At 33.3% G+C, this 72,089-nt stretch overlaps 3 protein-coding genes across 8 annotated transcripts in view; all 3 read right to left on the bottom strand.

Annotated features, from left to right (window-relative positions):
* The window catches only part of LOC127854130 (uncharacterized), a 5,692-nt gene extending 1,204 nt beyond the window's left edge, over nt 1-4,488 (bottom strand). Inside the window, exons 1-2 of the mRNA XM_052389132.1 lie at nt 4,321-4,488; nt 369-531 (exon numbers count right to left, since the gene is read on the bottom strand). Coding sequence (XP_052245092.1) covers nt 369-531; nt 4,321-4,377 — 220 coding nt within the window. The 5' untranslated portion in view covers nt 4,378-4,488. The remainder of the gene's footprint in view (nt 1-368; nt 532-4,320) is intronic.
* Nucleotides 4,489-6,886: 2,398 nt separating this feature from the next.
* LOC127854019 (uncharacterized) lies at nt 6,887-13,340 on the bottom strand. 5 transcript variants are annotated; one of them, XM_052388927.1, is made up of 10 exons: nt 13,203-13,340; nt 12,748-12,888; nt 11,719-11,763; nt 11,329-11,415; nt 10,920-10,998; nt 10,191-10,317; nt 9,253-9,457; nt 8,432-8,512; nt 8,209-8,295; nt 6,887-7,934 (listed from the first exon to the last, which is right to left on the bottom strand). In XM_052388927.1, the coding sequence occupies exons 4-10, from the start codon at nt 11,404-11,406 to the stop codon at nt 7,248-7,250; spliced, it is 1,344 nt and encodes a 447-aa protein (XP_052244887.1). In that variant the 5' UTR covers nt 11,407-11,415; nt 11,719-11,763; nt 12,748-12,888; nt 13,203-13,340; the 3' UTR covers nt 6,887-7,247. The 5 variants fall into 5 exon arrangements, with proteins under 5 accessions (XP_052244887.1, XP_052244889.1, XP_052244886.1 ...); XM_052388929.1 differs by lacking the exons at nt 12,748-12,888; nt 13,203-13,340 and adding an exon at nt 12,965-13,115; XM_052388926.1 differs by lacking the exons at nt 12,748-12,888; nt 13,203-13,340 and adding an exon at nt 12,250-12,363.
* Nucleotides 13,341-17,459: 4,119 nt separating this feature from the next.
* On the bottom strand, nt 17,460-30,547 carry LOC127854234 (uncharacterized). Of its 2 annotated transcripts, XM_052389253.1 has the most exons (10): nt 30,490-30,547; nt 29,995-30,068; nt 28,840-28,914; nt 27,664-27,744; nt 22,581-22,622; nt 21,776-21,829; nt 20,367-20,565; nt 19,927-20,001; nt 19,252-19,326; nt 17,460-18,555 (listed from the first exon to the last, which is right to left on the bottom strand). In XM_052389253.1, exons 2-10 carry the CDS (start codon nt 30,054-30,056, stop codon nt 18,196-18,198), a joined length of 1,023 nt encoding a protein of 340 aa, XP_052245213.1. In that variant the 5' UTR covers nt 30,057-30,068; nt 30,490-30,547; the 3' UTR covers nt 17,460-18,195. The 2 variants fall into 2 exon arrangements, with proteins under 2 accessions (XP_052245213.1, XP_052245212.1); XM_052389252.1 differs by lacking the exon at nt 30,490-30,547 and having other exon boundaries at nt 29,995-30,296.
* Nucleotides 30,548-72,089: the final 41,542 nt, after the last annotated feature.

Genomic DNA, 72,089 nt, shown 5'->3' on the forward strand with positions numbered 1-72,089 from the left:
GATTTAGTAAACAAGAAAACACCAAGAACCAGTTCATAAGCCCCCAAACTCAGCATTTTCCTGCGATAAGATACACTTTTTCGAAAATTATATTGTAGGAGTATTTTTTTAATATCCTTGTGTCTAAAATATAATCCTAGTTTTCCTACTTTTCCTACTTTCTTCAAGAAAAACAATCATATTTTATACTATGTTTTAAAAATCAGTCAGTTTAGAACCTGGCAGGAGTGAAACTCATGTTTCCATCTGAAAGTCAATGTTGATCTAAATAAGTATTGTTATTAGTGGAAAATGCCACATTGTTCACGCAACACTTAAACTAACATTTGCATAAAATTGTGTCAATCGATAACGAAAAGCAGCACTACCTGAGGCGCAACCGCATGGGTACAGCATGTGGTTGACCTGATGGTTTGGAAGATGACAGGGCTGGGTATCATTTGATACCGAGTAGCATTTACCGTGGGGGTTGACGTTGTTCGAATAGCAGCAACCGCCGGGGCAGTCGGCGTCGGAGCTACATTCGGCAGCCTGGATAAATAACGCTGAATACAATATCTCGTTATGCCCGTGTATGAAACGTATATATGCTGGCTATGATACTGTCAAAATTTCGGTATAGATAAGACGCTTCCATAAATCATAACCGTATTTGAAATTGCTTAATCCGTATGAGTATTTAACGGCTGGACCCGCCAAGACATTGCAATGGCGAAAGCTATTTAAACAACCATTTGTCATAAGGATGACACAACAGATTCGCGTTGAAAGCTATCAGAAAACCACATATATATTCCCCCTTCATATAATTTTAACAACATTGAGCTGTATTACTGGGTTAATAAAACCGATACGATTCCCTTGATGATAACATATATATATATATATATATATATATATATATATATATATATATATATATATATATATATAACATAAAACGCTTTTATTAAATTTGCCGTAGCTTTCGACCTCTCGGTCTTCTTCAGCGGCGTTTATTTGTGCATAAGCATATCATCTTTAGCGGAAGTGACGTTATATTATCGCACGCTACATTGCGCGCCAATTTTAGTCTTTTGTGTTTAGTCCATATGGTTTGAACGTCCTCAGTTTGCGCTTCCAAAGTTGTTCGATGGTCTTCCGGTACTCGTCGGTTCCATTTAATTTTTCGAGTCCCATGACCCGGAAGTCTGCGACGCTGTGGCCGTTTGTGTAGAAGTGCTCGGCTACCGGGTCGTTGTGTCGAGTCCGTATGCGGGACAGGTTAAGAAGATGTCGCTGGTACAGGGTATCTCCCGTTTCTCCTACGTATACGAAGGTCTTACACCGTTCGCAGTGTACAGCGTAGACTACATTGGTGGATTTGCAGGTGACCTCGTTCCGCACATTGTAGCTTTTGCCGGTGGTGTCGCTGAACTTTTCAGCCTCCATCATGTATGGACAGATTGCGCACCTCTGTGCTCCACAAGGCCCGCTCCTGTTGTGAACTCGGAAAAACATCCGATTGTGCTTTTTATGAACCAATATGTCTTGAAGGTTGCAGTCTCTTCTGAATGCTGCTAACGGGGGTTCAGGAAAAACGTTTTTCATATGATCTGAAATGTGGAGGATGTTTCCGGAGGATATGGCCGACATTTGGTAGCGCTCTGGAGAAAGTGATAACGAGCGGTACCCTGGAAGTACTTTTTGAAGGCACTTTCGTATGCAGCAGATTTTCTCGCTTCTTACTATCAACTTTCTTCAGCTCTGTCTCGACGAATCGGCCATTGTATCCTCGCTTCTGTAGTTGCTCTTTTATCTCATCTCTGTGTTTTTTGTAGTCCGTCTCTTCCGAACATATTCTTTTTAGCCTCACCCCTAAGCCGTACGGAATGGCCTTCTTCGTAGACTCGGTATGCGACGAGTCCATGTGCAGGTAGAGGTGCCGATCTGTTGGTTTGGTATATAGGTCTGAAACCAGCCTTCCTTTTCGAATAGACGTCATGGTGTCTAGAAATTCGAGCTGCTCTGTGGAGTAACGGAGCTCTAGCTGTATTCGTGGATGGATTTCATTTGCAACCGCATGGAATGTCTTTAGTGCCTCCAAACCATGTGTCCACAAGCCCCAAACATCATCAACAAACCGGAAGTGGGCTATTGGATGTTTACTTGATTTTGAAAATAACTCTGTCTCCCAGGCTCCCATGTAGGTCGATGCGTAATTCATTCCTAAGTGCGATCCTATAGCAGTTCCTTCATTTTGCATGTAGTGGTCTCCATTGAATGAAATGGTGTTGTTATTTAGAACAGTGTCCATCATTGTGATCATGTCGTTGGTTGGTACTTCCGGTTGCACTCGCCGATTGAGAGCTTCAAATACTGCAGCACGGGCCTCTTCTCTTGGTACGCTGGGGTAAAGAGCCTTTACATCCAAACAAAATATGATGGTACCGTCTGGTAACGGCTGCTGTATCTGTGTTATTTTGTTTAGGAAGTCGGTTGTGTCTCTCACATACGACGGAAGTAACGTCACATGATTGCGTAATTCATTCTCCACTATTTCCGCCATCTTCTCTGTCGGGTGATTGCGGCCGTTTACAATAGTGCGGAGAGGCATCCCAGGTTTATGAAGTTTCGGGTTGCCCTGAAGCTTACCGGAAGTTCCACCGCCGCTGGTGAGATACCTTTTAAGGTCACTGTCGATCGACCCCTTCTTGTATAGGGTATCGGCCACTTTCTTCACTTTGTTTTCCACAATCCTTGTTTTATCATCCGTCACCGCGACGTATGTCTCACTGTCCGACATTTCACACTTCAGCTTCTTGACATAGTCTTCCCTGTCCATTATCACTATCCCCGACCCCTTGTCGGCAGGGCGAATTACTATGTCATCGTCGTGGAGTAATTCTTTGATTGCCTGTTCTTCCGATTTGCTTAGATTATATTTAAATTTTCGTTTTAATCCGCAAATGATGTCGTCTTTGACCGCTTGTATATATGTGTCCAGCCATTTGTCGCGGCCAGCCTTTGGAGTCCACGTCGAGGTCTTCTTTTTGTATTGATGCTTATCTTCCCTGGTTCTATGTTCAGCGTCTTCTGAATAGAAATATTCTTTTAAGCGCATACGGCGTTCCCACGCTGACAAGTCTGTAAGTAATTTTCCTTTGTCTATCGTTTTTCTAGTCGGTATGAACTTCAGTCCTTTCGACAGCAGGGATATCTGAGCATCAGTTAACGTCTTCTTTGACAGGTTGGTAACAACATTCATTTTGTTTTCGTCATGTTTCATCTTTGTTTTTGCCATGCACCTTGTGGTTTGCATTTCCTCCGAGGAGAGTGTTGTTTCTTTTGTAATCACGGACGTAGGTCTTTCATGCTGCCGAATAAAGTCAAAGTGCTGATTTTCAAGCCGCATACAAATGAACTTCCGGTTTGGCGATTCTCTTTCGACAGGAAATCGCAGCCAACTAAAGCATCCATTGCTGTATATATATATATGTATATGTATATATGCAAACAAGCAAATTACACAAATAGATCTATTTCCTAAATAAGGGCTATTCAATGGGTATCGGATACTGTGAGGCCAATTGTAAATCGTTCACTCTCACTTCATTTGCAAGATAAATGCTGATAAGGATATCACTAAGAACAAGCATTTTTTTAAAGTGAAATGACGCGTTTGATTCATCTATTGCACGCTAACGCATGTTTGAACAGCCGCATTTGAGCACTGATTATTTGCGTGTGAGTTTGTTTCTTAATAGAAAAACGTACCGATAATAAAAATACCTAATCAAGCGCAGCGGAGTTATAAATAAATATAGTGCAATTCCATCAACACAAATTGTCTATATACAAAAGGAACGGAGTCTCATAATATATCAATAATAAACATGTAGTATACTAATTCTTAATGCTCTCATTAAAGAAGTATTTTTTAACAACATCCTGAGTACTTACATAATTTGTCAGATATATCTGGTTATCAAGTCAGAATTGTATAGAAACCAGTATAATAAAATACTTTTATTCCAGTCATGCTTACAAGAAAAGATATGGCTGTTACGGCGTTATGTGCTACATGCATTACGAAACACGTGTACACCGATTGTTCCCATCAGCTAGCGTGAACACGCAGATACATGCAACCAATTTTTCATAAGACGTGTTATAGTCACTCACATAATGTTATTGTTTTTGTATTTTACTGTTACTCTTCTTGGCCAATACACATTAAGACATTATGCGCTTGATATATCTCTTGCTTGTTTCTAAATTTATTTATGAATGACGTTTACAATAAAATAGTAACATATATTGAAAATGAAAAAAACTCACCCAAACGACTGCCAATGATGCAGCGAGTACAAAAGCAAACGACACGACCATGTTCATGTTGAAAATAATCTAATGTTACTAAATTCATACAACAGAATGTTAGTTGTCGACGAATGTCTGGATGCTCAATTTCAAAAAGTTATGACGTTAAGATAAGAAAGTGTGATTAGAGGGCCGTCAGGCGACATTATTTACCAGAACAATTGTTCAAATTAATAGTACATTCTTATGATAATCAAAGACAAAACAGACTCAGCACTCACGATTTGGAGCACTTGCCCGAAATTTCATTTTATGTACTTAACTTATTAAATGTGATACTTTTCCGACTATATAATAAAAAACAGTAATATACTTGTCCGACTTTTATTTTACTTGCCCACGGCTTGTGCAAGTGGGTCATAATAGAGATCTTTATGAGTTGGTACGACATGAGTATGCAAGTGATTGGAGCAGTATAATACACGGTATCAGGAACTGAGTGAACAATGTTTTCTGATACGCTCATTTATAAGCAGAATTACCTAATGGTTATGTATTGTCTGTCCACATTACTTCATAACGCGTTGAAGTATTCGAATATTCAAATGAAACAATTGACAAACGTTAATTACTATCAAAATTAGTTTACACCTGAAGAATCCATGTGTTTAAGTTCTGAATATGGTATATTGCATCGTACTATTTGATATCTCGTGTTCAACCCTAAAACGTCAGAACAATATATTTGGCCTTTAAACTTTTACGTCGCCGATTTTTTTTTACATTTACATTCGTGAAAGGAGATATTGCTCAATAGAACAGCCTGTACTAGTTTTAATTCATTATTAAAAACTAGGTTTGAATAATTGTAGTGCATTCTTTTATTTAGGCATTCTGCTTGTTATTACTATTAGGTTGTTGTTGTGAAATAATTCAAATCACCCCTACCTTTCACTCTAAGAGTCAATTTATTACGAACAAAACGTTCAAAGACACTAATCGCGAATTGCGGTTGCTTAAAAAAGCCTCCAAATTCTCGGTACAAACGACTATAGTTTTGTCAAAGAAGATTTATTTGAATCAAATAATAAAATTTTATGCTAAAGAGAAATACAATTAATAAACCTAAATGACAACTTTATAATACGCTGTACCCTCTCTCTTTTCATAAGTAACATATGGTGTACAAACGGGCTTCAAAATCAATTGCTCAATCCCTAACAAGTTCTTGTATACTTTTAGATGAGCTGTCCATAAACAGTCGTAAAGCCCGATATTGTTTTAGATAAGTATTACATTATCAAGCGATGGAAGATAGAATCTCCATGTGGTGAGTATTAGATCTCGAGTCGTTAAGGAATATCAAGTTTAAATAGGTACTGATCCGTTAATTATGTATGCGAGGTAGTGTAATTTTAATTCATAGAGATTTTTCTTCGCTACTATATCTCAAATGTTAAATATCAATAGTGGGGTACGTCGCTAAAATACAATACATATCAAAGAACACTAAGCTTTATAGGTTTCATGTTTCTGCGATGAACCATAGATTCAATTTTAATAACCGAAAATCAACATTGCCCTCTTAACTTTCATATTAAAGCTGTCATTCGCACTTATGACCTTAACCTTGTTACTTTGTGCCTTTATATTTAAATGAAATTAAGTCATATTATCTGTATCCGGTTTTAAATGGTCTTTTAATATTTATCTTGTTTTGAATGGGTAAATGTTAAATGCTCCTTTAAAATGTCCACACGGATGATAACCTAGAATTTGACTGTGTTCGCTACCTTCCATTAGTGATTATTATCAACGATACAGCACGAAACATGAACTGCTCCGTCTTCTAACTGGCGCACTAGTTTACGGAACAACAGCGATGGGTTAAAAGGTTCATCGATTTTGAAGCGGAACGTGACAACAGCGTTTAAGACAGGATTTTACCTACATTTTAAGCTCGATCGTTGTCTTATTTTTATGACAATATATATCTTCGGGCTTGTAGCAAGATCCCAATTGAAAACAAAACAAAACATGTATCTGTTATCCCCAAACAATATTCAAAATATAGAAAGTGCATGTTTGCATTGTATCAATAAGTAAATTATGATTATTAACGCGTAGTGGTGACTCTGCCATATCTTATCGAATCAGGCCAAACATGCGATCGTGTAATTCGAATAAACTTTGTTTGACGATTTAAAATTACTTTCCGTTTTACATGATAAACTGTTAATATGTTTTTCAATCTGGATTATTGAATGTTATTGCAATAAATCTAATCACTTTTTGGAAAGAAACATGATGGTATGACATAATAGCATAGGACAATTATTACAATATCAGGCAACATCTTCCGACGGAAAATAAAAGTGTTCCTCTGTACCTCGATAATTGCTTTCTTAGCCGAATTTTAAATAATCGGGCAAAATGTTTATGTATACATTTATTTAGTTCAATTGTATGACAACGAGGAGTTCTTATCAAACATAACTTTATATCGTACGCACGTTTGTTCATTGAATTTAACATACATGTGGTCTTAGATAAATCAAATTACGAATTAATACAAAAACAAATGTAATAAAGATGCTATTTAATTTTTTTCTAAAAGTAATTAGTTGCTGTCTTGTTAATCAGCGATCCTTTGGCAAAAAAGCCCTTCGATTGAAAGAACATAATAAATTACAAACATGAAGATAGTTTTGTTAAAAAAAAACAATAAAACACTATCAAATGATGAAGACATTGAATGTCAAAAACAAGCATATCTAAAACCGACTGGTAATCTAAGACACAGAAACACATGTTCATAAAGTGCATACACTGTGTCATAAAACACATACTAAAACATGATGGTTAACCTGCTTTGTGTTGTTCTTCTTTACATACTTTGTTGTGGGTTTATTCATCACAGTTACGCATACATTTTGTTCAAGTTTTTAAAAGTATCCTTTTTGTTTGAAATATTCAACACAGCGGAAATAATTATCTCTCCCCATCGCCTCCATCAATTTGCGATCATTTGCTGGATATATTCGGGACCACATTTCAAAGTTGTCTAATATGTATTGTGGTATACGAGCATCGCTGTACCTATTACGCCAATCGTATGACCTGCTGGAGTGCATTGTAGTGCTCTGAAAATCAGGTGTGTTTCGACTTCGAATATTATCTTCACCTTTAGTAGTATGAGAACCATAAGCTGGTGTTTTCGACGTTCCAGCAGATCTTGTGTCTCGACTGCGTATTTTGTCCTCGTGTTTCCTAGCATACGAATCATACTTCAGATCTTCAGGCGACGATGACCAAGCAGACTTTGAACTTGAGTTGCCTGGTGTGTATGTTTTCTTGCCCTGAGCAACACCCTTGCAAAGAACATTACCACCTTGAAATAAGAACATCGCAGGCCAGACCACGAAGTCAATGTTGGTACCACTCTGTGTGAACTCCTTGTAAGCGTTCTTGTCGAATGCTGCACCATGTTTGGGAAGTGACCCAAACACGACTGGTGGATCTTGTACACACATCAGCCAGCAGATGGAGAAACATTCTTGCAGGTATGGGGTGATTAATAGCGCATATCTTGCATACCTGGCATTTTCACTGCCTAGCTCAGACCGATATTTCTTGAAATAATAAGCATGCATTAATGGCAATTGTATCTATGGCAATTGTATCTATATACATATTATTAATAATATAATACATTCGAGTATTAAGGTACTATAAAGTACTAGAGATTTAAGTCAAATGTAAGTTTGTAATAGCGTGTGCTTGAAAAGCGACACGCATATAACACATGCACTTTTTAATATATTTAAACTGCAGTCAAACAAATGACAGTACAAAAATCATAAATACATGTGTAATATAATACATTATTTTATTTCAAACAAGTACCTCGAAAAGACGCATGCCTGATTCAGGAGCTGTTACTTTCATAACGTCTTTAATTAATTTTGATTGCGTTGATGTCAATTGACATACCTGCAATCAGTATGTGCACATTTAGTAGAAAGTATATATACGTGTATGTTATTTTGTTCTAAATGCTCAATCTTAAATTTCATTTGTTTACAATTTATAATTCTGTCTTCACGTTAAATTTATTGAAGAGTCTTACCTCATCGTCTCGCATTAGAAGCGTATTTGTAATATGACGTTTGTGAAACTCAGCATTTCTTTTACAAAAGTCCATGGCTTTCTGAAATGAAAACGCCAAAAGACTTTATAATGTTTCCTTGAAAGTAAATTCCTGTGAAAAAAATCATGTTTATTTGTCAAATCACATTTGTTTTATATCAATATATCAAACGGTATGCTTGAGAGATCGCTATTTTCTCAAATTTAATATTCCTGAAAACCAATAGGCAAAATGAAATCCACTTTTTTACTAGCATATCAATACAAAAACAACATGTTCAGTTTACAAAACGTGTATGTGCACTCCTACACTTACACAAACTTTAAATTGCACTCCCCACTGTATGAAATCCGTCATAAATAATATTTAAATTTTGGTAATTTAACTTGCTGAAAAAAATGTATTGTTGTAAATACAAAGTTACTGCAGGCAGTACCGCATTGTTTCAATAATTCAGAAATTATATTGTTAAGATCTGTTATCATCGTTGAACGTCTACTAGAGGGATTGTTAATTTGGATGTTGAAACTGACTATTGGATCTATATTGTATCTATATTGTTTCATGTTATAAGTCACTGTTATTAACCTATTTACTTCACAATCAAGTATTGTTTTATCTCGAATAACCAATTTGCATGATGTCATGTCAAAGCGTTCTCAAGTTATATAGCTCAAACGAAATGACCTATGGACCGACCATCAGACCATCGGCCCGACCAACCAACCGGTCGACGGGCAGGTGCAAAACAATATCGTCGAAGGGGGTAAACGCTAAATTTATTCCTGCAAATGACCTACCACAAGAACGTTTAGAAGCATGTCAAAAATTTGTCTCTCGTCTTCAAAAGAAGGATCCTTCTGTAAAGAACCGAAGGCATCGGTCCATTGATTGTCGTACAATTCTGAATATCGCTGACCAAGATTCTGAGGTCTGTTGACGTCGTTCAGATCGGCGATAGCCGGATTGTTGTCTGTCAATTTTCTCCCCATAAGTTGACTCAGTCTGAATACAAACCATTTACGGTTAATGTATGTTGAATAAATTGCAACTTGTTGCTACATTAATAAAATTAATAAATTTGTATACATATTATTCCTGTCCCACGTATTTAGATCACATTTATTTATGTTTAATGGTGCCCGTGTAAAACTATTATTTATCTTTTTTCCAATTTCGGTCAAATATATCTTTAACGATTCTTATCTGATTTCATTAAACATGTACGTATAATTGGCGTGATGTCACCAATCAGATCATCCATGTAAATGATCAAATGAGTTTTCGGAATCAATCAAAATCCGACTGCGGTTAGAAAACAGATGATCATTTGGTTGCGTTGTCACTAGAAACCAACTACGTTTGTCAAGAGTTATCGAGAAGTGTTAGTGCCTGGTATATATGCTTATATAGTTTGGCAGCTGTGCTTATCCTTTGACAATATGTATTTAATTGACACTGGCATATTTCCATGTTTTGTTCTGATAAAAGGCGTTAAGATACATGTAACTTATTAAATCTTTATGTTGAACCTAGTGGCTTTGTTCTATTAAACATATGTTTGACCGCGAAATAGTGAATCAATGTTTCAAACTGTGTATCTTAAATCATCGGTTAAAGCAGAAAGTTAAAGGAAGTATTTCATCAATATTTATGTTAAAAAATGCGCAGAAGAAATGTGTAACATCTAAAAACAGAAGATACTAACTCTTTATCATAAAACAACTCGAAGGCGTACCTATTGTTTGCGTCATCCAATTCTTGTTTCGTATTCGCAAGCTCCTTTTCGATTTTCTTCAGTTTTTTCTCGTTAAACGCGTGACTATAATTAACCCGTTCAGTACTTTTTCTGTTTTGCTGCAGTTCTAAAACAGGCATAATACTTTTGTCCAGTAATGGAGTATTTACAATAAAGGGTGCATGTTACTGTATTTGAATTCGTTATACTAAAGACGAAAGTATTCAATTCCGCGTTCAAAGACTGGTAATCGGGGAACTGTTATGTGCTATGTATACCCTTGACCTGTTTAGCAACATTTTGAACACCCGGTTCACTTTGAGACCTGCATGAGACACGCACTGAATTGTGAACTTGTCATGCAAAGTCTTTTCAAAACACGGGATTCGTTTTCTTGTATATAAATTTAGCAATAACATATTTTCGATTTGTTTTTATCCTTGATGTTGATAATGAAATAACTATTAGAGCACTGTGATGTATAAGTGAGTTGTATCGAGTAAAACTTTGTTTAATTTGTAACATTGCGACAACATCAAGCAATCGACTCTTGCGATACAATTCACCGGCACACAACAGTCCGAATTTCTTCGATCGATTAGTTCGATCCGTCTTATAGGTTATATAACAGTTTGTATGTTATCGTTTTCCTAGAATTACGATATAAACGTCGGCTATAAACGGATGATAAAAGGATCAGCCTCGTGGTTTGTTAAAATATAGCTTTACCTTCGTTTTCTTTTTTGAGTCTGTGTATGTCTTTCTGCATTTCCTTAAGCTTTTCTGTCAGTTGAGGAGCATGTTCGATCTTCATAATAAACATAATAACAGTATAACTATAATCAGCAGCTAAATCAATAATGTCACTTTCAATGAACTTAAGGTAAATCAATTTACAGTTATAATGCATCTTTGGCTCTAGTTCTACACGAATTGTAAATAGGTTTGAAATGAATAGGAAGGATAATAGCTGGTAAATATATACTGCATTTGAAAGAAATTATAGAAATGGAAAAAAATATAAAAAAATAGTTAAAATACATAGTGTTTTATTGTATTGACAGATTGTGGAGCAGGATTTAAAATACAAAAAAAACGCTGCATGGGAGTTCACGTATTTTTAATTGTGAAAAGTCACCTGATCTATTCCTCTTTGTATCTCCTTCCTTTTCATCATAATAAGCAGCTTAAGGATGCTTATACACGATTCCGCCATCCTGGATAACTAAACAAATAAATTCAATTTGGAAAACACATCCATATCTGTTAATGCAAATAACTTCAAACCCCATCAACTAGCATATCAGCATATGGGGGCATACATTTTAAAGGAAAATACATTTAGTTGCATGCTCTGGTTGGACACATTTATAATTTATAGCAATTAAAGGTGTTGCATTAGTGCTGATGCGCCTAAGGTGTTATTTTCCCATCGATTTAAAAGATAATTATAACTTTGCAAACAATGTACTCTCAAATGCAAGAGTGTTACATTTCAATAATCATAATATTTAAATAATGTACTCACCTGAGATTTGTATTTACGTCTTTTTCACATAATACAAACTAGTGTCTGAAAATTTGAAATAAAGACAATGATAACATAATAATACAAACATTAGCACACAATGATAATAAAAACGACAGCACATGTACGATGAACTTAAAACGCGTGTTCGTACATGTCTTATTTCGGCGCCATTCAAATAGTAATCCCTTATACCGTTTACAATTTCATTATTGGCGAATAATCACTTTCAAGTGAGGCGTTTTGAATGCAAATCAAAGTTGGGAAACTGTTAAAGATAAAGCAAATAAAACCATAAATAAAAATCATTTCTTTTTGTAAAACGATATATTAATATATCTCTATTTCTCTGCGCGGAGGGTACGAAAATACAAGTTTAACCTATTGAATAAACTATCAATAGCTCAGCAATACATTCGTTCAAACTCACATAACGACATAATTTTGCGATGCTTTAAATAGAAATCTATATCGCCAATATAATAAAAACTCCATCAGAAATAAATCACAGCACAGAAACACATTAGTTACATTTTAAATGTCGAATCCTGACATTATTTGCTAAGCGACCGTTAAAAACTTCCGCCTTCAAGTTTAAATATTCGCTGGTATCCGTTCGATGCGTAAAGCGGTATTATTGCCTGGGCTGGGTACCAGTTCAGGGTTAAGAAAACAAACGCTTGTAAACGTGATATGGTTAACTTTATGTAAAATGGTTTATGTAAATAAACCGAGGCTACCTGCACAAGCCGAACATATCAATGAACTTTAAGTTAAATGTGTTAGTTCTTTTTGTTATTGGTTCAAATTTAGAGTATATGATACCAACTTTAAAATAAATCCTTTGTTAAATTCATTGAGACTATATCACGCTTTATGAATTTAACAATATATATTTGTAATTAAAATCTTTGAACATCGATAGCAAGTTTGAGGTCGCAAATATGACATAGAAACAACACGTGCGATGAAGTTAACATGTATTAATGAAAAGAGACATAAACAATCACTCTGAGACACACTGTATACCAAATATCGATCGATCATCTACAGTTAGCGAGATTGCGCGTTACGGTGGTCTTTCGGTACGGCCACAAATTCACGGTGTAGATGCATATCGGTGGCCTTTCTGTCAAAATGCTGCCTCTCTGTTCATTCTTGGCTGCCTCTCTGTCATAAACAAGACAATTGATGATCGTTAGTCATAAAACAAATAAGACAATCTAAAATTAAAACCCGTAATCACATGTGTGCATAAAAAGAGGTGGCCCGTGAGTTGAAGCAAATATCCAGCTACAGGTTCACAGTATTCCGCAGGTCCAAACACTAATCATAAACTCTATCGAAGATGGAATGATGACGAGGGTGGTTGAACATAGCTTTTCCGTAATAAGACAAATATCTAGTGTCATTGATATCATCTTTATGATCAAATCTTTACTATAAATGTACGCTACATAGTAATTTTCATCAATTTTACTTACAAAATGCCTAGTACTTTCGCTTTTGTTGTGGCGTGGAAAGCCTCTCGATCGGCTCACTTTTCTGGCAAGGGAACTTAACCGCTCGATATATCATAGTTCTCTTCTCGAGTGGATATGACTTATTATAGGCTAGACTTTAACAAAATTTAATCTTGCATGTCTGCCCTTTTTTAGCTGTAAATATTTCATTTTTAAATATTTCTGCACACATTTTTTGTGTTTTGAGCTATTAGCGAAAATTGAAAGATAAAATTGTAAACACGTTGTCACCATTATGTTTACATTATTTCTGCAATTCATCAACGCGATCTTCATTACTGATGGATTTAAAAATGTACATTTAAATACTTCAAATATGTAGCCGATAGCGTAAGTCCAAATAATTACGTTAAAAGTCCCCTTTCGCCTTTGATATTTACATCCAGTATTCTGACATTTTACAATTTTACTACCGATACTTTTAACAGGTGTTAAACTCATTTTACTGAAAAAAAATAAAAATGTCAATCGACGATTAAGCTTTCCGTGCCAGAAAAGTGAGCCGATCGAGAGGCTTTCCGTGCCACAACGAAAGCGAAAGAAGGCATTTTGTAAGTAAAATTGATGAAAATTACTATATAGCGTAGACTATATGTAAAAATTTTATCATAAAGATGATATCAATGACACTAGATATTTGACATATTACGGAAAAGATATGTTAAAAAGTCATCAAAGTGGCATGTATGCACGATTGTTCCACCACCCTCGTCATCATTCCATCTTCGATAGAGCTTGTGATAAGTGTTTGGACCTGCGGAATACCTTGAACCTGTAGCTGGATGTATGCTTCAACTCATGGATCAGCTCTTTTTATGCACACATGTGTTAACGGGTTTTAATTTTAGATTGTCTTACCTGTTTTGTGAATATCGATCATCCATTTCCTTGTTTATGACAGAGCGGCAGCCAAGAATGAACAGAGAGGCAGCATTTTGACAGAAAGGCCACCGATATGCATCTACATCGTGAAATTGTTTCGCATTGTCGCTTTTATGGTGTTTCTTCAGAGAGCGCGTGAAGAGTGTCGGTAGCAATAAGGGAGATCAACATGCAATAACCTTTTTCGAGAAATGCAAGGTCCTACATGCGAAAGTAATCTATAAAGGTCTCATCATATTCTCGCAGCCAGCGTCATTGTTATATCTCTCATTTTGATCTACCCATACGTTTATGATTAACAGCAGAAATTGGAATCAGTCGTGCCAAAAAAAAAGATAGTATTATTCACTCGTGTGAAAAACTGCCCTAAATTGATAACAAATAAAAATGTGACGCACACCGACTATCGACAATCGGTCGCCATTCAATCGCTAAACAGTCAGATAATCGCCTAAAAATAGGTATCTAGTCGCCAGCTTGTTTCAGGCCGCACTTTTCTTACGATCGATTGCCTTTAAGAATCCAATCAGCTGAAGTCGCCTAAGGTTGATAACGACCACTGAAATCCGTCGGAAACCCACACGTGATATAGTCTTAACCTACTGTGATCATGTTATTCAATATCAGTGCTCAAACTAAGAAGTCGGGTGGAAACTAATATTCTTACACCTCCTATTATCAACCGATATTAAACTTATTAACGTGATCATCTAATATGCAAATGTATGATTAATGTTTGCTTTATTTGTCGTTTCCTTATTTCTACGTACTTAACATTAATGTGTATATATCATACCGGCTTTTGATGGCTGCATTTACTCAATTATCAGGTTTATTAATATTGTTTCTGTCTAGCGATCTGCTTTTAGCGGTTTCAAGCTTGATGGTATGTGTTTGTTTGGTGAATATTTCGAATATTGATTAATGTAGTAAAATAAGCTCGTATATCTATATAAGCAGTTAACAATAGAACAAAGTAGAAATGGTCTTGTCGCCAAAATTATGTCAAAGCAAATACGATTCGATACATATTTGAGACATTTATTGCACAATGTATGTCAGTCGAAACGAAATAAGTACATTTATTTTTTGTTGTTATTTCTGTTTCACGCCAAGCAATACGGGCCGAAGATTTTTTGTAACCACTATTATACAATTTTTATTTGATTTTTACGTGTATACATAGTCATAACGTAAGTTTATAATGTTAATATTGATGCAGTGTACAGGATTTTGGGTATTTAAATGGTGGCTTAATCATTCGTATGCAAAGTTTTTTATAAAAACTATTGATTTGGTGTTTGTTTCTGTATGGAATCGCTAACATGTCACTCTGACCCTATTCATTTGTAATTGGCACATTTAAAACGCTGCTGAGATTGAACTAGGCTGTCAACTTTTTATTAATTTTTTATATTCTTAACAAAGCAAACGTGAATCATTAATGGAAATCTCCGATATCAATATCACCAAAATCTACCCACATTCTTTATTTAACATTTGTCTCTGAAGCAATAGCAGAATGAACATCCAGATCATGTTTTGAAACCGTTATATGTCTGATACAATAAATAACTAGAGCTATCGCTGACATTAATATGTATATGTATATATATTCATGCTGCACTCAGAGGTTTGTTTATTAAATACATATACCTTCGTAAAAAAACGTATTTGCAATATACCAGTACACATGGTTATTGTGTTAAAAAAATATTGCATCTTTTATTCGCAACCTTCGCAGAAGTGGGTGTGTACTTATTTTTACATACTAGTCGGCTGGTTGGCAGGTAAGAACGACGTCAATTTTCATTTGTTAAGATCAATTCTCAAGGTCATGGGGACATAACATGATTAATAATTTCCGTACGAAACGTAAGACTTGGAGACCAATGAAAATTGAGATTAGTATGCTTGTGATAAACTTGTGATAGATGGGAAGGAAGACCTTCAATAAATGTGATCAAATGTTATCTTGAAGCTATTATGGCTTGCACTATATAACAATCTTATCCGCACAATATCTCGGGAACACTCTGACATTAGCATTTAACTTATTTAATAATTTGGTTAATCTTTTCATTGCGATGAGTAATGTGTTACCGTAGTTAATATTCACTTTCGTGTATATATATTTTCCATTTAGAGGCAGAATAATATCTTGTGAACAATCTTCTTTGCACGAAAATGACCACTATGACGAAGCTTAACTTATTGCGCCTGTTGGTCTTAACAGAGGGGGTATTCGCGTGACAGTCAAGCAGGCGACTTCCATTCCGAGTCATTTTTTGCCGTTTTATAACCCTTATTACTTTTTTTTAAATGACGCTCACTTTCTAGCCATATCAGTAAAAAGGTGAATAGCGTTTATATAAATTCGCTTTATATCTCGACTTTACTCCCTGCAAATTTTCTAAGCGAAACCCTAATTAGGTCATCCCGCTTAGAAATTCCGCAGCAAGTAAAGTCGAGACATGATGCGAATATCACCATGCAATAAACACCAGCAACTTTTTTGCTAATATAGCTGGAAAGTGAGAGGAATTAAAAAAATAATACAAGTAATAAAGGGCAAAAAACGGCGAAATATATATGCCTCGGAATGGACGTCGCCATCTTTATAACCACGTGATTACCACCGCTGCTTAAGCATGGACTCACAAACTGAAATAATAATGTCTATAATACACGCTAGTGCATCGCAAAATGTATCAAATAATGTTTTGAAGCTGGTTTGCATCTAAACGCATGGTAATCGGCTATACATTTTTTACTTTAGTTGTGAAAGTGATTAGTATGATGGCTGATATAAGCCATATTAGTTTGGTGTGTTTGTGGGTCTGAAAGTATTTAACAAGACAACACGCCCGAACGAAAGTTATATCTGCAGAGCGACAAAATGGTTACAGACAGACAGACAGACAGACAGACGGACGGACGGGCGGGCGGGCGGGCGGGCGGGCGGGCGGGCGGGCGGGCGCGCGGGCGGGCAGGCGGGCGGGCGGGCGGGCGGGCGGGCGGGCGGGCGGGCGGGCGGGCGGGCGGGCGGGCGGGCGGGCGGGCGGGCGGGTGGTCGGGCGGGCGGACGGGCGGGCGTGCGGGCGGGCGGGCGGACGTACGAGCGGGCGGGCGGACAAACAGAAAAACAGACAGACAGACAGACAGACAAACAGACAGACAGACAGACAGACAGACAGACAGACAGACAGACATTTAATTTTACTTGCACAATGTACATCGTCATCATTACATGTGGTTTGTATTTATATATGTCAACATGTATACGCGCAGAAAACAAATGTCAACAACCATTAATATAAAGACAACAAGTATATATTAAAGTGAACAGGATAACAATTGATAAATTCGTTATACGATTTTACCAAAATTGATCTAATACTCAACGAATCCTGAACAAATAAAACAGTTTTGTTAGTTCAGACCTATTGGTTGATAGTAGCAATTGTACACACGTAATACGTTAATAATAATAACAGACGGATTTTTATAGTAATATTTGTATTTGCTTCTTTCTTATATCAACAAATGTTGAACAAATACATACAAAATGAAATTCGCCCACAATATCCGTGGAATTACAACAAAGAAAATTATACATACAGGATATTATCTTTCTTGTCTAGCGATAGTGTTTTCATTATATCTACCTGCCTGTCTTCGAAGGAAATGAACCGATAATCTTAATCGGCATAAATACAATCTTATTTTTTTTCGGAACTAACTCTATGTAAATGTCATATTCAATATTTGACTTAAATGCTCTTAATTTTTAATTACTTATATCATGAGCGATGTTAAATGCATGACTAAGTCCGTACTCATCCGATAATTTCATGATTTAAACACGTATCAACTGTATATAGACAAGATAGTTATTTCGTTATTGTGTTGCTTTAAATAAGGACCTTTTGGATTTGGTCCAAAGAAAATTAATATATATATATATATATATTGAACATCTAATGAAAAACACAAAATCAAGACACGTATGCATCCTTACCATCATACAAAGTATAACATAATATATATGTGAATGAAATTTACTGACGATTCACTTCATGGTTTGTTTTCTTGACGATTGGTTGGTTTGCTGTAAATTCTGTTTTACAACTTTTGATTCATCTGAACCCATTTCTTGAGCTACTCCTTTATAAAGAAGGCCCCCACCCTCGTTGAGATATAGTGCCGGCCACACAATAAAGTCGAAAAAAGGACCCGACTGTGTGTACGGTCGATACGCTGCGTAATCAAACGGTTGACCATCCCTTTTGATCTCTGTATCCATGACAACAGGCGGGTATTGTACTGCCATTGACCAGCATATTTCGAGACACTTTTGAACGTACGCCTGGATTTGTTTGTGTTGGAAAGTTTCTTCACCGAACAATTCTCTCATGGCACTTGCTATTTCCTGGAAAAAAAAGATTTCAATGACTGCACTGTTTCGTTTTTCACGAAGTCCACTGCGTTTCTGGAATTCAGTGCTAACAAATGTGTTTCGTTAACTATTATGCGGTTTAGTAATTAAAAAATCTTTATTCATCTTTATTCAATTAATATAATTTAAATCATCAAACTATACTCTGATAATAAATTACACTTACAAATATAAGGTTTGCATTATTTTAAACATACTTATTCAAAATGTCAGGCCAAACTACAACATAACTGGCTCAACATTAAGATGAAAAAGTAACATGATGACATAAAATAACTGACTTCATGTGTATTTCATTTTGAGTTTTTACTTAAAAAAAATACATGCTTTTTGCAAAGTCATGTTTTGATCGAACGTTGTGCAGCAAACCATGTAAGCCGCAGGTAATAAGTTTTTGCGCCCTTGCGAGTAATAACAAAATTAGATACGTTTTCGGTGTAAACGCATACACTTGACAAGTTTATATGTATAACACATATAATGGGTTAATTTCCTAATACATGTATCATTGCGAAATTCAATCATAAACAATATTAAATTGAAATAATTGGGGCATATTACTTGTAAGTATTGAACTAATTTTGGGAAAATTTTGCGTTAATTGATGTTCATGCCTAACTGTTTTCACTTTTTTTTACAAATGGTTTTAACATTTTAAAAGCATGTTACGCTTTGTAATTGTTCATTTGGTGTTATTTTCTTCCGCTTGTCTTTCAGTTGCTTCAGCAATTGTACATCCGAACTCTGCAAAAAGGAGGTCATACACTTACAAAAAGACACATCCGACAATTTTAAAGTAAATCGACTAATTTGTCAAACGGCTGTAGCTACCAAATTCACCAATATAATATATTATACGCGTATGTACCTACAGTTCTCTTTAACGACCAATGTAATGAAAGTATACCTATTAGCCCGATTTTAAATCAGCAGATATTCACTAGGATCAATGCCGATAATTTACAACTCATTTACATATATTTAATAATCTGAATGCATTGTTCGTTTATCTGTATACATAGTGGCATTCAAGTATTAAGATATATGTCATCATCATACTCAGAGCAAATAAAGTTTTAATGGCACTTGCATTGCTTGTGATATTAATTGAAACACATTCTCGATAAAGTCGTTTACATTGATATAAACCAAAAATATTGATACAGTTACCCTAAGATAACCAAAATTACAGGACGGCGGCAATAGTCCGTTATGATATCGAACATGTAATCTATTAGAGACTTCACAATTATCATTTATCTGATGTGTTTTATAACAATTTTCCTTAGAACATAATGGTGTTGATATGAATTACACAAATATATATATATTAATACAAATTACCGAATTGAACGCAAAATCACGAAGCAAATCCTGTAAATCTGTTGAAGCTTTGGTTGTACAGCGTTTGTATATTGCCTAAATCGAATTAAACACACTGTTATGCAGTGTTTGCCATTTTGTAGTGACCACTGCTGGGTTTGTTGTTGTTTGTATTTAGACACAATTGATTAAAGTACGTTTCTTTTAATGTATCAAGTAAGTAAATACAAAAGTTTACGTCGTTAATACTCGAGAATCAGTTCGTGGTCGATCCACTTATCACACAATAAACAGTATGGCAACAACAGAAATTCATTTCATCATCACTGCATTAAAAAATCGTTGCGGTTTCAACTCTGTAATGGTCATTGTATTTAATGTCTAATTCTATTTGCACACTACAGCTAGGTATGACCATATATTGAGACTGTTCTTTAATAACATAAGAAACACATACTAACCACGCAAGCGTTAAGCAACATGCCCACTACGACCACCTCGGATTTGTTTGCTTTTATAATTATTTCGAAGCTGTTCGTACACTCATCGTCGTAAAATCCAGAAAATAAATCTCTCAGCTGTGTAGGTCTCTTTGGATCACTTAAGTCCGCAATGTTCGGGTTATTGTCCTGCAGCTTAGCACCGAGCAGCGAGCTCAATCTTTTAAGATACAATGGAAACCCTCTGAACCGGATCCTCTCTCTACCGGAATCCTCTCTAAACCGGACAAATTGTCCAGTCCCATTTGTTTCCCTATTCAACCATGCGTAAAATATCTCCTCAAGACCGGCATCCACTCAATTCCGAATATCGGTCATTCTTTGGATCAAAATTGGGTAATGCCATACGTAATTGTACCTCTCTAAACTGCACAGGGCCTGTTTATTGCACCTCAGACCTAGTGTCAAAAAGTTGTGAATAGCGGATTAAAGACGCGTGAAATTAATAAAGGTGGTCGAAAAATTTGCAAACTGTAAAAATCGCAAAACAATTTAAAGATACTTGTCCTGTGATGTACATACCGCTAAATAGATGTGATAATATTGATTATAATTACTGATAACAAACATAGAGTTCTTTAGTATGTTTTGTTTTTGATATAGGACGCCGTGCTAAATTTTAATAATATTTATGCTATTTAATTTTGTGTTGTTTATTACAATTTCTTATCGAGTGTCATATAAAATGGTGATTTGCAGAGTTCTTGAAGCAGTTGCATTTATATATTCATTTAGATTTTCAAATTGGTAATTAAGATAACTAAACTAAAAATGTCCGAAACTCTTTCTAAGCAATGTCGCGTGGAATTTGTCTCTAGAAGACAAAATCTAACTGATTAAAGAGTCAGAGATGTTTCCAAAACTACACTCAAGATGCTTTCAGAGAAATATCGGGTACAAAAGTCGACGATCAGGGATATCGTACAAAAAAGTTTTTCAGTGTGAAAATGAACTTAATTCACCTAATACGTGCAGGCATGTATACAATTGATTGTTTTTCAGGGTGCATTGTTTGATCTATTTTGTGACTGATATTGCTTTCGAATCAACAAAATTAGCGACGTGTTTTTCGTATGTGATGCAGTATAAATGAATGTTAGATATAAAAAAACTATGAAAATATGCTGAAAGTGTTTTTTCCACATTAGGCTATGTAATTGACCTTCTGAAAGTAAACAAGTCAATGTCCCCTCTAAACCGGAATCCTCTCAAACCGGAATTTCTTCTTGGTCCCGGGGGTGTCCGGTTTAGAGGGGTTCCACTGTATATGGGATTTTTAGCATTATTTATTTTTTTATTTCTACCAATATATTTGTTAGAACAAAAGCGTTAAGTTTATGCTAAAATAACCATTAATTAACATTGGTTACCTTGTCTTAAGGTCGTCATTAGCTGAGGTCAGCTCATATATTTTGTTGGAAGTCCTATATAAAAAAATAAAAAAATAAAAACACAATTGTTACTTTACAAGAAAATAAAAATAAACGTTGTCTATATCTAATCATTTCATTCATGTTAACATTGGACCTCATTTAATTTAACACGTTTTTATATTTATATAATGCTACTGGATATAACGACTGCGTTTCGCAAAATTGAAGCAGCTTATAATACACATTTTTATGTGTATACAAACTATAAACAACTATGCCAGATATCGCATCTATTGTACGAACGACTTGTTCTTCCTTTAAAATTAAAATTTAATAAAAGAATATGCGCAAAAATGTTTGCACTGACTTGTGAAATGTTCTGTTGAATGATGTATTAGCTATTTGAGATTCAGTAAAAAAAATAGTTTCATTTAATCTTAATTTAAGTAAGACATTCGTGGAATTTGAACGTGACAACTTAGTTTTTATATTATTCATGGTTTAATCAGCAAACGATTAAGTATTATACATATGATTCCTCAAATAATGATTACAAATGCCACGAAATGTCCTTAAAAAGCGAACTACTACACATTTAAAGTTTTGGATATTAAATTATTTTCAGAAGGTAAAAGGGATACAACATCGCTATATTTTACCTATACGTTTCTTGTGCTACGATCAAAAGTGTACACGTATGTATGTCTTAATATTAAACTTCAGTAGGCAAACATTATACATATGGTTTATTTGCTGATTGTCACAAGGGTAAAACATATTTGTGGAAAAAAAACATTCTTACTCCTTTAACTCTTTCTCCAGTCTGTAACACTCTGCAGCAAGCCTGAAAACAAACAGCGACTAATTTTGTGTCTGACACAGATTCCAAAAATAGATTACAATTTTATTTAAATGAACACACTTTCTAATGATTAGAAACGATTTAGATCAACGATTTGGAAAGGCAAAAGGATGGTATAATATAAGGTGTTTTTTTCCTGTAATACTTGGATTGCTTACATCGAGTACGCACTACAGCTTCCCAAATATATGTAAAACACGATTAATTTAGGCGTAAGCCTTTTTGAGTTGGAACAGCTATTGGGTTTAACACTTAAACATTATTGTTTCCTTCGTAAACCTATTACACCAAAAATGGAATGGCATACGAATGGATCTCATAATTAATAACATGCACTTTTGTATACAATATCCGTTGTAATTTTAAGTTAATATGATCATTATAGGCGGGAACAATATATTATCTATCCTAAGTAGCGGCGAAAACGAATGATTAGTTGGGAAAACAATGTGAACATAATGAGTATGTCCGACTGCAAATCAAGTAAAAATAAATTATATTTCTTATCTTATTAATTTGATAATATATTACCTCAAAACAGCTAAATAATATTTTGTTATATGTATGAGCATTGTATCAGCAATACATTTCGAGTCACACATAACAGCCGACCCATAAACAAGAGCGAATATACATGCTACTAACTCCCTTTGAAAGTAGTGCCATAGTTATATCATACGAACACATAAAAATGATATGTTTGTAATTAAACGTAACATCGTTGGCGATGGATTCATTTACTGAAGTACGCACACACTAAATCGGTTGCATCATGTTTACTTCTACTTATATCAAACTGTCTATATCTTAACCCATTAATGGCCAAATTATTTATTTTTTGCAATTTTATTAAAAAACTGTAAGGAACAATATAATAATGCTATTAAAAAAACTTTATAATGATATTTACTATTGGAATATCATTGGTTTATGCAATTTTAGTCATTTCCCAAATTTGGGACGCCAGACACATACGATATCAATATTCGTATATATTCCATCATTGAGTTATGACACACTTACTTCCAAATATGCACGAATGTATGTTTTTCTGCATGTTCATGCCAATCCAATCACCTGTCTCTGAATTGTCAAATATATATATCCATTTATCACTGGCGATGAAATGATATGAAACATCTGTCATGGAGTCCAATATTACACTTCAAACAGATCTGGGTTGACTTTCCGCCACAAAAGGCACACCTTTTATGTGTGTTATTTGGCGCAATTTAGTGGTCGCGCCTGTCTTACCTGACAGCAGCCGGTACTCTGCGATTAATGTGCATGACCCTCCAAACCGGACGTCCATGCAAATCTCGTTGGGTATACCGTATAAGATAAACTTTGCATATTTCCCGCCTGAAATCTAGAAGATCCATGGGTTGGTTCTGGTATTTGGCGGATAACCTGTACAGGAGCCATGCATTTTGCAAAACCACGTTCTTCTTCCCCTTCTAGGAATGTTGGGCATCCGTTGCTCATTATGGTATTGTTGAACAGGGATCTGAACGTCATAGTCAATAGTGGTGTCCGATGCATCGGACACAGAATCTACATCATTATCTTCATCCTTTGATGTGTCCGAATGGTTAGTGTCTGTGATGTTTGAGACTGATCTGGTGGCACTTTGCACAGATACAGTCACATCAGCACGAAGTTGTTTTCCTGTCAAATTGTTTATATTGCCTCCGAGGTCTTCATCCCCGCTATCATCATCCCTTTTTGTAGCATCTTCTGGTCCAGCCATGAACACATCGGCGTCTTGAAAGTCTGCATCATCTTTAAGCAGATGCAACACATCATTTAGAGTAAACCTGTTAACATACCTTTATATAAATGTAGTTGTACAATAATATCATTTGTTATTTTTACAGACCATACTAAATCTAAAACAATTTACACATATGTGCTTAGCGTCCCAAATTTGGGACATCATATTGATTAGTAAAAAGTCCCCTTGTCGTTAAATGCAGCCTTATGAATGCATGAAAATCTCTTTCTGTTTCATCTCAAATTGGTATTACCTGATACAAAGGACTTATAGCACAGACACACAACAGAGATAATGGTTTATTTACCACTTAAATAATTAAGACTGACCAGATTTCCTAGGTGTCCCAAATATAGGACTCTGGTCATTAATGGGTTAATTAAGCTTATATTACTATTGCGATAAATAAGGCTCGTCTCTGGCTTTATTCAGTTATCAATACTAATTAATTCTTTAAAACCCCTAAAATATATGTATAAATACATTCCCAACTTTTGTTTGAGATCAGTCATAACTTCATTACTCTCATGGTATTTCTATTTGGATTGTATTTATGGATTTATTGCAAATCATCAAAAGGACAAATACAAACCAGTTCCTTTAAAACACTAAGCACCAGCCATAAACATAAAATCATTAAAACTGGGTTGATGCCATGGAAAAGCCAACGTATAGGATTGTGACTTTGAAACGGATTGAGGGATAGATAAACCTCACGCATAGGTTATCAAAAGCCAACGCGCGTGTAAACGATATCGATAAAATGTACCTATGCAGCTAGAAAATTAAAATATGAATGGCATTAACGTGACATCTTAATTGCTTTAATTACAATTGATGAACGCACATTCGAAATATGGTAGTACAGCATATTATCTGTACAGTGCCCTTATTGTATATGTTCTTTTGTTTTATATTTGAAATGTGCAATATAATAAAAGGAAGTTCGTCTTGAGTTTGTCTTTTTTAAAAGAAGGAACTTGAAAACATAAAATATGATAAATAATTGATTCCTATTTTTTATTTGTGGTCAAGCCTTTTGAACTTTCTTTCTTTCTTTAAATTGATATGAAAGCTATGGTCAAAATCACAATTATTGTATATTATTTACTTTGTTTGTCTTTTGCATGAAGTCGAAGATGCACATTTCGGCATCATAATCTATTCTATTTTTATTTTTAGTTACATGTGATGATTGTTTTCAAAACGCTAATGGTACGAATTTTTATAATATTATAAAAGTATACATATCTGTAAATTGTTACAGTGTCTTCAAGGTATCACATTGAATTATTTCCAAGGTTAAATATCTATCTATTTTTCGAAGGTTTAATATTTAAGGTTTAATACAGCAGTTTCAGTTTAATAATTCGGAATATTACCATGTAATAAATCAAGTTTCACCATACTATGACGTCACAAAGTGTGAAATGACAACTGTTATAATATCAGAATTCGGCAATCAATTCCAAGAGTAACAGCTACGAGTTGAGCATATTAAAATTTGCAGAACCTCTTGTTTCATTGAAGTAATTTTGCGTTTAATGCTTATCTATAATCTTGATATTATAAAATAAGAAACTGAAAAGGTAAATATCATTTGGAATGTTAAATATCGGAAGATTACAATCGCATCGTAAAACATATAGTTAAACTTGTTTTTTAACCACACATTTGCAATGTATTGTGGATTTAACAATACTCTAAATGTGTATGTTTATTCATCTATATGCAGATTATGTTTCGGCACCTATACGTGAATTTTCAGGTAAGTAATTAAGTTATTAAAACCAGACACAACTTGTCAGAATATTGTCACATAAACATAAGTTTTTCTAGTAGGTCATATTTTAATTGAACCAGGAATGTCAGTTTTATAAATTTAAAACAGCTAAATAATCTTATTAATTACGCTTACGTGACAATCATGTCTCTGAATTCTTTATTTGCTTTTTATACGTGTCCCTCTCCTTAGTAACCAACTCCAACATTTAATTATAAGCAAAAATCATTGCAAACAAATAATTTTCATTTCGCAATAAAAGTAAAATGAATTGAGACAAATGTTAAACATTAATATATTTGTAAAGGTCTAACAGTATAAACGTGTACAATATTATACACGTATTTCATGGATGCGCGGTGAACAGTCAAAACTGTTTCCCAAGGTATCAGGGATGACTTTGGTACTGTTGCCCGAGGCCGATGGGCCGAGGGCAACAGTTCCAAATGTCAGTCCTGATACCGAGGGACAACAGTTTAGGCTGTTCACCAAACATCCATGAAATAAGTGTTTTATCACCTGATCAAATTTCCAACATAGAAATAACAGCAAACTAAATTTTTAACAGTAATAGATAAAATAAATAATTTTGATTGTTTAACTGTAAAATGACGTCATTTTTTCGACGAAATGACGTCATTATTCCAGCGGGCAACAGTTCAAACTGTTGACCGGTCAACAGTCCGATATTCACCGGTAACAGTTTAAAACATTGCAAATTTCTTTTTCGACGAGGAAATAGCAAAAAAAAAAATTATTATCATTTATATAAGACATCAGGTAATAAAATACTCTATGAGCAAGTATACGATACAGTATTGGAAAATGGTAGATAATAGCTTAAAAAGTCAATAATAAATATAACTTGATATTGATACGTTTAAAAAATATATAAAAAACAAACAAGAAACGAATCCATTGCATTTCATTTCCGTCAGCTCTTTATTGTTTTTTTCCAGACCAGTCTTGTTTTTGAAGCGCCCTGTGTGCTAAGATAGAACAATATACAACACATGCACCTTTACATCATTCCATAAATAAAAGGAAGCCACATATTCGCATTAAATACTGTCAAGTCCCATAATGGCATTGTAATTTTCATTCATTTGTTATTCATTTGTTTTTGTTTTTTCTCTTATTTTTTTAATTGTGCCTATTACTTTTTTATTCGCCGACACTAAATAATGAAGAGATAGATATTAAAATATATAATAGAAGTTGTTGAGTCCATTTGTGACTTTTATATACATTAATCTATAAACAAAATACTTGTTCGACAATTTTTGTCATTTGACATAAACCTGTTTGGGACAATTACTGCATATGTAACGCATGAACTATTCAGTTAAATGTTCGTCCTCATATCTTACACAAATTTAATTAAAAAAACATGATTAATTTTAAAATATTAGGAAAGTGATTTTGGCGAGCTCACTGAGGCAGAGTCTGTAAAGAATAAATTATACCCCTCTTTAAATTGTGGTTTTCCAGTTGTGTCGGCTTTATGGACATCATCGTTCTTACTCACTTCTGGAATAGATTTGGTTCTGAAATGGGATTTTCCAAGTCATAGACGGTCATAAAAAAACACATTAAAAGGAGTTATGTTTCTTACAATTCCGATTGTAAGGATGTTCTTATTGTTTTTGAGGATATAATCACAATGTTCATTTAACTAAAAAAATGTGTGAAAGCATTTAGGTAGCATGCAACGCATTGAATGAAATAATGTAGAAGTTAGGCCATATGCATTTGATTTTATTCGTAGCGTCCTTTTGAATGTTTAAAGCGCACTTGCTAGGATGAAATTACATATTTTACCAATACGTGTTTTTACAATTTCACATGGCAGAGGTACGAAGAACCCTAAGTAAACTATCAATATTTATCATCATCATAGTATACGTTATGGATGTAAAACAATTGAATGCATAGTCTAACAGTTATTCTCAAAACGGTAATTCATAAGATTTTTACTATTAAAGAACAAATGAACAATTTTCAGATTTATGACTTTTGTGGCCCAAATGTTAAAAATAATATTAGAAATGTTATGACCATCAAAAACATTCAAATGTGAAAGCGGTAAAAACTTATCTACTATAGAATATTGAAAACGAAACTGCCATTGCCGCCGATGGACATTGAGATATGTATAAAATGTCTCACATAATGCTTGCTTTTAAACAAGATCACAGTCACAATAACATAAACACTCTGTCTGGACGTCGCATTCAGAGCTGCCAACAGGACAAAATATGCGTGTCTTAACTGCATCAATAATTACACTCTACAAATAAATTTTGACTATGAAATAGCGTTTCACAAGTGTAACATATACTATTTATGCAACATAATACACAATATAATTATTTTGACTACTTAATTGATGTAGGGTTCCTGCATTTTATAACAGTTGTTGGGCTGCATTAAACAATATTTAAAGGTTTGCCTTACCTAATATAAAGCAGAGACGATAAATAACTAAGTTAATATGAAGCAAAACCAATTAACGAATATCATAAATACATCAATTGGTTATTGCGACATTGATAAAGAGTTTTCCAAGATAGTGACAATTGTTCCAGAAACCAGTTTGGACAATAAATACAAATATATTTTCCATAAATGAATCATCCTACCTTTGTTTGATAGGGGGATTGACATCGCTCGGTTTGGTTTTCTTCCTTTGACTCACATTGGAATCAAGTTGAGTCCTGTCAGAGATTTTAAAATGTTATGCAATAATTCAAGTTGATAATTTAGTTTAAATGGAACATTGATGCTCTTCTTTATTTGCTTATTTACATATAGCCATGCAGCACAGCAATAATTGTGGTTGATACAATACATCATCCTCGTGGTGTGCCATTTATAGATTACACGCCGCACATTGATTTAAACTTAAAAATCAACGTATTGCCATCACTAACGTTTATGCGCGTCGATGAATGATCTATACAATTTGTACATACTTTAACAAAGCATTTTTCTGAAATCTTTAATTTCATGCTGTAAAATAAACCAATATAAAAGCCGTTTAACTAACGTCCAGGCACCGGACTTTCCGAATATCTACCGAACAAAAATAAGCTCATGCTATTATGATAAACCAGTCAAGCGCAAACATTTATTTGTTGTCATGTGTGTATTTCGCAGTTACAAAATAAACCACAGAATAGTGTAAAGTAATTAGTGATTTAATTATATATAAAATGCACAATTTAAAGGGGCCGTTAAACAGATTTTGGCATGTATTGAAGCATGTCATTAAAAGCTTTATATTGATAAATTTAAACCTTTTACCTAAAAATCCCCAGTACAAAAACAAGAATACAATTTTAAAAAAGGAAAAAAAGTAACCCTCAACAGGGCTTGAACCACTGACCCCTGGAGTTCTGGAGTAAAAGTCTCCCGCCTAGACCACTCGACCATCCATGCTCATACTTAGAAAGTTTTTACCTATATAAGCGATCCACGTAGTTTTCCAAAATATAACTACAACAATAGAACTTTCCATATTATTCAATCGTTTCGCGTCGCACGACGCTTTATAGATTTTCAGGTTTTCAAATCGTCAAAAGATGCATATAATGGATATTTAAGAGCATGGTAAATGGTCAGTATTACTATTTCCTAAAAAATATCATAACAAAAACGAAAATTTGCGAATCTGAAACAACCTTTTTAAATTTTGTCAATTTACCAATCTGTTGGACGGCCCCTTTAAAATATAAACATAAAATAACAAATTAGTGCCATACTTTAAATTTATTCGCGATGGTCTACGCACTTACCTTCCTCTATTAGAATTTCTAGAACTAGTCCGAGCTGGGAACGGTTGCCTTGCAAAACTCATAAGTATAACGCTCTGGTAAATAAAGAGTGAAATCTTTTTGAGAAATACCTTAGGTATAACAATTAAGCAATGAACAGTGGCTTAGTGCTTTGCGCCTCTTTTCAACACGTGTAGCAGTGGAAACATACCCTTAAAAATACAGTAAAGTTACAAATAGTTTTAAATTGGTTCACAGGTTTAAATTGTATGATTATTGTACATAAATAGTTTTACGCATCTTATAGTCTACCTTACAACAAGTATAAGTCATCTATTCAAATCGAAAGTAGACTTGTGTTATTAACCCATAAAGCAATCTGCAATTAATGTGCAGCGTTGTGTTCTGCAATTAATGTGTAACTTTGTCTTCTTCAAATCTTAATGATCTTCAACAGAAAATATTGTCATACTTATTACGATAAAACTATTTTAAAATAAATCAAATTTCACCCACCTTTCAGCTTCACCAGGAAGTATATTGATGATAATAGTTTCGATTTGTTTGTTCTAATATTTGTTTGAAGTAAATAGCCACGAAAGGCTCGGGCGTAGCCATTGTTTTAAAATGAATACACACTCACAATAGAAATACGACAGTGATAAGTCGCTCACGTAGGTTGGAGGTCGGAACCCTATTCCCCTTTTCACGGAAATAAATGATGAACATTTAAAGGAAAGTTTTAGCGTTTGACGTTTTCAAATATTTTGCCTATTATAGAAACAAACTAATTCTAAATGAAGACTGTCTAATGTGAAAACTGTTATAACTTTGCCAGCACAAATGTTGCATCTCTTTTTAGAATTACAATTAGAAACACATTTCAAAACATGAATATTCACAAGAAAGAATGTTTGCAAATGAATGTAAAATGTGCGCGATAAATTTAGCAAACGGACTATCTAACTTTAAACGACGGTTTCGGAGACTTAAATTGATTTTAAATGAGTTATATTTGATCGTTTAAGTATCCCAGATCTGTTTATCGTCCCGATATCGAGAATTACATTTTCCCGATATCGACACTACAACAAAGAGCGCTGGCGGGCCGAAATCAAGACCGCCACACTTCTGTCATTAATTAGAAGATAATACACGGCTGAGCCGGACCGGGCAGTGATAATTGGCCCGCAGGGAGCATAACGACCTGGGCCGATTATCACTGCCCGGCCCGGCTCAGCCGTGTATAAACGTCTATAATATATATCTTACTTTCATACTAGATTATAGATGGGCCAAGGTTTTGAGTCATAAAATCATACTATTTTGGTCCTTCACTAAAATTTATGAAGGGCCAGCTTTTCGTACTTATATTTTCTTTGAATTGATAACGCAATTTATGACGTAACTCATGTGACGTAATTAAAATGACGAAACTTGCTAGACGCTTTGGATTTAAGGACAGCAACAAATCGGACTTATATATATGGAGTTATATACCTATGATAGTGAAATATTTTTTTTCAGAAAAGTTGTTCGTTATAATTTGATTGTTTATCATTAAAAATGATTGTTTTCGCTAATAAATATCATAGCCACACGCTAACCACATGTGTACATTAACTAAAAAAAGGCATAAGGAACGAGGTACCGTAAAACACTTCTTATTTTACGTTGCCTTAAAAACATTAAAAAATCGAGTACGAGGCTGTGTACATACAGTGTCAATAGAACGCTGTATATAAACAGAGTGAGCAAATTAGGTTATATGTATTTTGTTACGGATTTTTTGGCAAAGGAAATTTGTGCATTATGAAAATGGAGGTAAAATACACTTATGGCCATTATTCAATTTGTTTGCCTGTTTAGAACGCATTTCATTCAAATATTTTGTTCTCAGTTGTAAAAAGATAGTTTGCAATACACAATTCCGGTTTTCGTCTCCAGGATGTCAAAATCTAGCGCGTGTAATTATTCCAAACTGACAATCCACGAACTTACGCTATTCACGAACTTAGACTATGCAACGATAATTAATCGGCCCTAGGGCCGAATATTTATAATGACCCCGCAATGGGGATAATGACATGAACGACTGTACACATTTGTTACTCTATATAGTAAGGTATGTATTATACGTCAATAAAACCGGTTTTCAATACAAAAATCGGTTAAACATCGCGCTTATTTAAATGTGTTCATTGGTCTGATATACGAGTTTTAAATCGACCCGATATCGGAACTGCAATTCGGCGCGATGTAAGACTTACTTCAACACCCATACACTGCCGTCAACCGGTAGTAATGTGAATATCGGCTAGAAACCGGGCGGACCTGATAATTGATTGAAAATGGTCCGACACCCGCATGATGGTATACTGCTGTTATTCCATCGCGATTTGGCTCATATTAAAAATAGCCTAATACTGCATCGAATAAGCCTCTTTTTATTGTTACTGAGCTTAACATGTGTTTGCAGTTAAATAACACAACAGGTATGGAAATAAAAGGGGTATATGTTTTTAATAATGTTTTTTCATTTTATGTTTTATTGCAGTCTTCTCTAACAACGCAAATGAAGGTATTTTGATTTAAGTTCTGCCAAAAGTAGATTAAAGAACACATTAAACAAATTATAACTTACCGAATGTTGGGATCGACGAACATGAAACTTTTATTGAAAACACACCTGTTTCAAATTAACGAGCAAACCTGTCCCCATTAGTACTGGTTGCTGCTGTTATTGTGTTTCGCACTTTTAAAGTGTACGTATAGTGCGCTACGCCCTTGCTGTGGTTTCTGATAATCGTTGTTCGGTCAGAGCTTGTGCACTTTATTCGTGCGAAGATCATTGTTTCAGTAGAAATGCAATAGGAGGCGCTTTTGTTTTTAAATTACAAGCTTACCATACTTTGTCGAGATTATGTTTATTTTTTATAAATTTTGAGACGAGATTTAAAACATATACCGTAATCAACGTTTGAGACGAGTTACATCCCTGCTATATAGCAAACAAATAAAATATATACATATCTGTTCATAGAATAAACAACTTAATTTCCGTAATTCGATCATGTTTTGTCAATGGTTTTCTAAAATACTTTATTCGCTTTTTTTACTCAGCTTTTGCTTTTAATTTAATTTTTGCTTTTTAAGTGCATTTATTGATACCAATACTTAATCGTACTTACGTTAGTATTTTACTCACTACCATCTGTTTTAATGATTTAGAAAATTTAGTAATGTTCAATTATTTGATAATTTAAATAAATTCCGACTATTTGTAAGTGATTAAAGACAATGTATGATGGGCACAAAACATATTCCTGATGTCTTTGCCAGAGCGCGTGGTTTATTATCGCGATGTAGAATAGCTTCTGCATATTTATGATTATCTTGTTTAGCTATACAACTACACACCTGTAAACCAAATTATGAATCCCAAGAGGGATGCGCTTTAAATCAGAAGATGTACTTCCGGATATACATGCATTTAAAGTACAACTGTCAAATTGAAGCCTAAAGAGGTAAGTCGTTTTGATTTTTCACATATATGCTCTTTTTAGAGACCTTTTCTCCTAAAAAGATCAATGATTTTCGAACGCACACACGTTATTTATGGTCAATTTAATTTTAATATAGATTGTTCTTTAAAATCCGTCCGACATCGTTTTTTAGTGCTGACCTAGATAGACAATATGGATAGCAATTCGCATTTTCATTGAAAGTTTTAAGCGATATTTTATACATGTTTTCATATTTCAATATCTAACACTGCCAGCTACTTCAGAATCCTCTCCTTTGATGAAAATCGTTTTGAAACAGCCACAATTCACCAAAATCTAATAGGCATACAGAAGTGGTATTGGGATACATAAGTTGTATTCGATGTCAGCATATCTCTCCTTCGTGTGAATTACTTTGGGGGGGCGGGTAAAATGGCTGTGCAGAAAGAAATTACGACTATTAGATCTACTTATATATTCTGATTCTATCAGTCATGTTGACACGATCATTATAACTGCTAGAAGTATATGTTAGGTGAACGAATTAAAGTTGGTTGCAATATAATAATTGTGAGAGTAAATAAAAAATACATATCAAACAAATTAATAAAGTGAGGTCCGTTTTGTTCTTAAACTAGTTGTATTGGCTGTTGGCTTAGGATTAACATATAAATACGCCTCCAGTCGGGCACATGGCAGAGCTTGTATTATATTCCGTACTTAATAATACATACAGCATTATGTTGAGCTGATGTGTATTTAACTATGTTATAACTAGAAAGCAATAACACGAATTCACGAATTCTGATTTCTTTCTAATTTGCTTAAAAATGATGTGAAGCTAATATCTATTTACATGTGCGTGTTTTGCAATTAATTTGCGGCTAAGACTGAGATGCAAATACTATTTTATGACAAAACACACAAAAATCTCCATTCACAGTTTTATACAATAATACGAATATCCGTCTTAACACAAGTCTTCAAGCCGAATATTCTTTACAATTAATGTTTCTGAATCTTTTTCATGTTTTTCTACTTTTTGTTTTTCGCGCGTAATGCTGTGTAGTCACAAACGTGTTACCAATTCAATAAATAGTGCCGTTTACCGCACATTTGTCCCTTGTGCCACGCCTTTGTAAAGAATAGGACCCTTTGCAGTTAAATTGACCGTTGGCCGAACAATATATTCAATATATTTCCCACTTCTGGTGTAAGGCCGAAACATTGATGCATCGAACAGATCGCCATTCCGGTCGGTGCGCGTGTCCATAACTTCTGGGGGATCCTGTATGACCATCAACCAGGATATCTTCAAACATTGTGTCCAGTAGGCTTTGACATATAGCTCGTTTATGCTTAGGAAAACTGTTGAAATAGCTGTTTCCAATGTCTGTGATAGAAAGCAAAAACTAATAAAATTCTCACACGTTCGATGCTAAGTTTATAATTGTAGTAATACATGGCATAAAATGCTAAATAATACATTTAGCTGTTTAAAGCTTGATTGTGATAGAGTGTGTACAAATACAATACATATACGTTTATGCAGCCATGATTTATTTGCATTTTATGTGATTCACTTATAAAAACAACATACATTAATCACCTTACATTAGTAATGAATACTTAAATATGGCAGAATGTTAATTGCAAACGCAACTAGAAGAAAACAACATTACCTTTCCGATGCTCTTCGTATCAGCCAGATATCGCTGTTTTCTGCATTCTATCAGCTGTTTCACCGTATGAAGGGTTTGTTGCTATAGTATACAATCATAAAATCTACGTTAATGCTACACAAGGACGAAAACCTAAACCTTTCGAGTTACATATATTTATAAAATTATGTTGTTTTATTCTTTATAAAATAATGAATGTACGCATATATATTTGTAAAATTTAAAAAGGCTGCATTGAAGGACAATTTATCAGAAATAAAACTTTATATTGAATTTACTCGACAAATTTGACATTTATATCAAGACCATTTTTTCACAAACGCGTCTGTCACGTAATAGATTATCACACAGTCTTACAGGGTTGATATTTATATTGCTCGGGTAATGCCCTGCAAGGCTTGTGCTGATGTATTCCTGCACTGCCTGTATAAAGTCTGAATCAAATGCTCTACATGTATTTGAACAGTGCAGTTATATCAACACCTGCATTAACCTACATGTTATTGTACTTGTTAATTAAGTTTAAAGATTAACTCTTATATCTATATATTTGCAATTATGTATGCAAAATTGCATAATGTGTAAGATATCAAAACACACTTTGCAGAATAGAAAACTATTTCGAAAAGCAAACTAACAATGTCAATTGCAGTATTTTTAATAAGATGCAACAACTTTGCATTTAAGGTTTACTTATCGTTTTGATATAAGCATGGACCGTTTTCAGGGAACTGACTCGAATAACCCCAATATATGCGCATTTTGTTGGATTGTATAACTTAAATAAACTTTTCGTAAATAGATATCTCGGTATCGAGTGTGATGTACTCCTCGCCTGACTCAAAATCAACACCAAGTGTAACGTTCCCCCAGGAGAGTTTATGTATTTTATTTCCCGTCTCATGCCGAAAAGGGTTGTGCAGATCATCCAAAACGAATGAATCAAGGCTCTGGGACTAGAATCTGCTAGTGTCTGGGCTGAATACATTGCATCGATGTGCTCTTTTGGAAGTGCCACAGCTTATCTGGGTTTATTCCCATAGCCTTGTTTTTACAAAGCCGTTTGTTTACTTTTCATCACTTTCCGGACTTTGGCAAATTCTTTGTCATTCATGAGTGATAATTTACTGTTATTGTGTTTTAAATAGCGGTCAATTGAGCCGATGATGCATCGAGGCGTTGTGGGCTCGTACTCACTTCCATCTTTTTTTGGTAACACCCAACAAGAATTCACAAATCAGATTGTTCAACTCATTCGCAGGAATATTTTCAACATTTCTTGAGTCTTGTTTGTAAAGAAGAAATTGGTTGAAGAGTTTCATGTCACTTACTGTTTTCTTTTAGGTATTCATATTTTCATTTTCATTCTATTCTATTGTCAATATTGACATCTCAGTACTGCCGTTTCATGGTTGTTGCTGTGGCCGTATGTTGATATGAATATTCATCGAAGAATTCTCGCTCTTGGTGGAAGAATGCGTGGGGGTCACAATGGGGTAAAAAAAAATGCCGGTAAAACAGTGAAAATTATCGATAATTTTTACTGATAATTTTCACTGTTTTAACAGTGAAATTATCAGTTTTAATTCACTGATATTTCTCTATAAACCACCGGAAAGCATAAAATAAATGTACTTCGGTGTCTCTATACATGATTAAGCATTTGTTTACCGGAAATGTTGATAATCTTTTTTTATGAAAATCAGAGGATATCCAATAACGGGTTTGTTTCCTGGCCCTTTAATACATCTTGTATGGTGATTGGTCATAAAACTATTAAACGAAATTCTTCTCCAATCTCTACTTGTTATTGCCAGTAACTTGATGAAGTATGATCACTTGATTAGTCAATACTGGTAAACCAAGTATCGGTAGGTAAACTGATTGGCATGTATAAGTATAAGTGAATATATCAATATTATAAGTATCCTTATACGTTATTTCAAAGTAAATTCCAAGGCAGCAAACAATTTAACATTGGTGCCGACATTCAAATGTAGGGACTCACGTACAATGTACATCCCATGCTTGGTTGTTCTTTGTTGATCAAGCTTATTCAAATTCGATTGCCTCAGCCTAAACAGTCCCACATTATCCTCCTTTGGCAACTGCGGAGCTGCGAGTATTTAAGAGATCAAGAATCAAGGGTAAGCATGGCGGAAACAATTTGTAGATTTACTCATTGAAATTAATGCAAAGTGTTTGTTGTGTTAACTAACTACCATCAGTGTGAACTAAATACTTGTCAAAGCATAACTCAATGATAACTGAAATGGATAAGAACAAGTTTTGTGAATTTTTTAGCATGGTGTTTAAGGATGTTTACCAGTGAATTTATTATTTGACATGATGCTTGAATGTATTTTTGTCAGTGTTAAGGCGTGAGCAAATGTACTACACTATCGTTATAGCATCTGTTTATAATACCATAGCTAATAGATACATATATACAATTTATTGTATATTCTGCATATCAAAATGTGATGAAATATCAGTGTCTTAACACTGATTAACATTCATAAAGGTATCCTGAGATGTCATGAGAATATGTGTTTGAGTTGTCTTGAATTGTGTATTTTGTCCCCCCACCGGTTTCACCGGAGGTGACTTATGGTTTGCGCTCTGTGTGTATGTCTGTGTGTCAGTCCGTCACACTTTTTTAGATCCTGCGATAAATTTACAAGTTCTTCATACTTTGTACCTTGAAACATGGATATATTGCAATATAGGCATTATGCACGTCATTCCATATTGTTCATACGTCAAACATTATGGTTGCTATGGCAACACATAAAATGATCTGATAATGGTGGAGCCTGTAGGGGACATACATTGCTTGACAATATTCTTGTTATAACAGACTGGTGATCAAATATGGCGAGTTAATTTTTGTTTCATTAAAATGGAAGAGCCAAAGATAATATAAGATCATAGGTCACTCTAAAACAGAAAAATGTGAAAACCTTATTCAGAAAATAACTACTTGAACATTGGGCTATGACCAGGATAAGTAGACTATGTTATGTATTAGATACTTTAAGTAATTGTGACTGCACATCAAAGTTATGACATTGGTTTATATGCAATTAACAATGACATCAAAGCACAATGCTCTGCATATATCCCGAAACGTTTTCCAATGTAGTTCAGTCGATCAACAACTTGTTATTGTTATAGTCCAACCTTTTATTGTTATAGCCCAACCTTTTATTGTTATAACCTTGCATTCAGATAGTAAAGTGTGTTGATTCATAGATTAATTATTGATATAAATTTAGAAATAATTTAATTTAGCAAAATATTGAAAATTGAAAATTGGGAATCTTTATTCTGAATTGTATCACAGTTTTGTTCGGTGAACATAGAATAGTATGCTTTGTATTCATAATGATATGGATTTTATTGTTTGTCAGGTTTTACTCATTTAAATAAAACACCTGAAGAAATAAGAAGCTTGCTGTTAAATTCTGATTTATTCTATAATACACAGACACACATAAGCACAATAATGTTAGTTGAACAAGTAAAAGTTTAATTAACACTGTAAAATAGAAAAGGCATATTTTGAAACCGACAAATCACAAAGTATTACAGTGGGGTTAGGGACTTTTTTCCGCTGTTCTTAGGGATGAATATTTGTGGGGATTTATCTCTAACAATCCACTCTAGGAGTATTTGGGAAAATTGTTTGGGTGAACACGGATTGTTTGGGATTGTAAGTGTCAAATAGGGATGCTAACACTCTGCGCAAGCATACGAGTGAAAAGGCGCATTTTAGCATGCGAGTTTTTGGAAGTTATACGCATGCGTAAGGGTGAAACGCCGGGGTTATTATGACGAGCTACATTAAGGCAAAGATCTACAAATAAACAAAAATCGTGAAATTGCGCGGTGAAAACGAGATCTTTATCACTTTATATCAATCGGGTAGTCGCTGATCTCCCTCTGTTATCCGGCGTTACCATGGGCTACGGCAGCGTGTCCACCCGCTTGTTCCACTTAACGAAATTTCATCACTTCGTTCAATATAACTGAAATCATGGAATAAATATAAACAAGTTTTGATATTTATAGTAGCGTTGATAAATGAACGCAATTTAAAAATCAAACATAACAGATTTGAAAAGAAATATGTGTATGTGAACCAACATCAAGCAACACCACGTCATAATATTTTGTAATGCCAATGTAACACTTTTTCAAACGCAGGCCTGTCCCAGTTAATTGACAAAATATACAGGTTAATCTGAACTCAATTAAGGAAACTGCTTGGTCATCGTGTGTCTGTGGGAATGCTTCGGGCATATGGTTATTTGTAGTTCATACCGATATTACATGGTCAATTAACTGCTTTTTTTATCGAGATTTAAATTTAAAAATAGAACAATTTGACACGGAGGTCGAATTAAATGGTCATAGAACTGTTTGTCGCTGAGATTAAAATCAGAATGATAGAATTAAATGGTCATGGAACTACTTTGCTAATGTGTTTGAGTGTGGGAATAGTCTACGTTATTTGCTTGCTTAAACATGTGAACTGGTAATCACATTTTTGGGATATGCCCAGTGTATATAAACATTAAGTATAAAAAGCAGATGCAACTTAACTGATGCGAGCCACTTCAATAGCGAATTTGCACCAGAATACATCCCAACTTAAGGCTTTACGGGATAGTGCTGAGAGGAAGAGATGGACACAATATACTTGTTGGACGAATTATAATTGTGTTGGTGTATCTTGTTTTAATTATTTAATATCATATTTACACTGAGGAATATAACTACATTATCACATAATCACGAATACACTGAGATATTACAGAAAAGAACTTATTGCCTTCTTCTGCAAACCTATGGGTAATTAAACGAATCTGGAACGTTAAAGTCTAAACAAAAAAATACACAACGCGAACCTTCCGGTACGTTGATGTTTTACGAAAATACGGGCCTTCGACTGACCTAAAATTTTGTTAAGGGAAGTAACAAGCTTTAAAGGGAGATGTTCAAAATGCCTGCGAGTGGCGACCACTTGGAAAGCGTGTCCCGCTAGATTATCGTCCGAGAATAGGCCGCATGCAAGATCCACGCGACTCGAAGGCACCACTGGTAGACCACCCCTACTACTTCTAGCGAGGGTTAGTCACGGTGCAGCGTTTTGTACAGAAAAGGAAAGGGCTCTTTTTATTACTCAACAACGGTATGCTTATTTTTGTTTTAAGTTTTACTATCAAGTTATATTTTTAACTAATTTTAAGTTATAATTGCATGCCATGTTAGGTCTATAAAATACCAGTACAAGTAGTGTATTGGGTGTTCAGAGTAAATTAATTTTTTTTGCTCGGCACCAGCTCGATCGGAAGACGGGCAAAACTGGTTCTCATCAGATACTTATCAATTTAACATGGAAAGGTTTTGTTAACAACAATTTTGGAGCTTTCTATCTGCCATATAATCTAATATTTTTATACATGTACTCAAAATCATAATATAAAACAAATACAGATTAACATGTGTGCATCTTTGTATCTGCAACAGAATACAATATCCATATATTGTGGGTCATTATATTAGGGATATACTGATAAATATACACACTAGTGTAGCATAATAGTGTATGCGTTTTTTTTATTAGGCTACATATGTTAAGCGTAAGTATCACAAATGATGGTTTGGGTACGATTGTAAAGATATATAGCAAAAGGGTACGAATGGTAATAACTTGATTTTGTTATTTCGAAGGCTCATATGCAACATCCCTGAAATATGTGATTTATGTCAAAATCAACAAAAAAAGTTTTTTTTTATCATTTAATATAATTTAATAAGTATTTATGGACGGCCTTGAGGTGGGAGATCATCAGGGAGACCTGAACCAGGTCGGCGTTTGAAGTAACAGGTCTGTAGTGATAATATAACAGTGAGTTAAATCTATTTAATGCTTCTTTATGGAAGCATTGGAAATCAGACATTGAAGGCATTTAAGTAACATGGGGCGATCCAATTGATCATCATTTTTTTCGTGATGTTTCATTGCCATACTTTTGTATTGATAAACAATACCGATACGATGTAAATTGACTACCTGGTACGATAATAGGTTAGTACTTAAGTGTTATGTCTATAAAAATCAGAAATTGAGTGAAAAATATGTGAGTTGTTTTATATGTCTACATAAACTACAATTTTGATTGTGTTGCGGTGCTAATAGTTCTTTATGCGCATGGCATTCGCTCTTTATACCGTTTAAAGTCGTTATTTTTGAGTGTCTTCAATAATATTTTACGAGTAAAAGGCATCCAACAGATGTCATCACCATTTAAGGGAAGAAATTTACTTGTCGAATAATATACATACAAATCGATAAGATTATGAAGCAATCAGTTCGTAGTATTCACAAATAAAACATGAACCATTATTTGAAAGCTTAATCTTTAATTTACCTGGCCAATTCGTTTCAACGTAAAATGTTTCACATTGTCTTGTTATAGTCTAAGTACACAGTAGACATCTTTTTTTTCTGCTCCTACATATATGGAATTAATTTAAAAACTAATAAAACTACGTTCCTGTGAATAAAGTATTACATAAAAATGTGTTAAGAAGGAAGGTGCCACAAAAAGCAATTTGAGGTGTCAAAGGTGACAGATATATTGGTTATACAATACCTATGTTCGCGATATACATTTGAACTTAACAGGCTGGATATGTGTGTATTTTGTTGTGAACTCATGTCAGTTCATAATTGTGCTTGATTGTTTCAATTAGTTAAAAGTCGGATTACGCCTTCTTCAATTTGGATAATATTGTGTCATTTGCCTCGAGAGCTGACGGCGTGGGTAACAGTACTAGAAACACAATTATAATAATTATAAACCGGTCGTGTACGGTGTATTAATATGATTAAAAAAACGGGGACTAAAGAAGAAGCGTCTCGGGACAGTGTGGGTTTGGGTGAACAGCCTGACAAATCACACAACACGGCATCAAATACGTCTGCCCCAACAGCCCCAGCATCACATGATACCTCTCCTGGTTCCAGCCCTCGAAATAAAAGCTAACGAAAACCGACCAAAAATTTATCTGGACTTGAACAAGGCATATCATTTGACAGTGAAGAGTTTCATTATGTCCGCGATTAACACCAAGATCTACTTAACAGGTTGAACAATCTGCAGAGGAAAAATTCGCAGTTGTCCATAAATATATAAGACATTAACGCGCGATCTATTCGCGACATTTTGCATTTTTCAATATCGAAGTAGAGAAGTTTTTTGAAACAAGAAAACCAGAAAAAAATGCTACATACATAAAGAAGACATGTTGAAAAAAAATAAAATCGATTGTGCACATCAGGTTGGTCGATTTATTCAAAGTAAACAAAAGACCAAACGTGGTTTAATTCAATTGTTTTGGTTATAAACTTGTAATTAAAAATAAAATGCACGAGCTTCTTCGCGCTATAAATTACCGTGTCAGTGACCAGTTTCCGAAGGTAATCCCAGAGCGCCGGCGAAAACTTGTGCCATACTTAATACAAGCTCGGAAGGACGGCAAGCAGGTGTTTCTTTCGTGCGACACGTTTACATCGACATTGTAAAGAACACATCTGATCACCCTTCACCGGGCCTGTACCGGAAATGCCAATCCGTGGACCGCGGAACAACCTTTTTCACGACACCGGAAGTCACGGCGCTACTCAATCCCGTACGAATTAGGAAAACGACAAGAGGCAGCTACGTATTTTTCATGGAATGTTCAGGGCATTTAATCAAAACTAAATGGCAGTGACTTCCTAAATTGTATTAATACTTATGGCATTCATTTTCTCACGGTAATTTGGAATTCTTGACTAGCTAATATTCACATTGAGATTTTTTTAATTTTGTGTCATGTCCCCGTATAAAATGTAACAAAACAACAAAGCGAGAAAGTGGCGATGTTGCTGTAAATATTTAAAGAATAAATATTCAAATGCAATATTCTAGTTAAACTTGACATTAACGGCATTCTGCGGTTTGAATAAAAAACAACAGTCAGCAAGTTAAGAAAATTACATTTGTTTGTACATGAAACAAAAAAACTTCTTAATCACAAGTTTATTATAATTTGATTTTTTTAAACAAATAGCGTCGTATATACTTATCTACAATGATCAAGATGATATCATGTTAGTAAGTGACCTAAAATTCAAGAGTGGTTATGAGTGGCCCAATTGATTTATTCTTACATGTTGATATCGAGAAACTGATGGTACTAATGATTTATTTAATAAGTTATCTTTGGAAGATGGCAAATCCGCAAATTTAAATACCATACTAAATAGCAAAACTGACATTTTGGAAATGTTAATAACAATATAAAACTGGAAAACAAAATCTTAACACTTATATTTATCACTTTACACTTATATATGATGTCTCTTTCAGGTACATGTACGTACTCTAAATTTCGGTAGTGTAAAACCACATTATATAAGTTAATCTTTTGTTTTTTCGCCCTAAACTGTAAAATACACAATAAGCTTGTATAAATGTGAGCGCATATATATAAACAATCATTCAATTGCGAACAGAGGTTCTTTATACAAGCAAGATCGAAATATTGAAATACTAAACTTATTGCTATACAGAACTGTTATAACAAAGAAGTTAAACATCGTCAACTTTAAGAATATCAAACTCAAAGAAATATTAATGATTTAATATATCAATGTAAATATATATATCTAGCAGACATCATCACAGCTCGATCATTTATGATGAATACGCGTCACGAAATGAATACCGCCAATTTACTGGAAAGGCAATACACAAAAAACAATATCAAATATTAAACGCAATACAAGCACCGATATGTCTAAACATGTTGCACACTTCTTAAGTGACTTTAACGAGTTTATTTCCCCATATTTAGTTAAAATTTCCATTACATATTCAATAAAAGGATTTATCCTGAAACATAGTGTACCGGCGCTATTGTTCGTAATTCCAAAACGGAGATAAACATGTTGCACTCTACAAGTATTTGTGCTGATTTTCGCTAAATACATTTTTGATAGAAAACAATCTTATTGTTTATTATTATAACTTTTATATGATAATGATGATGATGATGATGATGATGATGATGATGACGATGATGATGATGATGATGATGATGATGATGATGATGATGATGATGATGATGATGATGATGATGATGATGATGATGATGATGATGATGATGATGATGATGATGATTATTATACTTCTTAATGGACATAAAATAATCTCTAAATGTATTGTCTTGAGGTTCTTCATTTTCATCTCTCTATCATCAGCAGATTTCAAGATACAAAAAAAGATAAAACATGATTTCATATATTTATTTTGCTGTTGTCAAGTGTGTTTATGTCTTTATATAAATTTTATTTCTTATGCAATGTACGACTATTTCTAAAAAATACATAACATATATATATACAAAGCGAACCACTATGTATTTTTTAACTTATCTTTACTCTTTCTTGTCTATCTTATTTCAAAACTGAAGATTATTGAATCAATTGTCTAGATAGTTTATAATTTATGTAAAGGTGGACAGTATCTTCATTACACAAGCGATGACGGCTGACCATATGTAAAATGCAAACGCGATATATATAAAAAACGCGAACCGAGAAATCAAACTATTTTCTGCACGACAGTGGTAAATTAATGTCAATCTGATGTAGTTCAATTCAGGAATTTATTTCAAAACTATATTATTGAGGACCAAAGCTTAATAGACTGATTTCACCAAGCTATGTTTCTGTAACACCTGTCAAGTTCATACTACTTAGAGAAAAAAATATATAACCCTATAAGTCTATAAATAAACATATCGACAAGTGTATATGTTAAATAACTCAATACTTGTGTGTTCAATGTTATTACTGTAGAGAGCAAACTTATTGAGCATCGACAGAAAATCATATTCACCTGTAAAAACTCACCAGGTAATTTTAATCAGAATATACCATAACACGTCTTTATAAATGACATTAATGCAACCCTATAAATTAAGCAAGCTACCGAATGGAAAAGACCTAAAGCAAGAATTTGTTTTTGCATAGATATATTAGAGGTCTCCATCTTTTTTCAGAAAACTTCAACGTGTTAGTTACAATAGGCACCCAAAAGTCATCAAACAGTCTGTATGTGATAATCTGAATGTTGTTGACGGATGAGCAAATGCCTGGACTGAGGAAGCTGTTTTCGGTGTCAGCCGGTATGCGGGTCAAATTTTATTTAAAGTCAGATGGGATTGCGTTTGAATTGCTAATTTTGGAAGCGGATATAACAATCTATAAATCAAGTCCAGACTAACACAGTCTGCCATATCAGAAAGGGCATTTGTAAGTGGGACTCTATTTAACAAAAGGTTTTCTTGGCCTTTTGCCCATAATTTTGAAACCTCTGCCCTATTGTTGTGTTCTTTTTTCTAGCGAGTTAACGATATTATGCAATAATGCTTTTTTTTTAAAGATTTTCAAAACTTTCGAATGACATTATGTCAGTGCCATTTACAAGTCCATGCCAAAAGTTTATGTTTAATAAGTATACAACATATGTTGTAAGCAGAAATTAATCAAATCGGAATCTGCAATCGATATTGATCATTTATCCCATTTGTATACCGATATTGACGATAAAACACCTTATGGAATCAAAGCGCCATAGGCGCTGAATGCCTGGGGCTAGATTTAGTGTGCTTGGGAAGAAGTTTAGTTCTTAAAAAAAAGATAGTTCGACTATGTATATAGTTGTCAATATCTTTATACATAGTCAAACTATATTTTTTTAAGGAGACGTTTTGTCGGAAGTTTTTTTTTTATTTAGTATGTGTATGCATGATTATAAACAGGTTTATAAAAATCAAGGCTGCAGCTGCATTTTTCAAAAAGTCACAATGGATAGTCGAGCAATAAGTCATGGCAATCCTACATAGGCGATGAAGATATGTGGCTGGGAAAGAGATTATGACCCATCTGGGTCTGTCACCTTTTGTGTGTCATAAATGCTGAATGCCTGTTTTGGATGAAATGACGTCCTTATTCAACAAGTATCGGTACTTGTTATGCTGATCAGTTTGTGTTGATAATATCTCCATTGATCGCGTATCTGGATGAACATAATTAATTTCAAAGTACGGAATTAATTGTACTAAAATTAATCCGTAAATACTCATGGTTTCCATGGGAACAAAAAATGTTCTTTTTTTTCATCTTTATTACTATTTTAAAGATTTTAAGCCAAAAAAGGCACAGAAAATCAACAAAATATGTTCTGGACAGATATGGAACATCATTAACATGTTTATTATATACATAAATATATGCACATTTTCTGGAAAAAGGTGTGTATTCAGATATTGAACATTTTGTACAGCTATGAACTTAAAACTAAAACGAATAACTCCTCATGATACAATTTGTGTTGTGTGCCTGTACTGCCAGACATTATTTTGTTTATTTAGCAATTCAATTTTGTTCCATGATTTATAAAAATAAGTAGACAAAATGCATTAAGTTAACAGTTGCTATGGAAACAGTAATTTGTGGATTGCATATACTTGCTGTTTGTGATTAACAATGTATTTGAAGTTAATATATTATTAATCTTCGCATAAGTGTCAAACCAAATTCACTAGTGCATTTTATACGTAGAGATTCAAAAACATGATTTTCAACTTAAACAAAATAAAAGCAATAAGCACTACATATTTAATGGCACACGTCACTAATAATTTCACTATAGATTGAACTTTAAACACCAAAATATTCATTAACATGTAAAAATAAATCAAAAAGCAAACATAACATGAACACATACGTTAACATCACATATCTTGATGTTTAAATGAACTACAACAGTATTAGTGATATTAGATCACAATATTAGCAGGCATACAATACAATGTATTTCTTATCGTGTAAAGAACATTTTATAGTTAGATCACTATGAATGAGTTGTTTATCATTAATCAAACAAATGTGTCCACACGACACATAACACCAGTAGATACCATATGCTTGTCAACAATTTATTGAAATTAAAAACCATGTCATGTTTTAGTTTTGCCTTAATGCTTGTTTAACTTAATCTACATGTATGTGAAAATAACACAAGAAATATTTTAAAATTATATAATCAAGACGAAAAACAGATTATTGCTTGGTACATTATACAATCTGAACCCTCAAGTTATGCATAGTGAATAGTATATTTTCAATGTTTAATATTAAAAAATAGTATCCATACTCGACACCATAAAGGTAAACCATCTATGTTGGGAGAATAAAGCGCACCCCAGTTAACATTTTCACGGATTTCTTTTTAAATATTTCACTATTTTAAATGGGATAAAGTCGAGAGCCGGCTGATTCGTGAGAGTTTTCTATAGGTTTCATGATTTGTTTAAACAAATCAGTATTTTTCCAGTAATGTGCAATGACGCGTTTGAACGGTTAGAAAAATGTCGGATCAGTGTTGGGACTTCTTATTACAAACGCGCGATTGCACTTTACTGCAAATTACTTATTTGTTAAAAAAACACATAAAATCTATAGAACACTCTCACGAATGAGCGAGCTCTCGACATTATCCCATTACAAATGGTGAAATAATTTAAAAATACTTCCTTAAAAATGTTATCTGGGTCGCGCCTTATTCTCCCAACACAGATCTTAAAGTCACATGGTATACATGAAGGTGCAGTGTAAACAATCATGCAAGGTGTAAATCATATTAAACTTGCTATTTAGCAGCACATCATTTAGTGTTCGCACTCCACTTTTGCCCAATCTGTTTTTCATAAGGTGGATTTGGCACATATTTTAGCCCTATATCATGATAGTTCATCATTAAAACTACCAGGTAGTAGGTTCTTCCCCTGAATAAATAAAATATAGCAAAATATTTATGTATGAGTGTGTTATAGTTGAAAATAATATATGACAATAAAAACAAAGGTCTGCTGAAGTATTACATCTCAATACAATCTTAAGGATATTCCGATAGTCCAGACACATATTGACTGAGCACATTTAATCAGCTTTCTTAAGCTGCAACCACTTGGTCATGTCTGACAATTCATTGAAAATATAAAGTTTCAAAAGCATTACAACATATTTGTGTAGTTGGTCGTGCTTTATGACTAAGACATTTTTTCTTTTTACTTTCTTCATTTGTTGTTATGAATCTTAGATCATCCTTGCTTTCACGTTAAACTTGATCATGAACACAACCATTAATATTGACATCCAAAACTATAATTTTTTACAAGAATAGAATCATTTAAATATGTACCAATAAAAATAATCAAATATACATTTTAATAAAACACATTCCTGACATATGCATTAATGCTATCATTATTCATGGAATTGCCATCGCTAACCTGTCATTGTAAGATTTGCAACATAAATTTGATATTACTTTTTAATACAACCTTGCTCAGTTCACAGTCTGTTAAATGTAAAACAATAATTTTAAGTACATAAAATGAAAGTAGAATACGTCTAATGGAATATATGCCCGTAAATTGTTCAACGAAATGTTAATATTGTCATTATAGAAAAGTTCAACAACAAATGATAAATTGAGAAGTGTTTAAGATTTTGACAACTACCTAGGCAAACAGACACATAAACAGCGTCTAAAATCGTCGTTATGACCGCCAAAACGGCTCATACAAACATCATGATTGGTGTCATAGATTCCTTAAACATGAAATTCCATCTTTTAAGACCAACTTTGATTTTCTAATGAGAAAATCAAATGAAAAACTTATTTTAATTTACCTTTGACAAAAACCAGGATGTTTATCCGAAAATTTTCACTGTCGACTGTGCCCTACTGTATTCATTGTTATTAAAGCTGAGGTAAATTTAAACCATGTAAAAATCAAGAGAAAATACAGAAATTTACAGTTCCACTGATTTATTTTTATTGGTTTAAATTATAGTTCAAAGTAAATCGCAAACAAGTTGTTATTGTTTTGACAAATTCCGCAAAACGGTAGTTAGAGACCGTCAAGTGAGCAACTTATTCTCGCATGAATATGAAAACAATAAAAACTATGCCGTAGCCAATGCTAAACAATTTTGATTCAATATTTTTTTTACATGTATTAAAGTTCAAAGAAAAACTATTATTAATGGCAAACAAGTTGCTCTTGTTTTGACAAACTCCGCGAAACGGTAGTTAGAGACCGTACAGTGAGGAACTTATTCTCGCATGAACTCCAATTATGAATTATGAAACTGTTATACTTGAAAAAAATATTGCATACTGTAATCCATGTACCTTCCTGTTCCGAGCTTTGTGTTGATAGCAAAACAAGGCATTCCTTTCTTGAAAAGTTGAAGACTCTTCTTTACGTGATGGGTTTTGCCGTACGATAACCCGTTCACATGGCTACAGTCATCACACAATCATAAATCCCCTTTTACTGCTCAAAAACAATATTAAATTTTGTAAATGAAACGGGTTCTAAACGTTATTCTTCACAGTGGTCAAAATTTTCAATCGTTTGACATTTGTATTTCCAGGATTCGTTTTCTTCATAAATATCAACACTGCCATGCATTAGTTGACGTTTATCATTAACTCCAGTCACATTAATATGAACAATAATAACACTTTTATTAATTGTTCTCTTTCAATATAGCAAATTGCTTTTTCTTTAAACGACCCAATCTGTCAGGTACAATGTCGGCCATATTTGTTGTCATTGTATTTAGCGGGTCCTACATTTAGTATTTCATAGCGTATTTATAGAATATTCTTAGTTTTCCGCACAGTCCAGCGTTCGGAGTGACAGATATGTACGAAAGAATGCGATATTGCACGAAGTTCATTAGAGTGCTAATACCTTAAAAAAATGTATCAGTAAAAAATCTTCTTACTGACTCCGTAGACACTCGTATATTTTCGGCCTAGACCGTCAAGTGAGGAACTTATTCTCGCATGAATATGCAAACAATAATAAAAACTATGGCGTACCCAATGCTTAGCAATTTTGCTTCAATAATATTTTTTTCACCTTTTATAACACTGTCATGTTATATAGTGATATTCTGTATTTACAATGCGGGTTATTGAGAACTTCTTTGCAGGGACCTATTTGTTTGTATTGGTCCGTCTTCTTTGATTGCGCATGAATGACCGCCAAGTGGTAAATCGGACTTTCACAAATTCATTCATTCGTGATTGTTTTGGCAGCCAGCCAAGTCAGCTTGTCTCAAAAATCGGTATCAGTACTATGGTCTAGGGGCTTCGCCCCAGGCCAAAAACTAGCCTGTGTCCCATCTTGTTTAATATACCAGTCGCGTGCACATACTACTTTTTATTCTACCTCTGAATAATTTTTCATAAGAAATCTCTAGAGGCGATAAAACTTTAGCTCTAATATTATACGACCTTTAACCTTTAGGTCTAGTCTAAGGTCATAATTTTTCGCCATTCGTGTAATGAATCAGCTGATTGTTGGCGTCATAAAATGACATACTTATTGCGTTATTTTTGTGATATCATCGTTTGGTGCACACGAAAGTAGTAGTCGATGTCTGGGAATAAAACATTGAAGACGCGCATTTTTTTTCGTGTTAATGTATCGTGGATGTTATTATGAAAAAGTGCATATTCTTTGGACTACTTACCTCGGATGGAACCGGTGAGACGAAGGATTTAGATCTACATGTAGCTCTACCTTATTTGTGTGATTGATTTTCAGAAAGTGCCTGCCTATTTGGATGTACAATTGTGTGTGTTGTCAGTAGAGTATAGTGATGGGTGTGTATTTTGGTTCAGGTGTCTTTTTGAATAGTTTAGCATATGGATGTAAGTAAACGTAAGGGTATTTTCTTTGATGATTAAACTTTTTCTGTGTAATTTTATCAAAGAAAGTCTATTCAATAAGAATTACCCGTTTGCAACAAGTGTTTCAAAGCTCTTGTGTTCGGGTCACAAACTACACGATGTGAAGGCTAGATCTAGACGCCATCAAAATCTGCTGCGTCCATGAACACATAAGATGAGTATAGTTTTTTTTTTATAATCTATTTTTTGAACGACTCTGTGTGTAAATCTACATGTACATCTATGTTGAAATCGACATCATTTTGTTAGGAGCTATCGCCGCCATATTGGATTTTGATAATTTTCTTTCAAAAACAAAATGAATAAAATCTTCTATTCGCGGTCGTAATGTGCGACAATTTGCGTGCTGCGTAAATTGAATCGAGGAATATGGTGAAGTTTTTTCTTGTTTTAAATTTTTTGTCAGACATTTTTGAAGACTACTTTGCGTACCAGAACAAATACATTCTATATCACTACGCATGGTTGCACTCGTTAGATTTTAATCACTTTTAAGAATTAATTAAAATTATTGTTAAGGTTATTAGATCTATTTATTTTAAATGTCACGTTGAACAAAAAAGGGATAAATATAATACTAGGTTTGCGTTGAAAAGAAAGAATTTTATGTTACTCGGCTCGAACTTCGAAAGCGCTCGCCAAGGCTCGCGCGACCGGCGTTCTAAGCCTCGTAACATAAACTTCTCTGTATTCAACGCTAACCTAGTATTCTCTATATCTTTAAATATTCGGTAAATAAATAAGAATGTTCTTTCTCTGGATCCATACAACTGAGCTCGGACAAATAATAAGGTCGTATTTAAGCTCTTATTTAATATTGATGTATAGAATGGGTGTTGGTAACGCATATAGCATATTGGTGTTAATGAGTGCTTGATGTTGCAATACAAAATGCACTTATGGGGTTTGTTTGTTAAAATGTATGTATGGTTTAATGGTATATTAACATAAATGTAAACATATATTGTTATTTATATATAAATGTAAAGTGATAGCGTTGTTATGTTGTAGTAAGGTAAAGTTTTAACTGCCGAAGTAAATTATACTTTAAAATTATTAAATATATGGAACCGATTGACAAAACTAAATACATATTCGGAATATAGTATGCTTTGCATCGTTATCATATGTACTTATTTCAATATAAGTATTCACTATCATATAAGCCATCATCAGTGTATTTTACAAATTGTAACGTAATGAATATTTAAACATTATCTAGAGAACATTAGACAAATCATGTATTTACAAAAAAAACAATTGTATGATGTGTCCTTATGTTTTCCTGTCTTTGTGGATTCGGACGGAATTTATAATGTCATGGAAGTTTTATCAGTTGATTACACTATATTGGTGACTCGAAAACTTGTATTCACAATTGAGTAAAGAGAAAATAACTTGTCATGGAGTGTATGTATGCATGTTTTATTACGGTAACAAATTATTTACAAGCAAGACAAAAACAACACTACGAAAGAAGATTAATTGAAAGTTCATAAATACTCATATTGGTTTAAAATTGATACCCATTCACAGTATACATATTTAAACACGAATTTTATTATATGAGTATAATGAATATAGTTTGCATTCTTCATTGTTTTAAGATGCAATACAATGATTTATAATAGTATGCTTCCGTTAGTGTATCAGTATGTGACAATTGAAGTTGCTTGTGTTCGCGAACTAAGATCGATATCCGCACTAGTATTGGCATGATTTAAAAACGGACAAAACATGTGGCGTAGTGCAGAACGAAACTTTTTAATGGCCAAAATGTAAACGAAAAAATTTATCCAGTTCTGAATATCTGCTATTACGAACGCAATACTGGTATAAATGTAAAAGTTAAAGTAGTCAACAGGACTGTGGGCCAGTACAGCTTCTGCGTCTGGGTAAAGCGCATACCATATCAGAGCTAAACAGTATGGGATGTGAAGTACTACAAATGTTATAGAAGTCGCCATTAATGTGAGTGTTAATTTTGTCTGCTGTTGCCGTTTCTTGCAAATTATATTTTGGTTCGATGTCATGTTGATTCTTTCTTTTGTCTGCTTTGCAACTTTGACTATAATAACGATGTTGCATGTGATAATAACGACAATAGGAAGTAATACATAGTAAATGTTTTCAATGAAGTGCCATATTTTAGACAGAAACAATGAATATTCGCAATATTTAGTGGCAGCATTTACATCGAAAATTATACTTGACACTTCCGTTAAATATGGTACTGTCCACAGAACGCTCCAGCATACCAGAATACCAAGAAAGCATTTCACTCGTTTCATTGTGAACCACACATTAAACTTGAGCGGGAACAGTACACCACACATTCTTTCAACAGTCCAACACGTGAGTATATAATTTGATAACACTAATGATGCACTAATGCCAAATTGAAACATCCGACACAAATTATTATTCCAATCAAATCTTGAATTGGAAAGATAAAGGTTCGTGAATCTCAAAAGACAAACTAACAAGTCATTAATGCTTAAACAAACTATATATAGTTCTGTATTTTGAAAGTATTTCATTTTATACACTAGTGAAATCGTCATCGGGTTCGTAAAAAATCCAGGTATATTAGAAAAATAAAAGCAGTAGTTAATTATGAACGCATACACTTTCCTCTCATACACATCGAATGGAGAAGTTAGCACCTCTTGCTTTGAGTTATTTATACACATCTTATCCGAACAGTTTGTTAAACTTGGTTCACATGGCCATCCATGAAATGTTTCGGTGCTATTTCCTGAACAGTTTTTTTGTACTGTGTTATATGGCATGGCCTTCTGAAAAATGTCCTGACTTGGCGATGATTGCTCACTATTATATGCACCTTCCCCAGATAATGGTGTAAAAATGAGTGAAACCACTATTATACACTTTGAAAACGACTCGATACCCATTTCTGAAACGATAAAAATAAACTGTAGATAAAATCATCATCTCCAAGTTTACGGTTATCGAGGAAAATATTGACACTCATATTCTATTCATATATTAGACACTTATATTTAATCACCCATTAAGATTTTTTTCCCGGTAATGTTCTTTATTAAAATTTATTTTCCTGTACATAACAAAGACGTCGTCCATTGTAAATATAACACGCTATTTGTTTCTACAAGAACTTAGACACATATAAATGAAAAATAAAGGGCTGTTAAATCGTAAGGCATAACAATAGAAGGGTGCAACATACTTTAAAAGTGTTTGCTTGCAACTCGAAATATAATAGTGATGTTGCAAACAAGAACATATACGACAGTAATAGCTAATAAATGGTTTTAACAAAGTGTCACATTAAAAACAAAACTTTTAACACCTCCGTTTAGTTTTCTTATTCCAGTAAGCTCCAGCATAGCATAATACTAATAAAGCATTTTACTCGTTTCAATGAAACAAACACACTTAACTTAAGTGGGAACAGAACAGCACACGCCCGTTCTATAGTTCAACACACGGACCTATGATTTGAAAACAACAATAATTATATTTTCCAATATTCAAACATAGGCCACATATTCTGGTTCCTATTACTGTTAACATCAACAAGATAATAGAAGGTGAATATATAAAGCACAACGAACAATTCACATATGCTTAAACAAGTTAGATAAAATTCGGTAGTTTGAAAAAAAAGTTCGTGTTATTCACTAGTGCAATTGTCAACGGATTTCTATTAAAAAAACAGGTATATTAGAAAAATTAACAGCACAGGTTTTAATAAACGTATAAAATCAATTCAAATGCATATTATCTCATGGTGAAGTTAACATTTCTTGCTTCGAATTATTGGTCCTTGCACATATCTTATCCGAAAAGTGTGTTCAATATTGTTCACATGAACATGCGTTGAATGTGTCGTTGCCTTATCCCGTATTTTTTTGTACATTGCATAAGCATCTGAACACTATCCTGACTTGAAAATTGTTGTCAACTATCATACAAACTTCACCTATATAATTGTGTACATATATAAAACATTTACTGTATTCCACATTTCGAAAACGTCACCATCCCCATTTTTGAAATGTTAAAAAAACAATATGAAAACAATTAATAATTTCCAAATGTACGCGCAAGCACAAAGTTATGCTAATTTTCAATATGGAGTCAAATCCTTTAAAAACTGATGCACACAATAGTTTATGTAAACCAATTTAATTCGTTTCGAATGATTTCAAAACTCCCGAACTTAAATACAGTTTTGTAAAATATAGTTTGAATGTAAATTGATACAAAATACTAGATGTTGTTACAATGAAAATGATCTATACAAATATATCTTATTATTCACTATAGAAATTTAGCAGTCGCAGATACACATATAAAAACATAAATATGAGCGTTGAATATTTTTGGCAATAATACAATGTATACAATATTATTAAATAAATGGGAATGTATAAACCTATATAAAAAGAAATGCAATGGCAACCATGACCTCAACTGTGGGAAATAGCTACAATTTATCACACCTTTAACCACCAAAAAGCACAACACTTTAAGAACCATTCATCCTGAAGCAAAATCCATAAATTATTTAAGCACAAGGTTAAAAAAGGATTTTATATAAACTTTGAATACGCATAACTCTTACGAGCAACTTTATAGTGCTGGGTAGCATACATAAATTACTCGTTGATGTGTTAAGCTGTTCATTTTTTAATGTTACGAAATATATAACAAATAACTGACCTAAATAAAATTACGAAATACATCATTTCGCTTGCTAATAACTGTAAATAACAATAACTTAAACTACTAAAATAACTAATAACTTTAAATACTAAAAAAACAAACTCAAATGCTGCTAAGAATTTCGATTAGTTGGTAAAGGTAATTTGCCAATAAAATATTTCGTTATTAATTTACATTAAAAGGCCTATTTTTAAAATGAAATTTTCGACAAAACGTTTAATAAAATGAATGTTAATGTATGTCAATTCAATTTCACAATCAAAATACATATACATTTTTGAAAATGTTTAGACGCGTTCATATATTTTATTTATTTGGTATAATCTTTGCTCAAATAGAAGTAACAATAATTCGCATATTTAAAATAATTAAAGTTTTTTCAAGTTTAATTTAACAGTTTAGTTCTTGTTAAACAAAAGAAACCGTCTTACCGGGTAACATATCCCTGTGTGTTTCCGCAAAGAATGGCTAAAACTTTGAAATTCGTTCTCGTTATATGGTAGTTAGAGAAATCGATAGATATATATTAACATACCAAACTACTTTATGTTCTGATTATAGAAATCGGCAATCCATAAGTTATGCGTAAGAAAGTAGAAAAACTTGTGTGATTTTTGCGAACGAGCGATCTTAAGCCAATTGCCAATACAAATGCATGTAATTGTTTTTGCTTTTGAATACAATAGATATCATACATTTAATCGATAAAGCAACAATCAAATTCCACCGCAACTTTAATACAAAACAATAAAGTTTTTAATTTTGGTCAACTTATCCAATCTTTTAGGAAACTTAATTGAATCATTAAAGCATACAACACCTAATAGAACATTACATACTGGCTCATCAAAAACAATTAAAAAAATATATACAAAAAATCCAACACATATTTTTATAAAACAGTTTGATATTTATTCAGTTTCTTGTTTATATTTATTTAAGTTATTGACAAAAAAAACACCACCAGTGTTTGTGCCCTGTCTGCAACTTTAAGCTTGGATCCACCGAATAAAGTTTACATAAGTACTTCAACATCTATATGTTATTAGTAATTAAGAGTGTAGTTGGCAAGGTGGGATAACTTGGTAGAGTTCTTACAAGAAACACCACATCAGGAATTGTGACCACCAACTACCTCCGTCGGCTATTTTTAGTTGTTCACGTGCGAACGTTTAAGGTTAATTACGTGTTTTCATAAACGTAATGAGTTTTCACTAGGATTCACCGAGCAAATAAGTACCTTTTAATCATTTATGTCGGCAATTGCAGTTTGTCCACTATATTAATTAAATTGCAAAAGGCCAATAATTTGAACACAATCTTAAAATTAATTATTATGAACGGATCCATGCATGGCAAAAATTTATTTAGAAAGTGCATTATGCTGCATCATTGTCAAGTGGTTTTCGCGCAAATCAAACTTCTGTCAGAGATAGCCTACTCTTACTGTTAATAGCGCGTTACGCGTTATACAAGCCAGCTATCGCTACGGATCTTGGAGATCTGTAAGGAAAATGACCAGGAGCAGATTATTAACAGCTTAATAAGAAACAATTACGTTTTTCAAGCATATTCTACAAACAATTAAGCATTTGATAAATCGCACAACTATTTGTTCTATCAATATCAATCGTAAACAAACCTAGATTATTTAGCCCAAAATCCGAACATATTTACATGCAGACCAGTTGTACACTTCATGATTTATTTGCTTAACGATGTTTCACTTATTGCAAGTGTAGTTGTTCACACTATTGCTGTTTGTATGTGATTAAATCATGACTGTGAATTATTTAAAAGTATTCAAAAATAAAATATCAAATTAAAAAGGTTCCAACAGTTGTTTGCGTGTGTAATACAATCTTATTAGCTCGGCATTTATTGGTACATCCTTGTTTAAAACATACATTCGATTATTTTAGCTTCTTTAAACATTCCATAAGTATAGAGAATACTATGTTAGTATGATTGTACACTTCAATTGATCCCACGTGTGAAGAAAGGATTACATGTCGAGGCTTGCCGAGTCGTGTAAGTCTTTCTGAGACGAGTGGGATCAATTTAAGTACACAATCACACTTACATAGTATTCTATTTATCCTACAATATTGTTTTTAGTTAATGTATTCCTTGTGCAATCAAAATAGAAGTCTTTAATTGATAAAATAAAAGCAAAACCTACATTAAATTAACTGAATCTAACATTGAGTAGTAATATTAATTGTGATCTTTTCCGTTTGCGGAACTCGAAATAGTCCTTAAGAATTCCACGCAACAGAAGAGAAACGAGACAAAATATCGCTATACGCCTCGATACATATAATCAGAGTTCCAAATGTTACAAACTCAAGTTGAACACAGACGGTTGTGTTCAAACTACAATGCTTGTTTCACCACTGTAAAATACCAAAAACAAAAATGGCTGCCATTTTGAAATTTACAAAATGTGTAAGCACCTACGTGAAGCATAATTCAGCATTCATCACCGCCGATATTGTTAATTTTTGTCTATGAACAACTCCTTTTTTATAAACACTTTTTACCTACTGACATAAAAAAGGAAAACATCTACTGGTTATTGTTCTAGTAATCTACTCACCGAAGTTGTGTAATAACCATGTATATTTTCGTCAAATTTTATTTGCTTTTATGACGAGTTAGAATAGTGGACACATTTCTTCAGTCGCCATCCATCTTTTCCATTATTAAGTACTGGATGTAAGCAGGCAATTCTTTGTGGATAGACATTCTTTGATCGACTGACAAAGGAACGACGTATACATCAAAGAAATTACCCTTTTAATTCAACATCGATTGCCTTCGAAAAGTCTAAAGAATAATTCACTGACACTTTTCTTAAATTTAATCAATCAATTGTTCAAAAAAACATCGCATTATTCGAGTACATTCGGCATTTTAACGAAATCGAAAATTCAGTCACACTAGTTTCATTCCAGTTGTATATCCCAACACTGTTATTCACATTCATAACATTATTATAATCCATCGTAAACACACACACACACTCCTTAACTCGTTTAACGACTGCTTACCCTATGGCCTGAATGACGCAATCAACTGTTTTCGTCAGTTGTGTCGTAAAATATGGTCTTAGGAGTTGACATTTAATAATGTCGTCACGAGCAAGCGCGCCTAATATTTGTAAAAAAGTTTTTTGCTGTTTGTGTTGCATTTTGTGTAAAACATATATTACATACTGGTGTCAAGTTGTTTTGTTTTTGTTGAATTTGATTCTATTTTATTAAAATGATTATAGTTGATTCTCAGTAATATGACCTTCCTCCACACATGACTAGGTGTGGGATAAACCAAAGTGTCGAAAAATCCCTTATATTTTCTATATGGGTCGTTTTGTGTTCTATAAAATCATTTAGCTGTAGGATAAAATTATATACATTTATATGCTATATAAAAATTATCAATACATACTTTTGTTTTTAATTGAAACAGAACTTCGTACTGTATATAAATCAAAATGTGTCAGCAGTGTTAAGCGAAAAATAATATCAAAATATAACTTGTTGGATTTCCCTTTGAACACCCTCCATTATACTATATGATGCATGTTAAGGATTAAGTTGATCACATAACCCGTTGATGTGCATGTTTGTTTTCTAATGCAATGAAAAAAAAACGCTACACAAATGGATCATGAAGCAAGTCGAGATCAAATTCAAAAAAGTATCATTTCTTCATCGTCGCGATATCACTGATTTGATTGAACGTTACTGTTCAGTGGGAATCAAATGACTCAATATTTGTCGTCACATACTGCAGTATTTATTTGGTCGAAATTATTAACACAAAAACAATAAGATGGAAGGGAAAATTGGTAAGTAATAACTTTAACAAGGTCTTAAGATTGATGGCTGTTGGATGTTTAAAACATACGTTATTAATATTACTCTAAGAAAGTATCCTTGATTCTCAACAGAAAACGGAACTTACTATGTATACTTGATAAGGAGTTGCCCTTAATTATTATATAGAGTAATCGTTGTGTATCTTGATTAAATCTGCTCGTTTCTAGAACTTCCCTGCCTTACAGATTAATAAATCTATAATCCAGCAGTTGATTTTGAGCTTGTGTCGTACTTTCGATTTTAAAGAGCTTTCAAAGTTTGAAACTTAAACCTTCAAGAACGTAGAGCAATAGCACGGATGATAACAATACATAGTATATTGCACAAACTTATTTTTTATAATGCACACATGTGAATTAATATAAAATTAAACATAGGTTTAGCAATAGTAACTTTATTGACAAAAAACAACTCTAGTGACTTCATCGCTTTGATTATTTATTATATAGTAGCCCAAGCCCGGTCGTCAATAGCACCAGTCGTGACAGTAGTTGGCTATTTAAAAAGCACTTATATTTGCAACAGTCAGTAGTCTATTTTAAAAGTACTTTGGCTATATAATGAGCTGCGATGTTATCGATGTACTCAACTTTTAAAATATCATCATCGTTCTCCACGCCCGATCGCCCATGGCCACAGTACAATATCCCACATGTTCCCTACGTTGGTCACGAATGACAAAAGTTATGGGCTCTTAAAATATCAGCATTAATCGCCACCACTGGTTTCCAAAATGTAGCCCTTGCTCTTAAATATCACCATTTGATATTCGTGCCTGCTCGCATATGGGTACAGTATTTTACTCTAATGTTCTTTTCTTCATGTTACCTATAGCTGCAATGTATTTAAATACCACGATTGATCTCAACGCCTGGTCGCATTTTTGTCAGTGCGTAGCTTTTGAATATAACCATTACGATGACACAACGGCACAAAACACATCAGAACGATGACGATAACGCGACAGTAGGATAATGTGGATGCGATATAATTTTGTACTGTCACGTTATCGTCATACAGTTCTTTTGAGTTAACGATGTTAACCTCATCGTACATCGATTTTCGACCTTAAAATATGTATCCCTTTTATGCAAATGCTTGAAATAAAAACAACGGCCACATGTTTATGATAGTTTTACTCTACTTACCATAACCAGGAATCATGCTTTTTATTGTTTGTGTGAATTTGCCAATTAAAAACGGCATGTGAATACCGTCTTTCATTGATTGAAGAAAGGAAAACGATCACGGTTTTATATTTCCTTATTCAAGTCAGCAAATACAATTTAACTTGCATTACAAACAAATAAAGTTGTTTAATTGTTCACCATCTTCATTGCATAGTGTATGTTTCACTTGTTAAAACAAATATCGACACACATAATGTTATTTGGCAAAGATACCTTACTTCAGCCTATAAGTAAAATACCTAAAAGCCGTATATACATATATGAACAAAACAGACATGCAGAAACATAGGAAATGCATATAAATTGTGTGTTGCAACTTAAAGGGATCTTTTCACGCTTTGGTAAATTGACAAAATTGAAAAAAGTTGTTTCAGATTCGCAAATTTTCGTTTTAGTTATGATTTTTGTGAGGAAACAGTAATACTGAACATTTACCGTGGTCTAATATAGCCATTATATGCATCTTTTGACGATTTGAAAACCTAAAAATTATAAAGCGTTGCAACGCGAAACGATTGAATAATTTGGAGAGTTCTGTTTTTGTCGTTAAATTTTGTGAAACTACGAAGATTGCTTATATAAGGTATAAAATACGTCAAGTATGTGTACTCGGCGGAATAGCTCAGTAGGCTAAAGCGTTTTTACTTCAGGACTCTGGCAGGACTCCAGGGGTCACTGGTTCGAAACCTGCTCCGGGCAATGTTCTTTTCCTATTTTAAATTTTATTCTTGATTTTTTACTGAAGCTTTTACGATCCAATGTTTACATTTATCAATATAAAGCATTTAATGAATAAGTTAAAAAATGCCAAAAATCTGTGAAAAGGCTCCTTTAAGCTAATCGACCCTGATATGTATGCGCAGAACGTGTATTCTACATATATATATATATATATATATATATATATATATATATATATATATATATATATATATATATATATATATATATATATATATATATATATTATATATACGTATATATATACACGTTTGCAATTGATTTGTATATACCATAACAAATATTCTGACGTATTTATCATGTTGCCATAGCAACCATAATAAAGGGATATTAATTATAAAACTGTTGTTTTTCTATATTCAATAGTTTGCCCTATAAGATAAAAGTAAATTCATTTAATTATATTACAGGGCATATTTCAACCCTTCGTGAACCTAGCCCTTTTGTATTAATACGGTTAAGCCAAAAACGTAATTTGTTCATAATAACAACGCAAAACAAGGTATAGTTGGTAGTTCGAGCAAAGCGTTGTTTTTTTGTTTATTACGAGTTTCTACAAGTTACTCACACAAGTTTCACATGAACTCGGCTTGCCAGACTCATTTTGTTAAATTAATATTTTAACTTTAGTTTGTGAATATGAATGAATATGAGCAAATCTGATCGCAAACTCAATCTAGAATACTAAACGTTTTGGGTCAGACACACAAAAGTCGGGAGGTTAAATAAAAAACAAACATTTTGTTGATGCATTGCAAATAAACCCTTTCAGATGCAATCAGATAAATATATAAAACATAATAAACAATTGCTAACGTTTTAAAGAGAATTAAATTTACGAAAAATAATTGTTAATGGGTGTCTGACATGCAATTGAGTACTTAATGGCTATTTTTAAAGTAGCAAACAATATGTAAAGCATTGTGTTAATACCACACTAGTATTGTTTAAATAGTTTTAAAATAGGAAACTAATTTCCGACACAGAATTGTTGTGTATTTTTGTGCGTGTAACAATTCACATTAACTATCAATTCACATATATGCTTTGTGTATATACTGGTTTTTATATACGTTTTTTTAAACAAATGTGCTTGATCTACAAAAACCCGATTGGAGTGATGAATTGTTTTCCTATATTTTTAATTGAAGTTCATAATTCAACCACGAAAATTACTAAGATGCCAGAATTAGTTATGTTCGTGTCGGCTTTATGGTTACATATTAATGTATATATACATTTCCCAGACTAATATATTGTTAAAAAATGTGTCGCGTTTGCGACTGACCTCTTTTATCCATTTTAACATATGCTATTTACGTTTTGTGTTTTTTTTTAAATCTGCGTACACACAAATTTGAACTAACTGTGGATTACGTAGAACAAAATTATTTTAAAACATGTAATTATATGTGAGATTCGAATGCATACACAAGCGTATAATAAATCGTGTTTATACACTTTGCGATATTATTCTTAAATTTTAAGGGAATGATCAGTATGTGAACCATTTTTTCGGCCATTAAGTGTTTTAACATGTATACAAAATTAACCAAGTTCGATTTGGTGCGATTTGATAACAATTGATGCACACTGGTATAATTTCCCTGTTGGAACATTTCATTACAAAATTGATACCAACAAGGGTCTAACAATTTTTTCGCATGTGCATTCCCAAGTTAGAATATAAAATATATGTTATTGATTTTAAATAATAATAAAAAACGTGTGTGATAAGCGTTTGCGTTGGCTCATAATTTGTTATTATTGTTATTGTAAAGTGCTAATGCTGTCAAAAGTTGGCGATGATTATATGTTTATCACAACATTAATTATAATTGCGAAATTGTTTTCAACAAATATTTTATGCGTGACACATTACCATGAATTTTCAGTCCTTAACATTGACTATTTTCCTTAAAATATAATCTTTATATCGGCAGGTCGAATTACATGTGATGTCATTATAGTGACATACAATTAACCCGTTTTTGGCATTCATTACTCAAATAAGTGCATACATACTGTATTTTTAATACAGCGCATGTGTTATGGTTTCACATGTGTTTAATTCGGTATATATATAATAACAATAAATGCTGAAAAGCTCAAGTCGTTTTGCTAGTGCGTTTAAATAATAAGTTTCGTTTTGAAACGTTCATGATTAAGATTAGGTCAACACCGCTAAGTTAAATTCCGTTGGATTTTCGTACCAAAATCTTCCAAATTGTTGAAAACCAACAAAATCAGGACATTTAACAAACTTCTAAAACATTTATTAAATTTTTAGATTTGTGTTTGTTTCCCATTTTAGAAGCTGTTACGCCTAGCGCTGGGCGTCACACAAGCCATTCTGCTGTGCAAAATTGACATAGTTGGTTTCCATAAATCAGCAAAGGAGAGATTTTCTAACTATCAAAGTTCCCAAGGAATAAAATTGTTAGCCATGATCACCATGATCATAAATTGGTTCTGTTGATTTAATTCGATGAAAGATATGTTAACTTTCATAGACCTTAAAAATGCTTATATTTGACTGTCGGTCAAAAATATTATTTATGAAATAATGAAGATCTGATGCGCAAAAATTGTCAATGGGTTCTGCTTTTGTACCAGCGTATTATACATGTAACGTGGAACAACAAGTACCAGCCAAAATATTAATTACACAATAAAAAGGAATCATATAAATGACTAAATTAATTACTACTGTACACTTCCATACGAAACATGATAACAGAACATTTGTATAGGTACTAAGTTCGTTTACATACTTGGGGCACGGTTTTTATTACTACACTAGTATAGTATTTATTTGCAGACACTTGTCGACATACAGACTAAATGTGCATGGGAACAATCGTTTGTGTATAACATGTTTATTGTCCTCAAATCTAACAAAAAAATTGCTTGTTATTTTAAATGTAATATAATTTTACTTGTAAGATAATTGCACAGTATCCTGTATTATACTTGTTTTTCACACATGCCTGTGAATGGTTTTTACTGCAAACTTCATTGATTACACAGTTTTTCAAAACATATTATCACTGTTTAAGCACATGTTCGTAAATTTTATATTAAGTTGGTGACAGTTATATAGGATTACGTATTGTGTTACTATTTTTGTACGTGCAAAGAAATGCTGTATAGTGTTTTGTTTCGCTATACATTACCATATACGTTTGTATATATCTACTGAATATACTCACTTCATTTACATACTTCTTCTAGCGGCCAAGTCTAGAAAGACAATAACTGACATATAAATAAGCTCATATAATTACTGATATATCCGTGTTTGTTCCTTGTGTTATAAGAATGTATAAAACCCCAATACGGATGATATGTCATTTGGTTTGCATTCAAATCTTAAATAGACGGCTACAAACTTAGTTTATGCAGTTGAGACTGTGATATATGAATTGCTAAAAATAAACAACCTGTTTCCTAGGTAGGACCAGTAACTGTAATTATTTGTAATTTCCAAGCTTTGTTTAATATATATTTTGCAAATTTAATCAATACAAATTTGTTTTCAGTATTCAATAGCTCAATAAATTTGAACATTGATGGTCGTAAATAATAATGTTTCATAATATATTTCTTACGTTTATCGCTAAAACAAGGACAAATAAAAGTGAAATGGTACTCGTCTTCAATATCAAGGGAATTATGCTCAGTTCTTGATATTCTATTTCTACCGAATCTAACCGTTTGAACTCTTAAAGAATGTGCAGATAATCTTATTTTAGTGACAAAAAGAACATTAAACTACTTGGCAATACGTCTAGATATAGTTCATATGACAGGGAATGTTTACATTTTTTAGCAAATCTAATAGACTACTATTTTCAAGAGAGCTGTGCCTGCCAGTATTGTTAATAAGTATCAATCAATCTTTGTTTAAATATATTTGGAAATGCTTTACAATCAAGAGTATCACTATTTCTAAAGCAATCAGCAAAGCCGTATTTTTCTAAAAAAAATTAACATTTCATACCCAATTATTATAACCTTTTGAACAATCAGATATACTTTGTCGATAAATCGTTTTCATAATAATATTACCAGTATTTAACAATTTACACCAATACTTAATTATCCTAATGTATCGAGTAATATATAACGGGTACCTTCCTAAATCACAATATACAACAGCGTTACAAGTACTCATTCTGACCTTTAAAACACTTTTACAAAACTTGAGGTGTATAAGCTCTATTTCTTAAGATTAAGTTGCGCCCCATACCTCGGCAGAATAATTCAATATTGAACCTATCAAGGAATCAAAGAGCTGGCATTGTAATTTGGGTTTAATATCATATTTTCTACAATTATTCATAAGTAGTTTTAATGATTTTAATGATTTACCAATTAAATGCTCTTGATTCAATGCGAACTTGCCAGTGCAATTAAAAATTGTACCGAGATAGTTGAAGTTATCATATGGGAAGTAATTATAATTTTACAATAAGAATATAAACACGTCATCTCTAGCTATGTCACTGTACATCAATCGATTTTTCTCATTACGATATAAATAAGCGTGCAAGCCGAAGTTTTAGCCATGATTTGCGGACACGCCGAAGGATAAGTTATCCGGTAAGTCGTTAGTCTTGTATTTAACAATGGAATACGTACACATGAACAGTTCACGACAATATAAAGCGACAGTAATCATTTGCTTTATGCGAACTCATTGCTACACGTATTTGAGCATACATTATACAAAATAAATTGAACATATGCGTATCTTAACATCGTCTTAATCTTAGATGTATTTAAATTATGATTTTGAATGTATTAATTCGACATAAATATAAAATGCATTCTGTGTAACAAATTTAAAGAACATTCTTTCTTCAACTAAGTCCTAAAAAAAAGAATAATCATCCGACGCTCTTTTTGACATATTACCTTTTCTCATTTACCGAAAAAAATATATTTAAATAAAATATTTAAATACATTTACTAGATTGAAAGATAATGCATGACATAATTGTTATTCTATCAACCTTGTGTTAAAAATGTATTGCTTTATTGAAATTCAACAACGGAAAGATATTACCGAGTAATTTCTTTCTGATAACAACACACTTAACTTGTTTTACACCATAATAATCAGTTGAACTTAGTCATATAATATTGATACCCATAGTAATGATAAAGTGATTTAGTCAATTTAAAAGCGAAAGGGGAGTGCTTTGTGCGGTGAACACATTCTATTTTTATGTCCGCAAAGTTTATTAAAACATGTTTTAACCTTCAATTTTTATGACTTACCCTTCACAAATATGTATATCCCTTCATTATCCCTGTATATGTGTCGAAGTTCTTGTAAACACACCTAACGTGTTTATCGGCTTTTGGCGATAGTATAAGACGTTTACAGGAAGTCTTTTTTAATATGGATCATTTCACGGGAGAAAGGATACTGAATGTGTGATCAAATATAAGTACCTTAATTAACAAACATGGCAGTGTATAAAGTAATCATCAGACGATTTTTCACTTAAGTCGTCACCCTGATCGTTGTAAGCCCGGCAGGTATTGGTTTGGTTTGTCTTAATGATTAATAATAATACTATAACGGTATAATAACAGTATTTTTAATTCTATAGTTATACCCATTATTTTGTGTTTTTTATAAATAATTTGGAACTGTGTAAATAAATTATTTCGTACGGCAACTTTATATTTTTATAGGCTTTACTTTGTAATATATTATTACATTTATACTTCAAGCATATTATTCATTTATATTAACTTATTTAAACGTGCTGGAATGGTATGTTGTTCATACACGTGTAAATGTAATATTGTATTCCTAAGCTATTTTTGTTGACTAATTTTACAATATTTTTCGAGTACTTTATAGACTTATAGGAACATGTAATTCGATGCAATAATAACCGTTTACATGTACTTCGTTCCGTAAGGGTGTTTTGTTCGGTAGGTTATGACTTATTACCGCACTATGAAAAGATAAAGAACAATAAAACAAACAAAAACGCACAGCATTATGATTTGTTTCGGTAGGGCGCGTAGTACTATTTGGTAAACATTGTATAAACTTATATTGCCGTAATTAACTTTCATTTATTTTTCTTACACAAGGACGCAAACACTTAACACATGTTCTTCTTATAAAGTTATTTAAATTATGCTCCTCGCTTCCAAGAATGTATGCAAATGAATATAACGCAAATATATGCACATCGTTTTTCACGGAAAGTGTATTTCTTTTCTGTTTATTTGCACAATTTGGCTCATTTGATCTTAATAATGTCTAATGCAATTAATATATCTATAGTAAGCCATAAGAGATAATGTTCGACAAACCGATGTTTTAAGACCAATCACAACTTATTTGGAATTACCCAGGTGGTCACGCCATGTATTTGCAAATTATTAGCCATGCTATGGACACCATTCCAATTCCAACATACTCTGATAGTTTTGTTTAAGTTGAAGTGCAAACTAAATTACAAAACACGTTAAGAATCGGCAGTTTGTATTGTTTATTTGTTCAACGAGAAAAATACATAGTAAAGTCAGCGGAGATAAAATTATATTTCTTGTCGATCAATTGTGCAGTTAGAACAGGTCTTGTTATTGAAAAAAATATTTTCGACGACAACAGGTAGTTACATTGTATCAATAAATCGATTTAAATTGGTTTAAATGTGTGCACTTGTTTTCAAACGGATTAGACTTGACATTGAACACCATGATAACGTTGTGGTTTATCGCAGGTCATTTGTATAATATGTGGTGACGTCTAAGAACTGTGAAAATTGTATAACGTTTGTATTTTTTTTTATTCTGCATCGTCTCTAGTATATGAGCGACAATATTTGACTCGATAACCGTTCACTTGGATATGATGATGTTTTCTACAGTTTATTTTTATCGTTTCAGAAATGGGCCACGAGTCGTATTCAAAGTGTATTATAGTGGTTTTACTAATTTGTACACAAATATCCGGGGAAGGTGTGTATAATAGTGAGCAATCATCGCCAAGTCAGAACACTGTGCAGACCACAATGCCATATATAAAAATACAAAAAAACAGTTCAGGAAATAGCAACGATACATTTCACGAATGTCCCATGTAAACCGAGTTTAACAAACTGCTCGGATGATGCGATTTGTACAAATAACTCGAAGCAAGAAGTGTCATTCGATAATTTGTATGAGATGAAAGTGTTTAGGTTTATTAGTGACTATTACTTTTATTTTACTAATATACCTGGATTTATAACAAACCCGATAACACTTGTACTAGTGTATAAAATGAAATTTTTTCAAACTACAGAACTATATATAGTTTGGTTAAGCATAAATGATTTGTTAGTTTGTCTTTTAAGATTCACGAACGAGTATCTTTACAAATTGAAATTTGATTGGGATGATTATTTGTGTCGAATGTTTCACTTTGTTGTAAGTGCATCATTGGTGTTATCAAATTATATCCTCACGTGTTGGACTGTTGAAAGAATGTGTGCTGTACTGTTCCCACTTAAGTTTAGTGTGTTGTTTACATTGAAACGAGTTAAAAGCTTTCTTGGTATTCTGATATGTTGGAGCGCGCTATGGACAGTACCATACTTAACGGAAGTGTCAAGTATAATAGTCGATGTAAAAACGGCCAAGAAACATTGCAAGTATTCATTGTTCCTGGCTGTAATATGGAACCGCATTGAAAACATTTACTATGTATTACTTCCTCTGGTCGTTATTACCACGTGCAACATCATTATTATATTCAAAGTTGCAAAGCTGACAAAAGAAAGAGTCAGCATGACATCGAACCAGAATATAATTGACAAGAAAAGGAAAGAGCAGAAAAACTTAACACTCACATTAATTGCGACTTCTATAACATTTGTCGTACTTCACATCCCATATTTTTTAACTCTGATATGGTATTCGCTTTACCCTAACCCAGAAATTATACAAGCTCACAGTCTTCGTGACTACTTAAACTTTTTCATCTACACCACTCTGGCATTCGCAATAGCAGATATTCAGAACTGGATAAATTTTTTCGTTTACATTTTGGTCTGTGAAAAGTTTCGTTCTGCACTCCGCCACATGTTTTGTTCGTTTCGAAATCATGTCAAGACTATTACGGAAATCAATCTGAGTTCACAAACACAATCAACTTCAATTGTTACACGCTGATACACTAACAGAAGCATAATTTTATAAATCTGTGTATTGCATCTTAAGACACTTAAGTATGCAGACTTTATACATTATACGCATACCATACGTGCGCACATATAAATACTGAAGCATTCTGTGCATGCGTGTGTATCTTTTTCAAATAAATGTAAGTATTTATGTGCTTTCAATTATTTTTCTTTCGTTGTGTTATGTTTTCGTGATCGTACATATCTCGTAAAACACACTGATGATGGCTGATACACAAGAATTAAACAAATGAATCAAAACATTGTTTTAGATTAAATTATACACTTTAAGCTTAATTCGGGATAACTCTTTTGAGCTTTTTAATACATTTATATATGTACTTTTGCAGCTTGATTTTTTTGCGCCACGCGTCATCTATTTTGCAGATGATATTTATTTTAATTTGAAGAAACATGAACACTTCGACAAATGACGTAACAAATATATATATATAATTACATCAAGAAAAATCCACAAAGGACGTCATTGTTTTCTGACAAATTGTACTCAAATAATTACGCATATTATTTGTTTTTGCCCTTTAAAATATATGTTATGGCAATTTTTGAATCCTATGACCTTTATAATAACCAGATTTATTTTAAACTACGTAAAGTGCGTTTTTTGCCTAAAACACAGTCCCACCGTAAATTATTTTTTGTCAGTGTTGACAATCATCGCAGTCTGAATAAGGTCACATCGTGATAGATCGCGCAACAGTGGGTGAGCATCGTAGACGTTGTCGGGAAATCGATCTCTCGGTTGACCACCGCGATCGCGGCCACGCTAGATCGTGGTTATTACAGGCAAATATATAGTTTCTGCATGAAGTTTTACTTAATGTTTATTTAACGAATTGTTTGTGTTAACAATACGTTATGCGTTCTGGTTTGTGTAGATTTACGCTTGCCCATTATTTCATATGTTTAAGGTACATGATATTTGAATCATCAATAGATGATGCATTGGCAAATAATCTAAAAATTGTTCATTACAACGTTCATGAGCTTCCTCGCCAAGAAAGATATTCTGTATGCTGATCTTAACAATTTTGATATTATAGTCTTTACTGAAACTTGGCTCAGCTCAACAGTTGACACTGCCGACTTACTTTTCCCTTCTTATCATAAGCCGTTCAGACGGGATAGAAGAAACGATCCCCATGGAGGTATTCTAGTGTACATAAAATCTGATCTCTTTGCCTTTGAGCGACCTGACCTATAAATTGACGATCTAGAATGTCTATGGGTCGAACTACGTATCAAGGGAATGCGTCTTTTAACTGGATCTCTCTACAGACCACCAAACTCATGCCCTTATCTTCTAGAATGCATACACGATTCGATCTCACTAACCGTTGACACCGGTATGGAGAACATTGTTATCACGGGTGATTTTAATCTCGACATGAATAAACCACAGTGCAGTATCAAAATAGACTCCCTTCTTTTACAATATAATCTCAACAGATTATTAAAGAGCCTACTCATTTTACTGAAACCTCGAATTCCATTCTTGACCTTTTTATAATATCATCTTCATTGAACGTGTTGAAAAGTGGCGTTGGAGAACCTTTTTGTAACCAGCAAATTCGATTTCATTGTCCAGTCTACTGCGTCATAAACTTCAATAGAACCGCTGGATCTAATTTTAAACGTAAATTATGGCGATATAAAGAATCTTTTTTTATTCAATATCATACATACAATCTAAACATGTATATGATCATACAACATGTCGGAAGAAAGCATACTGGATTTGTGTGTTTTGTTGTATATTCTGAATGATCTTGTCAGATTGAAAAAAAAATAAACAAAACTATTTTAGAAAGGTAAACTAACATTAGAGTGAAATGTATATAAGTGGACAAAACATTATGAGAATTTAATCCGATTCCATTTTTGTTCAAAGATTTGTAATGTGTCATTACTGAGGGCTATTTCTTTCTCAATCTGGATTTTTAGTTTAAGACTATGGACAAAACAATTAAAATTTGGTACTTATTTTTTGTACTTCATGTTTAAAATAAAATATTTCATCAATATAACCATAAAATTCACAATATTATTACCGTCTATTGATTTCAATGAGTTAATTCCGAAACTTACATTTAAGAAAGATAGTTTAACGTTTAGTTGCTGTTGTTCAAGAAAAGATATTAATTGATTCCAAATAGGCTGGATGTGTTTGCACTCCCAAAAAAGGTGTTCTATAGTTTCAATGTTTTCACTGCAAAAGTCACACAGATTTGAGTTAGATCATTTGCATTTAAAGAGATATTTATTTGTTGCTATAA

Source organism: Dreissena polymorpha, chromosome 12, assembly GCF_020536995.1.
Source record: "Dreissena polymorpha isolate Duluth1 chromosome 12, UMN_Dpol_1.0, whole genome shotgun sequence".
NCBI classification, from domain to species: Eukaryota; Metazoa; Mollusca; class Bivalvia; order Myida; family Dreissenidae; genus Dreissena; species Dreissena polymorpha.

Bases quoted from the DNA above. Each gene is read 5' to 3' on its own strand.
- LOC127854019 (XM_052388927.1), bottom strand. From the start codon at position 11,406: ATGGCGGAATCGTGTATAAGCATCCTTAAGCTGCTTATTATGATGAAA. The intron at 10,999-11,328 runs GTGACTTTTCAC...TTTATTATGAAG, and splicing joins TACAAAGAGGAATAGATCAG to ATCGAACATGCTCCTCAACT. The intron at 8,513-9,252 runs GTAGGTCATTTG...TTTTCATTTCAG, and splicing joins TGCTTCTAAACGTTCTTGTG to AAAGCCATGGACTTTTGTAA.
- LOC127854234 (XM_052389253.1), bottom strand. From the start codon at position 30,056: ATGAGTTTTGCAAGGCAACCGTTCCCAGCTCGGACTAGTTCTAGAAAT. The intron at 27,745-28,839 runs GTAGGATGATTC...ATCCCATTTCAG, and splicing joins AATCCCCCTATCAAACAAAG to AACCAAATCTATTCCAGAAG. The intron at 21,830-22,580 runs GTAAGAATGTTT...TTTTTTATATAG, and splicing joins CTGGAGAAAGAGTTAAAGGA to GACTTCCAACAAAATATATG.